The sequence below is a fragment of the Onychostoma macrolepis genome, chromosome 06, assembly GCF_012432095.1.
Source record: "Onychostoma macrolepis isolate SWU-2019 chromosome 06, ASM1243209v1, whole genome shotgun sequence".
In the NCBI taxonomy this organism is placed as follows: Eukaryota; Metazoa; Chordata; class Actinopteri; order Cypriniformes; family Cyprinidae; genus Onychostoma; species Onychostoma macrolepis.
Genome location: NC_081160.1, coordinates 5,518,054 through 5,590,142, shown reverse-complemented (window position 1 = coordinate 5,590,142; position 72,089 = coordinate 5,518,054). Strand labels below are relative to the sequence as shown.

Sequence of the window (72,089 nt, the reverse complement as noted above, 5' to 3'; positions counted from 1 at the left end):
GTTTATTTTTAAATCTTTTTTATCTTTAATCATGATTTTGTGTTACTCCACAGTAGATTGTCTTGATGTTCCAAATTATAATGAGATTTATGTTTCTAGGACACCATCAGAAATGAGGTTGTATTCTCTGTGGGATACTCCAAAGTATTTCCTCCCAGCTTTTCTTTTTTTCTTCTTCTTCTTCTTCTTCTCCTCTCTTTCTCTACTTGTTTTAAATTCAATAACAAGGCAGTGAATGACAGACAGAAGGCAAAGAAACAAAAGGAGCAGAGAGAGGCCCCATCAGTGTAGTTACACATCCTAACGAGTGAGTCAGATGGCTCGTACTCCAACTGCGAGCGGCGCGCACAACACCAAACAAGCCCTGGTGGGCTCCACACACAACATGCCCTCCGTTGTTTAGAGAACGTGATCAGAGGAACATTAACTCTGCGTTGGGTGTTCTCCTATCTGGCATGAAAAAATATAAAAAAACAAAGACAATGGATTAGAATATGAAATGATTTAGGTACCCTTTTTATACATACAGCGTCAGTTCATCGTGAACTCATATCAACTCTAAAACAAGTTGTGTGTGGTATTCTATGTCTTCTAAATCCATATGATAGACTTGTGTGAGAAACAGATTAAAATCTGAAGTCGATATTCATTGATTATCTTCCTCTCATACGGCTCCAGACTGACATGGTAGCACCACATCTGGGGTCTATGAAAAAAATAAAGTAAGGAGAGAAACTATAAATAATAATATTATTAAAAATAATATGAAAAATTAGCATAATTTTAAAAAGAGTACTTGGATTGGAAATAATGATATTTGACTGAATGGGTAAAAATGACAGTTATTTTTGTCAGTTACGTCACGTTAGCTCTAGCATTCTGCCCGCTTCGAATCAGACAGAAATGTAATAGTGCGGTAAGATTACATTTATTTGAATGAATAATAGCATTTATTTAAATTAATTATTGATTGATCGAGAGAGAGAGAGAGAGAGAGAGAGAGAGTGACAGTTGTGTGTGCCTTAAGTTACCTGTGTGCTGTGAGTCTCTCTCTACTAACAATTAATTACTTCAAAAACAGCGATTTTACCACCTCGTTGCTGAGGAATATAATGTAGAGATCTAGTAGCAAGGCTATTTCATTAATAAAAATCGCGGGGAAGCGCTAACAACAAGTTTTTGTGTGTGCACAGTGCAACCTGCGATCTCAGACTCTTCTGTCTTTGAAATATGGTTAAAATATTCTGCCGAATATACTAACAAGCATTTATGGTAAACTAAGATGTCATTTCTACTGTATGATATAATTAAATATATTTCAAATTCATTCAAATTTTCAAATGCAATTGACATTTGTATCGATGAAGTTGCAATTTAGTGCATTATATTAACTTTATTTAATACTGAATTACACACTACAGTTAAAGATATAACCAAGTACTTGGTATGTGCTTCAACAAATCAAAATAAGTGTGCTTGACAAAAGATGATTAAAACCTCATGCTGTAAAATATACTTTAATTTGACATGACAAAAATGAAGTTAACCCAATCATAAATTAATGTGTTTTTTTTTTTTTTTTGAGTGTAGATATGAATGGGCAACACTTCAGTTTAGGGACCAATTCTCACTATTAACTAGTTGCTTATTAGCCTGCATATTGCTAGCATATTGATTGTTTATTAGTACTTATAAGACAAGTCGTGGCCTAATGGATAGAGAGTCGGACTTATAACCCAAAGGTCACGGGTTTGAGTCTCAAGTCTGTCAGGGATTGTAGGTGGGGGGAGTGAATGTACAGCGCTCTCTCCACCCTCTATACCATGACTGAGGTGAGACCCTTGAGCAAGGCACCAAACCCCCAACTGCTCCCCGGGTGCCGCAGCATAAATGGCTGCCCACAAACTCCAAGTATGGGTCACATCCTTTCCTTTACTACTTTTTTTTTCTTTTAAAATACATAGATCTTGCCATGAAAAAAGCCATATATGCTGTTTTTGCACTAAAATAAACAAACAAATAAATAAATTAGACATTACAAAGTGCACTTATTCTAAAAATGTACTGAAGCGTGTTAGGAAACAGTCATGAATGTGTACTCTCTAAGTTGCCTTTTGTTTCATTAATGTTATATTATTTGCAAGTACAGCTTTAAAGATGTAAAGTACACTACAAGTGCACATTAATTACAATTAAGTGCACTTATTTTTCACAAAAGGGTTGATCTTGTATTTCACAAATAAGTGCAGTTGCTAATAAACATTACATATTTTTTCTCATGAAAATGTACATTTGACCATAAAGCACTAGGATGCAGATGTACAGTAAATTGAATGATATTAACAACAGTAACATCTGTAAAGGTGTTAAAACAAAATTTTTTATAGTTATTTTATATTATGAGAATTAAAATGCACCTAGCATCTGAGCTAACAGGTAGTGCTGTTTTGTTATTATTCCTTTAAATTTCACCACTGCAACAACTGCACATCATCTGTCAAGCAATCATGACCAAGACCTTATTTAAACAACCCCATCTATCCAAACTAGATCTTCTCCATGGGGCATCCAGCTTTACCAAGGCAAAGCTTCAGGGAGACTTTCATCCTTGGCCTGAAGGTGTAACATATAGCAGGTTAATAAAGAATGCATCTTACACTAAATTATGCAGTGGTAAAGGCTCGAAATGAATTCAGCAGGAAGAAGAGAGTTGAAATGGGAATTTATGCTTCGCAATATCAGAGTTTGTGAACCTCTGCATGAAGGCTTTGATTAAAGCTTGATGTACACTGGATTACAATATGTCAAACAAGGGCATATGTGGACACAATGGACACATGCTGTTTCTGTGAAGCCTTTCAGCAGTGTTGGGCATGTTACTTTAAAAAAGTAATTTGTTATAGTTACTAGTTACTTCTCACAAATAGTAACTGAGTTAGTAACTGAGTTACATCATTATAAAAGTAATCATTACCAGGGAAAGTAACAATTGTGTTACTTAAAAAATAAATTACAAAAATAATCAAATATGTCAAGTAACTTGGATGCCCCCAATATTACATATGTTCAATGAATGAAATGGACACTAAATAGAATAAATTATTATTATAAAACATTGTACATTAATCTACACTATTTATCTACTGACACTTAGCATCAGTCAGCCAAGCATTATAATATGATATTATGATAATTTTGCATTATATGATGATAGAACTTTAGTAATTAGAATATCCAAGTATGAATGCATATTTGTAATGTTGACTGAACTTAGGACTGGTGGTGGTGCTTAAAATATTGTTTGTCATTTAGTGTTTCTATAGAAAAAGGGGAAAAAAATTGATAAGATAACAAAACTACTAAGAATTCTACTAATAATAACAATATAAAACGCACTAAGGATTAATAAGATGCTGGTTAATGAATATTAATCACATTGCCTGCGTTCGCTCGAATTGATTTGCTGAAATCAAAACAGGGACGATAATAGGTGAGCGCCAGCCAATGAGATTGTCATTTGCGCATTAGTTCCGCCCACTACCAGGGAATCCAGCAGTTCTTAAAAGCTGAAAAATTCCGAAGGAATGTATTTTGACAGGAAAATACAACAAAGAATATAGTTTACATGTAGCGCGTCAACTCTGCATGTTATGAAAGACTCTCTTGCTCTGTACCTTCACACTAGAGTTTACGGTAATTTGCATCAACTACAGCTACACTGCGCATCCATTCAGATGAACTGATAAATAAAGTTCTAACAATATTATAATTAATTATAGCAACGCCGCATTTTATGGTCAGTAACGGTAACGGCGTTGTAATGGGAGAAACAGTAATTTGTTTGATTACTCGTTACTGAAAAAATAACGCCGCTAGTAACGCAATTTATTTATAACACCGTTATTCCCATCACTGCCTTTCAGTAATCTGATTAGTTTCTGCTTTCTTAATCTGATGCTAGTATTGTAGCTGCATGGTATACTGGTACAAAACATTTACTTAAAATGTGATAGCATTTTGCTAATTTTGCTATCTGACCCAAAGAAAAAATGTGTTGATATTCAGCATAGTTCAACATTTCAAGTAGTGTAATGTAAATCACAAAATGTATAGGATCTGATACATGAAATGCATTTAATATGACTCTTTTAAATACATTTTTAACACATTCGTAGACTCTGATTTCATTCTGTAATTTATCTATAAGACAAATCAATATGGCTCGATTAACTAGTCATTTGCACTTTTTGTATGGCAGGATTTAATGATCAAAGAACAATATGGTTAAAAGTTATATGATTTTTTTTTTTATGAGTTCAGTGTTTGCGTTTCCCATGTTTTTAAGCAGTTTGAAAATATACAATACACATTCTTCACAAATGCACATATTCCACTAAATCTGTCATTCAAGTGATATTTACCTTAATCTTGTTTTCTTCACACATCACATCATATTTTATCTCAAGCATGCCCTTCATTGACACTGTTGTCTCCGTGCTGACCAAGTAGCCTATATTAACTTTAAGTATATTAGGTATATAAGTACATTTGGTAGATGCATTTATCCAAAGCAAAGCTTACATTACATTCGAGTTATATATTTTTTTAGTTATAGTTAATGCATTTTGTGGCCTTGGCGCATATTTGAGCTACAGGAATTAATACATTTTTTATTTTTTCATAGATTGTAAAATGAAAATAATATTTTTTAAGATTTCATATATTAATATAAGTTTGAAAGGCCAGGTCTGGGAGAAAACAAAATCTATACATAAATAGCATGTGAAAAGTAGTAAAAACTAACAAATGTATGTTACTATACTTAACCTTATTAATAAAAATCAAACTGCCAGTAGCTAAAGAAACACAGTATTTTCATAATTAAAAATAAATCTTTATTAATCATACATTATTGACAACTTTAGCCTTACTTTCTTCAACCGGCCAAAGCTGTTTAATTGTTGCCTACACTGTAAAATGTAACAAGTTGACTTTACTTAGAAAAAGTGAGGAAACTGATTGCCTTAAAATTTCCAAGTAAAGTAGAGTATTAATGTTTAGTTGGCGTAACTTAACACAATTTGTGGAGACAACTTGTTAATCAAGTATACTTAAGTACTGTTGACTTAAAATCATTATTTGACTTAACTTTCTATTAGTGTTCACATTACTAGGAAAATGTTAGGAAACCGATTGCCTTAAAAATTTCAAGTAAACTAAACTAAAAACAATAAGTTAAGACAAAAAGCAACAACTGAACTTGAGTTTAACATTGTTTATTATATATTAAATCTCTTCAGGTACTACAGCGTACCAAACAAAGTCAGATGACCCAACTCTATAAGTAGTTTTTTTAATGTAGCATTAACAATTTTTGACAAACAAAAAACACTGTTACTCATGTTAATCTCCTAAAGCAACTTAAAAGTGCAGTGCAAGTGCAGCTAAAAAAAAGGATCCTGACTGCTTGACAATCTTTGACCTGAAACTGAACAGGTGACCTTTTAAAATAATCAACACTAGCTTAAGTCTTAACAGTGCTTACAATTAAAAAATAATAACACTGCTTTAAAACTTTTAAGAACATTTTTTAAACATTCTTTAACGTTTAAAAATGTTTTCAACAAAGTTTGACAGGTAACAGTCGAAAAGTGTAATTAAACAAACTTTTGTGCAACCAGAAGATTAAAGGGATTCAACTATCCCTTTAAAACAATCTCAAACAGCCTCAATTTACATCAGCAGCAGGTCTTTAAGTGACTGTAGTTTTGGTTTCAGAAATTTGTGTCCAAGTAAAAGAAACACTAAACACAAAAAGTAGTCACATGGCATCTGGAAGATTTTCAAGATCATCCATCACGATGACTCCTTCCAAGATGATTGCGGTGTTTGAAGCCTCCAAATGCAGTGCTTGTGGGGAATCCTGGCTATCTTCTGGTGTCACAGTCAGTATCCCAATGGAAATCTGGGGTATGTCACATTCACAGTCCTAATTTTTAAAAAAAGAACAGCAATATTACAATTCTTGTTACATTATAAATGGGAAATCTCACAAAAGTATGTCACCTAAAGAATCAGGACCATCTCTTGGGCCATGTTCTAAGTATAACTAATCAAAACTGTTGTTAAAGTACATTGTAGAAATTTGACAAAATGAACAGTACAAGGGCTTGATTAAGAAAAGTGAAACAAAAGCAGAATTTACTTATCTGGTCCAAATTAAGGACTTGACTAAAGCATAATTGAATGCCTATATGTGATGTTTGTGTGGGGGTTATAGTAAAGGTACTTACCAGTGCTGTTGTAAAAAAGTCAGAGGCTTCTTCTCCAAGAATGAGTGGAAGGCCACGTAGAACTTCCGTGCGCTTTGCAGTGATATCAGTGCTCTGGATTAAAAAAGATACAATTACATTTTACAGTGTATGTACAACAAAATTAAATATGAAATTAGTTAATAAGGCAGTAACATAATTTAGTTTAAGAAAGAAGCATTGATAAGCTTACCACAGGTTTGATTCGCTGAAGAAATTCAGTCTTTTTCCAACAGCCCCTTTCTTGCTCTCAAAAATGTCCAGAAATCGTGAAGCATGTTGATCGAGTGCAGAGAAAAATTCTTGCTTGAGGTTTTTGCTGTAATTTGATTAAACTCTTAATTGATCTGTAAAAAGAAACAGAAAAGTATATTAGGCTTTTTGTTACTCTTTTAAAGGGATACTTGCAAATTGTTTAATTTACTCACACTCATGCAGTCCTAGATTCACATGACTACCTTCAGATGAATCCAAATGAGTAAATTTATAATACAAAAATAACCCATCCCTGAGTTCATATAGAGTTGTATGGATTAAATGTAGCAATATCTGTTTGCGCTTTTGAGCTTTCACATTGTAGCACCTCTTCACTTGCAATAAATTGACTAGTTTTCTAAAAACTTTTTAAAAAAATGTTGGTGGGAAAAAAGGCATCTGGCATGGCATGAGGGAAAGTAAATTAAGTGTTCTTTATATTTTGTGTTATCGTGTTGTGATTTAATTATAAGTTACCTCTCTTTCTGTGAAAATTAATGGCCATCTTTGGAGAGTCTCTTTTACTGGAGGCTCCTTCTCTACAATCTCTTTTCAATGTGCTTGGAAGCAGGTGTAAAACCTACTAACATTTAGAAAACAATTTCATGAACCAAAAATTTTCATCAGAACGGAATGAACAACACACATTCAAAGGCCATTCAAAACAAAAACGTGATTAAAAAAAATGCAGTCAAAGATGCAGTGATTAGCAAATGTTAGACTGCTCATTTCGATGAACACAATCCAGCACAATCCAACAATTTGATCAAAAAAATATAACATCCAATGTTGCTATGCAACTCTACCTTACTTAATCTGATTATTACTTGGTCGATTACTGTATATTAAGCAACTAAAAAATATGACAAACACGAGATGACTCACCTCTCCATGTGCTCCTCCCATCGTCAGATGCACTGCTGCAAATAGATTCCACCTATTGGTGGAACTGTGCATAACCACTCATTTCAAAATACTCATTATTGTAAGTAAAGTTTAATTGAACCTATTTAGTTTAATAACTTTCAGTGATAACAGGTTGTCGTTACTTTGTTAAACTTAGTAAAGTCAACAAACTTATTCAAAATAAGTTATAACCACTTACTTTTATTAGTAAGATCATCAGTTACATTTTACAGTGTAAAGTTTTGATTTAGTATCACAGGTACCAGAGGCTGGTATCATACAGAGTCTGTAATACTGTACAAACAAATAAATTCAACATCAAGTTCAGTGTCTTTGGTGAGCATTTTTAAAAAGTTCTGCTCTATTGATGCTGCTTACGGTATATTTACGTTAATAAACAAACTCCCTTGAATGTCTGGGATTCGTGGGGCCAAACATGATTTTTTATACCTAAAATCAATAAAAGTTACTTATTACAACTTCAGATCGACCCCCACACACACAAATACTGTGTTGTTTTTCTCTTGAGAGAAAACTCCTATAATGAATGGCAGGAATAAAATGCAGCAAACCTGGCTTTTACCAACAGAGTAATCTTAGGGGAAAAGCAACAGTCTCCCCCGAGAGAACAGGACCCTGGACTGGAGGGAATCCAAGGGGAAACGCTGAAATGCAGATACTATAGGTGGCGACTGTGCTGCGTATGTACAACTGTGATGACGTACAGTTTTGTTCACCTTCTGTACACCTGTTCATTAACAAGCGTTGTTTGATCATCGTCAATCAACAAAGGATAGTTAGTGGTGCTAAAGCTTGCTATTGCTCATATATTGTATAAGTTGTATATTCTAATTGTACATGTTGTATCATATATTGATGCCTGAAGCTGTGCTGTTTGTTACCATATTGTTACATTAAAATCAAATAATTAAATATCCTTATGTATATTTAGCTACATTCGGTGTGGACGACATGCCTTGATTATTTTAAACTAGATTTGATTAAGTGTTTACATTAAGCATTATAAATCTACTTGGCACTAATGCTGGTTTGGTTGAAGTTTGCTTTCTCCAATTCTCTGAAAAACCCTGAGCCAGTGCGAATACATAAATATTGAGTTTGTGAATATCTCCAAAAGGCTGAAAAGTATTGAAATACATTTTTTAGCTGTATCGCCCATCTCTACTTGAAAATATGCTGTTTTTTTTTTTTTTGTGAGGGTAACCTTTAAACATCGAGGATATATTTTTCCTACAGCTGAGGGCAGACTATGAGCATGAAAGTTCAGGTCAGAGAAGAAATCATGAAGCTGAAGAGCAAGAGGGTAGTTCCCATCACCGCATGCACTTAAGCAATCAAACGGAAGAATCCAGAGTGGCTACTTTATTCTGCCATTAATGACCTCTTGGCTCAGCACTAAAATGGAGAAACTTATGGTGCTTCAGGCTTATATTCGACGTGAGGGACCAGGCCTGCATTTATCTTGCTTAATTTATATTTTTAATTTGCCACAATATGTTCGTCCCATTGTGGTCATTTAGAAGTTATTTATTCATAACTATTGGCTCTCATACAACGAATTGCACTATATTATTGTGCAATTAAGTGTTAAGTTAAATTAAATTAAATAAATACTACAATGACACTGGTCTGCTTTTAGGAGATGAATGGGTAACACTTTTTAAGTACCTACTGGAAAGAAAAATTACACTCGGAATCTCTTCAATATCTCAATTTCTCAGTTTCTCCTAGACAGCAATGGGATGAGTGAAAAACAAATGAAGATGTTTCTACCCTTTAGATTTTTCTCTTGAGAAAACAGTACAATTATCTAGGTTTTAGAGCTTTAGATCTCAACAATGTTTGCTCAGATTTGCAAAGATATCAAAGAAATAAAAATAAGAGATTTTTGAAAAATAAGTAGTGCAAATGTAGTTCACTTGTAATATAGTACATAAGTGGTATGGACAGTTTATAGTGTGCTTTTTATCCTTCTTAGCACTTGGGAATGTAAATGATCAATCATTTTGTTGTATTGTTGTTGTTTTGCGTTAATTTCAGGGGTTTGAAAAAGTTTGACAAAGCGAACTTTTCGGGAAAAGTCTGGTCTGTAGTGATGATGGCGTTGGTAGGTGTGGCTTTGGGGCTCCGCCCTCTTAGACTTGGAAATCTTCTCTGGTTAATTTCTTCTGTTCGGTCCATCAAGATCAGATGTCTGCGAGTGAAAACATGAACACCCTCGAGAGCTGCTTTATAGTAGAAACTGAGGTTGTAATGAAATTGACACATTTTTCATGTTCAGTACTATTAAGCTGCCTACTTTCGAGCAATTTATTGTATAAATGCAAATGTATTTTGAACTTCTTTTTACCCTTAAGCAAGGAATGAAAAAGAACTTCACTGTGCGTATATCGTGGCCTTAAGTCATCCTTTTGTGTTTCAGAAGAAAACAAAAACAATGGCTTTGGAACAATACTGTGAACTATTCCCTTAAATTTAATTCGCAGCACACTTTAACCATTAAATATAAGAATATAATAGATATGCAACATTAGAGAGCGTCCATCGACCTGACGGAGGCACAATCCGGTCACGTGGTTGCAAAATGTGAAGCTCAAGCAAAGAAAGAATGCTTTCAATCTCACATGTTCTCCCTGGAGCAAATGTTACCTCAACCTGAATGGAATTGCTGATCGAAGTTGCTCAAATATTTCATCTCACGGAGTCCGCCGCTTGCCGCATTTTCATTTCCCATTGCAGACACGGTCTGCCATTTGCAGATGGTGCGAGCAAATGTTAATTCACCTCTGCGCACATCAGCGCCGACAGGCCGCCCGAGAGGCCGTGAGTTAACAGAGGAGGGCGGGGCGTTTGACTGGGGGTGTTTACTTAAGGTAATGTAATTGAGTTGTGCCACAGGATCAGGCCTGTATGCACTGACAGCCCTGAGGGGGAACGGACGGGCGTTGAAAAAGGGGGTCAGGGAAAGGGCTTCGCGCTGCAGAAAAGCTCTTGGCCCACTTTTTAGCAGGACTTGTGCTTTAAGGAACCTGAGTTCCTGAAGTAGTTTAATCTCCCTCCCCCCTGGATGAGTTGACAGTTCACCTGCTTGGGTCTCTTCCAGGTTACTGGAGCTCTCGATTCACTTACCCGGGGAATCATGGGAACTTTTCCATTTTCTCGAATTAGAACAGTCCATCCAGATAGCAGAACAAAACCTCTCAATGCAGCCACAAGGAGAAAAAACATACCAGTAAAACTAGGCTTGACAAATTGAAACTATATAGTAAGTAATTGTTGTTAACAGTAGTTAATAAAAATACATTGAACTACTGAGTAATATTAATGAGTACTACTAAGCAACATACATTATAGGAATGTACTTACTGTATATGATTAGGATGAGGGTTTGGTTTAGGTTTAGTTGCATACAATTATGCATAATGTATTGTTATTACTATGGTAAGTACATGTAACATGTGTAACTAAATAAATGCAAACTTATTGTAAAATGTCGCTGCTATATATTATATATAGCTATATGTATAGATTAAGAAATATGCAAAATCAACAACAAAAATGTAAATAGCAATGGCAAAAGGCCGAACAATGAAATCATATTAATATTTTGGTTGACTCTTCCCAGCATGAAATGGGAAACCTAGGCCTATTTATAAACATCTGCTTTGCTTGTTGGTTCGACTTTAGAAAAATCTGCACAGAGATGCATTACTTGTGTTTCTAAAAGTTCTGAAAAGCTGTTGGTACTTCATAATGATAAGTTAACTACAGTAACTGCAATAATCAACTAAATCTTTGATAATGATTTACTTGATGAAGAACCTTTTTACAGTATAGACTGTAAGACAGAATTGAAGCAATATGGATTTTTTTTAATTAATTAATTTTTATTTATTTATTTTTTGTTGGAGAGAGCTCAGCTATGAACACTTTGTCCTCGTATCTTTCTGATGAATGTAACGGGTTATGTAATCCATAGCTGAATGTGTGCAAACCATGTTATAAAAGATCTCCCATGTCCGGTATTGAAGATTAGCACTCTGAGAACATAAAAGATCCGGCAGCTCAATGGGTGCAGTCCACTATCTGCACTTAATCAGAGACTACAGCAGTGAAAGTGTCAGAGTTTTCAGTTTTTTCCGAGAACAAACTAAGATGAACGGTCCCTCTAAGCACACACATAGAGACCCCTACATTCTTAAAGTCTTATCATCTAAATAACCCACCGAGTCGAGTGATTTGCTTCACAGCCGGAAGTAAAATGAAAGGGAATCTGAATCTCTCTTTTTGCACATTTTGGCAATCAAGTAACAATAGGAGGTGTGAGATAAAAGGTCACGTCAGCGGGGAAAGGGCAACATGAAGTTCAGTTACATTCGAGCAAAGCAAATTTCTGATCAGGATCAGAGTGAATGTGGAAACAGGTTTGAAATCAAAAACCAGGCAAAGAGAGAGGACGCAAACTCCAGCGCTCTGACAAAAACACTTAACCAGTGGGTAAACTTTCATTTTTGCATGCATTTATAATGCATTTCGCTGTAAAAAGACTAAATAATACAGTAAAAGCTACATTATTTGGTTAAAAAAAAATACGACTGAATCAACCTGAATACAGACAGTATTTTTTAAAAGTATTTTTACATCTAAGTATTTTTGAAGGTCAAATCAGGTATAAAAAGTGTAAAGTTTGGACACATACACATTTTAACAAGTTTTACAGAGAAAATACTATTTCAGTCTTTAAACTTTTGAATTTTTAGAATTTGAATTCAGTGTGTTACTTGCTGTTTCTTAGTGAAATTTACAAGCAATTTCTGATTAAAAATAATTTCTACACCTTTTTTTTTTTCAGTGTAATACCCAAAATATGTTAAACACATCAAAACTCTTGCTTCTTCAGATTGTATCCATTTCATTATCCAATGTACATTATAATGTAAAGATTTGGCAAAATAATTAATATCTAGGCACAATTTACATTTGTCTCCAAAATACAAATTTCACAGTTTAGTATTATTTGTTTACCTGATACATCAAAATTTTACAGTAGTGGGTGTTTAATGTTCAGTATGCTTTATAATTGACTGTTTTTCCGTTTTAAATACCGTAAGACCTAAAAGATGTATTATAGCTCTTTTAAACCAGGATACAGGATTGTTTTGTTTTTGTTCTCATCCGATTATATTTCTGGAGCCACTTGGTGGTGCTGGTGCATTGTGGGCCATCATCTGCTCTCGTTATCTCTTGCTCACCCTCACTCACCCTTGTAATATAATGTGAGATGAGGGGAACTGTTATGGCAAATTAAATGAAATTAAGAGGGAAAAACAGCTTCATTCACCTCTGTCGTGTGTGATTTCAGAGCTGTCTCTCTGATGGAGCTGCCCCGATGGCCTCCGAGTCTGGTGGTCGTGACAACCAGCTGCCCCAGGGCCTGATGGGAACCCAATATCTGGGCCTCCTCTCTTCCATGGCAGTCTATCTCCCTGCGAATCCCTGTACTCGTCTTTTTTCCCCCATCTCTTTCTTTCTCAGTGCAGGGTCGATGGCCTTTCAATTATCAGCCTCACTCAGAGCAGACAAATCTTGGCCCACAGTTCCAAGGTGTGTGTGCATGGGAGTCTTTTTTCCCGTGCACATGCTGCACCGGGGTCCCTTCTTCTGTGCACATTGTGAGACTTTCAATAGACAGTCTTATACACTGTGTCCCCACCAGTCGGGTATAATTTTTGAACTGGAACTAGGAACGGAAAAAAAAATGTCACAGAAGGATGCGGATAAGGATATAGGAAGTGAGAACACAGGGCTTCGCACCCCGAGTGCCTGCAGCACACACTGGAGTTATATCAAAGGGCTTCTTTCTTTGTGCACAGGGCTTGGTTTTTTTCTGCCGTGGGTCCATCTGCCATTGGGAAGCAGTTGAAAGAGAAGAAAAGCTGGACCCAGCTGGAAGGACTGGCCACTTAGAGGCCCTCCACCTTAGGACAGTGCTGTGACAACTCTCCCACTGCCGTATCTCATTCAGAGCCACAATCCGGAAAGCCCTGAGAGCCACAATTTACAGTACAAACATATTGACCCACGTACACATCAGTAGTCCATTCACTCATAAAACTATCTTGTAAATCTCTCCTTGCAAACCTAGCAAACCAATCACAGAGAGATTAGCTAATCAACAGTCTCTTCACTGGCATGTTTATGAGAATAATGCATGGATTTTGTGCTAAATGGGAAAATAATCTTGGGAAAACCTGTGATATTGTCTTGAAATAAACCTCCTTTCTGCGTTCTTCCTATCACAGAACCAATCATTATTTTCCCACCCAAGCTGGCAACACTTTCTGTGAGGCTGGTACGGTATATAATGCATTACTGTGGTGTCCTTGATGCATTCATAATGCCTTATAGCGCAGCTTTTTAAATAGACAGATAATGTAATAAAATAAAATTTGCTTAATACAATAAGGCTCTTGATGGATAGATAATATTCATAGTCTAGACTCTCATACCTCAATAAAGGTTTTGTTTAAACATAATAACTGATTGTTCTGATGTTCTTCAAGTGTAGGACTATAAGTTACTGTTACTGGTCTTTTTGCAGTTCACTTAAACAATTCTATGGTGTGACATGGATTTTCAAAAGTACAAATATTCTATGTAGTCTCTTAAGATGAGATCATAAAAACTGCATGCTAGAGCTGGAAATGCAGTATAATGCTTCAAGTAGTTTTAGAATATAGCATTTTACACAGCAGGACAGTGTTAACTAGACTATTTCAGTATTCATGGTTATACCACGAAAAGTCATTTTATTGAAAAAACATTCACACTGTAAGAAAAAGAATAGTTGAAACACAAAAAAGTTGCCTGTCTAATTGTCTGTAAGGACGTTATGCATTAAGTTTATTGACATTTCCTTTAACCGCAAAACACAACACAATGCAATGGGTAATTCAGAATACGAATAAAACACCTATGTGACTTCAGCACAGAATATATTGTGCCCTATTTTTACAGACTTTTCTTAAAGTGCATATCCATTTATCAGTATGATATATTCATACAATTTTATTTTAAGTTTCAAGAAGATAGATAAACTTTCATTTGTGTTGCATGTTACAACTCACGACTGCAGTAGAACTTTTCTATTAATTATGCACATTCAGATGTCTGGTTATTAGATGTGATAAATTACTGTGATACTGATTCAGTGCTGTCAGAGTCTGACTGAGATGTAGGTCTGTAATTTCCAATGAGCTCTACAGTTTCTTTTTTTAGGCCTAGCTTTGTGCTAATGTTTGCATCAAGATGATTTATTAATGTGATCCAGGCAAGGTATTGTTGTTTGATTAATATTCCCTAGTAACCCCTAGCAAGACGCAAGACTTAAAAAAAAAAAAATCAGGATGCATTAATTTGATCAAAATTGACTGAGAGGCAAGTTGTACTTTCTATTGATCAAAATATCCTGAACAATAATAATAATAATTTTGGTTTCTACAAAAATTATTAGGCATCTCAGCTGTTTTCAACAATAAGAAATGTTTCTTGAGCAGCAAATCAGCATATTAGAATGATTTCTGAAGGATCATGTGACACTGAAGACTGAAGTATTGATGCTGAAAATTCAGCTTTGCTATCACAGCAATAAATTATAATTTAAAATATGTTAAAATAGAAAATAGCTATTCTAAACTGTAATAAAATTTCCCATTTTACTGTTTTACTCTATTTTTTGATCAAATATATGCAGCCTTTGTGAGCAGAAGAGACTTCTTTCAAAAATGTCTTATCAACCCAAAATCCCTGAATGATAAAATCAGTCAATACAACATATTCTATAATCCAAGTCTTCTCAAGACTTTGTGAGAGAGAAATGTTTCAAATGTCATTCAGACATTCAACAGATTCATTACAAAGAATTTGAATTTGTTCCTTAATCACATCGCCATTTCTCTCATGAACTCTTAAGAAGAGATTTTGAAAAATAACAGTTTGTCATACATATGTCATATGGCTTCAGACGACCTGGAATATAGCGCACAAGTCATAGGGTCTACTTTTGTGGTAGTTTTGGGAATTTTTAAACATTTCTTCTTTTGTGTTCTGGAGAAGAAAGAACTCATAAGAGTTTGGAATGACATGAGGGTGAGTCCATGATGAGAGATTTGTCATTTTGGTTGATCTACTGTATCCGTTTCAGAATTCCTTTTAGAACACATCACATACACAGGCAGAACCCCAAACATCTTTGTGTTTTCAGCCCAAAACACTGCAGCTATAACGCAGAGTTATCCTGAGCATCTGCACTCTCAGACTCTCTGATGCAGCTTGAGTGACTGTCCAGTGCGGCACAGCAAAATGTCTCCCTCCTCCTCTCCCTCCCTCTCTCTCTCGCTCACTCTCTCATCTCTGTCCACAAGGAGCAAAATAACCTTGAGGAGAAGTGATCAGAGCAGCCTCCATCTTCCAAAGCTGACTAATGGGCTGTTTCTGTCCTCTACCTCAGACAAACCAGCAGCTTTCCTCCACTCTCTCTCTCTCCTTCTCGCAGGATCCTGTGGTTAATGGGCTACTGATAACTCTCTGCCTCTGACTAACCAGAGGCTCATATAATGTACTCTCTTATATTGTATGGCTAACACACACACACACACACACACACACACACAGGCCTGGCTATGAATGCCCCAGTTTGGCTCTTTTAAAAACTCAAATAGCCTTTCTGCGGCTCGTTTTGAAAATTTCCCCCTGCAAACATTCTGTATCCTTCACTTTAAGTGGTGCCCTCATTAGTTGAGAGGAGAGAACTTCCTTATAGCGGTGTTTTCATAGACAGGGCATCTATTAGGATTACATATGCATGGCGTAGAGGCCTTTAATGAAATGGGTTAATGTACCACGCGTTAAAATTTCAGCATGTTCAGGTTTGTGCATGTTATGTTGGAACTGCAGAAAGACACTATACAAGATGGAAGGCTGTCGACCTGTGTACATTTAAACACTCAGGCGAGAATGAATTGGAAAGTCTAATAAAGTTGTTTATTAGCACATTTTAGCACTCCATTTGCTGATTGCAAGGTAAAGGTCCTAATATTAATATCTATACTAACATCTAATATCTAATACTAGTATCATTATTATTATTATTATTATTATGATCTTATGAGCCCGTTCCGAGTGGCAATGCAGTCATTGTTAATTTATATATAGGATACAACGGGGCTAAAAAATTTGCTATTCACTGTGCCTAAAATATATAATTGCAGAAAAACATATTGAACATTAATGGAGCAACAGATTTTGTGTGAAAATAAATCATTCAAGTTGTTTATTTTGTTTAAAAATCTTATAAATGTATGCGGTGGCTAGGGGGGCCTTTTACCCCACACACGGTAAAGGCACACGGTATTGATACAAATACTTCAGCTAAAATAATGTTTTTTTTTTGTTTTTTTTAAATGTCTAAGTTAATACTTGTTCAATACAATCACTTTAGCAAAGTTTGTACTATTTTCTGCTTATTTTGAAAAATAAAATAATTAATTTTTGTTCAATAAATATACTGTCATTAAAATATGTTCATATAAAAATATATTTTAAAATACAGAAACAAAATAGATTTAAGTAAAGATTCTGAAAGCATTGAAGGAGATCGAATAATAATTGAATATATACAGTAGTAACAACAAATTATATTTTATTATATGACATGATTAATATCATGTTTTTAAATATGATGGTTTCATTCTAAACATGGTGATTATCTCTAATATGGACACACAACATAATATATGATATTTACCATCTGAATCTAACCATGTCATGTCAACAAATGGAAAAGCCAGCCATCTATTAATTATCATGTTAATTACTGTGCCTTTTAGCCCCAACAGCAGGGGCGCCTTTTACCCCAAATACCATACTTTTACATATTCTTTTGTTATTTAAAAACTGTTGCTTTAATGATCTTTTTTAGATAATCAAATCATCTAAATTAAGAAGACCTTTGTCTCAAAATATATGCATTAATTTTAGCGAATCTAATTTGCTACTTAAATCTACAACATTTTAAAAAACATAACATCAAGTAAGCACAGAATCAACTTTGCGCAGACAACTATACACCAGCATCTTGAAAATCCAATGTGTTGGAAAGTGCTATGCCATGTTTTTGTGCCATCTAGTGATTTAGATTAAAATAATATCAAAAGTGCCTTTTCCCTGTTGCACCCTATATACAGGTGCTGGTCATATAATTAGAATATCATCAAAAAGTTGATTTATTTCACTAATTCCATTCAAAAAGTGAAACTTGTATATTATATTCATTCATTACACACAGACTGATATATTTCAAATGTTTATTTCTTTTAATTTTGATGATTATAACTGACAACTAAGGAAAATCCCAAATTCAGTATCTCAGAAAATTAGAATATTTACATTTGAGTTTCAATTAATGACCATCCCTACAGTATAAATTCCGGGTATCTCTTGTTCTTTGAAACCACATTAATGGAGAAGACTGCTGACTTGGCAATGATCCAGAAGACGAACATTGACGCCCTCCACAAAGAGGGTCACAGAAGGTCATTACTGAAAGGTGTGGCTGTTTACAGAGTGCTGTATCAAAGCATATTAAATGCAAAGTGGATATAAGACAGTGTATGTCAAGTTCAGGCGTCAGGTGAAGTTAAGCCTAGTGGCACACATATGAATAAATGTGAATAATGAATAAAGAATAAATATTTGTACTTAACATTAGACTGAATTTATCAAAACGTATATTTAAAAGGTGTAAATGTTTTCTTTAAAACGTATATTTATACACAAACGTAAAACATATAAAAAACATTGAATAAGCATTGTATGATATGTCTGAGGGAAATTTAAGTGAAGGGAATGTGGTCTTTCACCTAGTTTAATCCATAAAACACTTAATATCAAAAGATGTGTTACTATAATGAATTTGAGCTAATTTTGACGTGTTGTATGATATTTTTGTGTTTCCGTGCCGTGAAAAGATATGAAGAGATCGCGTAGTCTTTCTCTCTTTTATAAGCCATTATGCCTAATACGACTAACGTTAACCGAAATCTATGAAACGTGTAACTTAATGTAAACCACAGTAATGTGTTCATTTGAAGTTAACATGGGTGTGCTGAATGGGTTTTTATGTGTGTAAAGTTTTGCAATTGTCCCGTGAAGTAAAAAGACGACATTAAATGACTAACAACAAGCCACGGTGCCATAAAGCAAGCAAGGCACCGAACCCCCAACTGCTCCCCGGGCGCCGCAGCATAAATGGCTGCCCACTGCTCCGGGTGTGTGTTCACAGTGTGTGTGTGTTCACTGCTGTGTGTGTGCACGTTGGATGGGTTAAATGCAGAGCACAAATTCCGAGTATGGGTCACCATACTTGGCCGTATGTCACTTCACTTTAACCCTGCCGAGGCAACATTTCTCCACTGAGTCTCAAGTAAATCTGGTGAGCCTGAAAATAACTCCTTAGGCAACTCACAAAACGGTGACTTGTTTGACACAAGAAGCGGGACATAGGAGTTCCAGCTTCCACAGCAGCTCCATAGATGCAGGCAAACGCATTTGATACTGGGTCAGGAGTTCTTTTAAGAGGTCTATACAGCGTGTCAAGACCACCTGCTTTTTCTCCGGTGACAGGGTGCTTGCCTCCAACTTCTGACTGAATGTGGTCCCCAGGTCAGCATCTTTAGGTGAGAGGGATATACTAGAGGATTTTAGATCTAAGTCTCTGAGTTGTTGTTCATTATTCAGAAAACGTTCGGCTTAATTATATGTCTCAGTCTCAGCCGGTTGAGGTCCTGGGAAACTGCAAGGCTATCACCGATCTCTAACTGAAAACATTTGTTGACAGCCTTTATTTCCAGCTGTAAAGGACGGAGAAAATGCAGGTAAAGGCTGTTGGTCTTGTCCTTGTACATTCCACTCAGAAGCCGCGCTGCGTAGCAGTGTTCAGAGCTTGCTGCCACACTGAAATGTAAAGCAAGTGCATCTTCTTGATCGAGAATTCTGTCAATGCAATCTGCTGTCACTAACCAGCGGGTGGAACTTGGAGAAAGCATTTTCAAAGGACAACCTGACGCTTGCTCCATCCATTGCTATGCCAACCATATTTGTTATGTCCAGTGCATTGGCTTGCAGAAAGCCAATGATGGCATCCACAATCCCATTAGCATCATCATCCAAAAGTTCGAGCAATCCCAAGTAAGTGCTCACAAACCGATTGTGTTTCTTTGAACGATATTTTATGCATATGCAAAGTAACTTGTTTACAGAAATGTCGGTTGTTTCATCCAAGTAAAGGGAGTAAGGTGAGTTACCAATGTCCTGTCGAAGTTCATCTCTAAAATATGGTGCCAGAACTGACTTAATGACAGCCGAACATTTGGTTCTGTGCATCTGGAACGCTCCGGTCTCATCCTTCAGTATGTCAGATAATTCATCCACAGCATTAACTGATGTGTGGCAAGCAACGTATGTTGCTATGAGGAGTTCACGTCGCTTCTGGTCGTCACAAATAGTACTTAAGTTAGCTTTACTCACTGTAAACGGCTTAACTGTGGGCAGACACCGCATCTTGTGCTTCTTAGTTTCGGCGTGGTCCTTCAAATCCTTTAAGTAGGCCCTTATTTCTGTGTCACAGAATTTGCAGTGAGCTTTGCTATCATCCAATTTTGATGGCGTTATCCATGACTTCAGGTCCGAATCATTTTTCCACTCCTTTCTGTAACTTTTTTAATATTTTGCCCACTTCGGCATCTTTCTTGATTCCTTATATTTCCCGCTGAGTGCTGGCTGCAGCTGCTATCACTTGTGATTGGCTAAGCGCGGGCTCATGAGTCGTCAGCGACGGCGTCGGCGTCAACACAAGCAGGAGTGGGCATGTTTAGTAACATCACGATGATTAATTGAATGGAGTACGTGCACACTTGGGTTTTGTTAAATAATTAGCCTATAAAATGCACATTTTTCAAAACCGCCAAACTGGTCTCAAACCCGCCCAAATTTTGTCCACCCGCCCAAGCCAATTTTTAGCCGCACAGTCAAATTCAAAACCGCCCAATCTGGCAATACTGACTAATCTTGTCTCGTGAACACGCTTCAAAAGAGAAGTTCGTCGGTCTGAACAAAAATGAACAACTGAATCGTTTCACAAGGCCGTTCAAAGCGTCTCAGTCAGTTCCCCAGGTAGTGAATCAGTAGATTGTGCACAAGTTCGTGCACAGGGAAAGACTGTGGCTCAGTAAACACTGGGACAACTGATCAATCAATTTGTAAAACGTCACCATTGGTATTTATCAACAACAGTCAGGACCGTTATATTTTGATATTATTTTTATGCTATTTGAGGTAACTTAGCTCTATAATATGAAATATACATGTTATATTACAAATCCAGTCAGCATCAATGCTTCCTGTTGTGCAATAGATTGTGGAATGGATTTGTGCCAAAAAAAAAAAGGTTGCAACTTCTGTTTCATCACAAGTTTAATTAACTGATATTGATACATTGTAAATGATTTAAAAGGCATCGTTTCATGTTTTGAACTCAAAATGTACTTTTCTTTCTCCATCAGGGTGTGGCCAAAGGTTTCATTGGTGCTTTTTCATCATTGCAAGATTTCAGATGCAACCCAGTCAGTTCTCCCAAGGCACCAAACACTGGCTCGTGACCAGACCGCTCCACTGCAACTACATACTGTGTGTACCTTCAAGACTAGGAGTTTATTATTTTCATTCCAGGTAATATATGTAAATGTTTAGAGTTTTTACTACAATTATAATGTGCTTTAATCTTCTCAGTGGCATCTACGCTAATATTAGTTTCATTCTTATTCCGAGGTCACCAGAGCCACCCAGATCCAGTCCGTATCCAGATCAGATGGTGAATCAGCACCTAGAGATGACCTCGACAGCCCTGACTGTCAGCGGAGACCATGTCAGCTAGATTAGCTCCAGAGACAGATCCCCTCCGAAGACCCCTTCAGCCATCGAGACAAGACCACGAGAACCAGACAAGTCCTCTGCTCAATCTGATCTGTGTTGCAGCTTAGAATTAAACCACGCCATGCTGGTTTCGTCTGGCCAGAGCAATACTGCTCCCCGACTGTGCTTGGTTGCTCCCAAGGTTTTCTACTCAATTTCTGTCACCGATGGAGTTTTGTGTCCTTGCCGCTGTGCCCTTTGGCTTGCTTATTTGGGGACGCTTGGCTGATTGCACAGACATTATTGGAAAAGAGCTGAACTGGATGATGCCATCACTGAATCACCAATGAACTGACTTTAACTGGAAAAATGACTTGTTATTGTCCTCTTGCATTATTGACAAACTATTTTCCTGTTTGACTCTGTAAAGCTGCTTTGACACAATCAGTACTGTATAAAGCACTATGTAAATAAAGGTGACTTGATTTGATTTTATATATTGTAACACCTGGTTCATATTTTTGGTTCACTTCTGCCTCATTTTAAAGATGTAATTGTGAACAGTAGTAATATGTGTAAAAAAAAATTTTGCTAACATTTTGTTTAGCTTGTTTAGCTTTTTTCTTAGTTCATTAAACAATGTTTAAACTGAATTTTGCAGTTGCATTACAGATGTAATGTTTGTCAACTGGAGCTTTAAAGGGATAGTTTACCCACAAATTAAAATTTGATGTTAATTTACTGACCCTTAGGCCATACAAGATGTAGGTGACTTTTTTTTCTTCATTCCTGTATGTTTAGTTTGTATGAAACATGTTATAAATGGAGATTGTTATTAAATAAAGGCTATTATGTGTTGTAAAGTGTGTGTTTTTAGTGATTGATAAACACCAAATCGCTTTTAATAATTTAGTTAAACTATAAAATATATGTTTATGTAGCTCCCCAGCTATTTTTTATGATGCCCAAGTAATAAATCTTAGTTGAAGTAACACATGGAATAAAACACATGGAGTAAATGATTAAATTTGAATTGACACAACTTGCTGTAGTCTTCTAAATGTTTGACCAATTAAAACATTTTAGTTGAATGGACTATAAAACTAGTTCAGTAAAGGTTGAGCCAATTCAGATAACACTTTGAAGTCAGAAATTGACTGAACGTAAAATTTCTGTGGAACTAGTAACTAAATAATAATTAGTTGAAACTGCTTGAAATTTTTTACAGTGATATATATATATATATATATATATATATATTACATTTTCTTTCAGATAAGAAATTATTTCAATTTACTCTGATACTAACCAAACAGTAATCGGAAAACTAAAAATTGAGCTACGGCGGTTATTTTAAACACACTGTAGTAAATGTCCTCTTCATTTTTTCCATTTTCGCTTAACATTTGAGGTTAAACCGATCGGGAAACCTCGGCGACTAGTAGATAATTACTGCACTTGAATTAGTAACAGAGTTTTATGATTATACTTAATTTTTTGTTATTCCAATAAGTTAATAACAATTTTACAGAATTTATTTAATGTATATATTTTTAACTTTAGTGAGTTGAATAATTGCATACAGAAGGTTTAAGATCTCTGAGGTGGAACAGGCCAAAACTATGGGATTAGATTTCGGTCACATTTCTGCGCGCACAAGATCACATTTTGAGCGTGCAAAAAGGCATTTCGCACACGCGTGAACTAAGTTTTGAGGAGAAATGTGCGTCTCGCAGATAAGAAAATATTTTGAGCGAACAAAAATTTATTTTGCATTTAAAATAAGTATTTGGATGTGCGCAGACGTTCCCGGTCCGTGTACCTTCGGATAATTCGTTTTTTTATTTAATATTGAAATCTGAAAAATGAAAAAAACGCCACATTTTTCGTTTTTCATTTGTTCAAACAAAACGAAAAATCAAGAATTCGGCTTCAGTTTTCGTTTTTACGTTCAGGGACAGAAAAGGGATAAACTACTTGAATATTCGATCTCTACAAGTGGGCGGAGTGAAACGCCCCTCTCCGCTGATTGGTCAACCAAACATTACAACATAATAATAGTCCTTAAAAATAATAATAATAGTCCTCTGCTTCTACAGATTCTTAACATGTTTATTTCTGCTACATTTGGTCTCTTTCTCTTCATCAAACAGCCAGATTAACCAATGGCTTGACACAAACCGTGCGAGGCAGAACCTTTCAGTCCTCTGGCACACCGCCTGTTTTATTATATAGCCACCTATCAAAATTTGTGTGGCAAAGCCGCTGACGCACTGCAGCGCGGGAAAATGTATTGTAGTGAAGCGCAGACCAGTATCAATGTATGTGAACGTACACAGAGTCATAACTTTTGTTTTAGACAATACGCTACGTTTTGGACAATGGAGGAACCTAAATAATATGACAGATATGACAAGATATGACTTTGTGTAATTTACCTTCACATCACATCTATTAGCTATTTTTCTATTTTGAGTTTTATTCACAGAGCACTTTATAGCAAATCATATTGTTATCCCACTGGCATGGGACTATTTGTTCCTCCATGGTGCTGTTTTAGTGAAATGTGAATTTGACGTCATGATTTGAAGGTGAACTCGGTGCTCACACCTCATGTTTGCGGCTAAATGCAAATTATCATAATTGACGGACAGCTATGCCCTGAAAAGACATCAGCACTCCGGCTGTTGATGTTAATAACGTGTTTTAATGTCGGTAATAATTTCACCACCATCAACGCATCTAATATTCTCTCTGAGTTTCCATGTTCCCTTACGAAAATTAGCCATGGTTTTAACACGAATAAATACATTTATAGTGCTCTGCGCTAATACAATCTCCAGCTGCAGTGCGTTGTATGGGAAGCCAAACAACCAAAAAATTTGAATTTGAAAATCTGGAATCTGATGGTGCAAAAAAAAAAAAAAAAAAATCTAAATATTGAGAAAATCGCTTTTGTCCAAATGAAGTTCTTAGCATATATTACTAATCAAAAATTAAGTTTTGATTTATTTGGGGATTTACAAAATATCTTCATGGATGATCTTTACTTACAGTAATATCCTAATGATTTTTGGAATAAAAGAAAAATTGACAATTTTGACCCATACAATGTTGGCTATTGCTGCAAACATACCCTTGCTTTTTGTGGTCCAAGGAATTTTTTTATTTATTTATTTATTTTTTTTGGTCTCTAAAGACCAGGGAACATCCAAGGTAATGTTCTTTAACTTTAACAGTGCAATTTTATATAATGGCTACGTTTGTCAGGCTTTTCTCTACGCTACATATTAAATAAATAAATAAATAAAATTTAATTAATTGATTTAAAAACAAACTCTTTTCAAAATTGTAAATTGTATGTAAATTCAATATGATGTATTTTGAATTTTGCACTGCATTTATTTTAGGGTTATTAACTTAATACTGATCTTCATTATGTTAACGTGCAGGGAAAATACGAACTTCTTATGTTCGCGCTGCGCTGTCAGTTCGGTGGCGCTAGCAAACACGTCCTCCCTGCGCTGTAGAGTCGGTCGTGCCGCTCGGTCCATTGAGCCTATGACAGGACAGCGGCGCAAACTCTTTAATATCGCACTGTTTCTCCCACTTTTGGGTTGTTTGGCTTCCCATACGTTGCGCAGTTTTGCCACACAGATTTTAATAGGTGCCCTACTAAAAAACAAAAACAATAGAAGCCCATTAGAAACCATCACAGAAATTCCAGTGGTTTACATTAAAATACCATTATGAACCATTAGCTTTTTCCAGTAAAACCATTACAAAATTCCTTTTTGTAGTGTGTTTTGGGCATTTTCAATAGGATTTAACATCCCACCAATAGAATCTATCACATACCAGTAGACACCACTATAGTTTCCATTAACACCAATACAATTCCCATCATAACCATTAAATCCATTACATTTTCTATTGTGTTTTGGGCAGGGTTCTATTGTTTTTTTCAGCAGGGTGGTTAGCTATAATAAATCAGGCGGCCGTGCCAAAGATGTAGGCTAGTAGGTAGTTGTGTGTGCAGGTACGAATTAAATTAATATTTATGAGATTTCAGGGGTAGGTTGCAGAATTTAAGCCTACACAAAAGAAATCTCTGTCTAGGCTCTGCCTCGGTATTGTTTGTGTCAAGCCATTCCTTAATCTGGCTGTTTGTTGAAGAGAAAGAGATCAAATGTAGTAGAAATAAACACTTTAAGAATACATAGTAGCGGAGGACTTTTATTATGTTTTTATGACTATTATTATGTTGTAATGTTTGGTAGACCAATCAGCGGAGAGGGGCGTTTCACTCCGCCCACTTGTAGAGATCGAATATTCAAGTAGTTTATCCCTTTTCTGTCCCTGAAAGTAAAACGAAAAATGAAGCCGAATTCTTGATTTTTCGCTTTGTTTGAACAAATGAAAACGAAAAAGGTGGCGTTTTTTTTCATTTTTCAGATTTCAATATTAAATCAAAAAACGAATTATCCGAAGGTACACGGACCGTTCCCTTTCGCATGCGCAATGTTTCACTTTCTTGCTCCTCTCATACCAGCCCTGTGCGCTCTCAGGTGCAGACGGTTCGCGTGCTCAACACAAACCAGCGTTTCTACGTTTGTTTGATGGCTCTTTTTATTCTGATTCGAGTGATGTGCCGTTTTTACACACTTATCTAATTAAAAGGGGAAAAGTCTGTCCATCTTCATTTCTGAAAACGTATAACATTTGAGACCCCAGCTCGGTCACATTCATATTCGACTAATGTTAATTAAGTTACATAACTTGCAGTTCAGAAAGAAGTTAGAAGTAACGTTAGAACTACCACTTGAGGTTTAGGAAACACTGGGACATACTATTATGTACAGTAATAGTACGATTTTATTTTTATTAAAAATAAGCTACTTACGTGTGGTCGTCGAGTGGTTGACATTTAAACTTAAATTGAAGTTTTCAAGCCATTAAACAAATATCTCTTCCACCATGTATTTTTCCTCTTCCGCCGTCGGTGATGCAGGGAGTCTTGTGATTGGTTGTCCAGCCAGCCAATCAGAATTTAGCAGCCTCATCTCTGATTGGCTGGAATTATGGCATATTGTAACGCTGGTTTGTGTTGAGCACGCGAACCGTCTGCACCTGAGAGCGCACAGGGCTGGTATGAGAGGAGCAAGAAAGTGAAACATTGCGCATGCGAAAGGGAACGTCTGCGCACATCCAAATACTTATTTTAAATGCAAAATAAATTTTTGTTCGCTCAAAATATTTTCTTATCTGCGAGACGCACATTTCTCCTCAAAACTTAGTTCACGCGTGTGCGAAATGCCTTTTTGCACGCTCAAAATGTGATCTTGTGCGCGCAGAAATGTGACCGAAATCTAATCCCATACAAAACCACCATTTAATGTGTTTAAAACAACTTTTCACACCCTGTAAGTTGTAAGTTTATTGCAATCTTGCCTCCTTTCTCAGCATAGTGAACAAACACTTGCACATTTATTAAAACCTTTTCTGCTCAAGTAGACCTGGGTTAGTGTAGATTTGTTCAGTGCTGAAAAATCAAATCTTGCTCTAAATACTGATTTGATAAGAATTGTTTAGCTTAAAGGGATAGTTCACCCAAAAATGAAAATTTGATGTTTATCTGCTCACCCCCAGGGCATCCAAGATGTAGGTGACTTTGTTTGTTCAGTAGAACACAAACAAAGATTTTTAACTCAAACTGTTGCAGTCTGTCAGTCATATAATGGCAGTCAAAGGGACCCATGGCTTTGAGAGTAAAAAAAAAAAAAAACATACACAGACAAAACCAAATTAAACCCTGAGCGCATTCACAACATCCCTCGCGTGACGCGTCAACGTGCTCTGGCATAGTAGACGTATGCGCGGAAGCGATCTGTTTGCGAGTATATGCACATGCGTCTACTATGCCAGAGCACGTTGATGCGTCATGTACTGGATGTTGTGAACACGCTCAGGACAGTTGGACATTGTGGTGGATCAGAGGTAAAAAATGATAAAAATACTGTTCAGTTTCATGCCCAGACCAATTGTTTTGTGTCTTAAGACCTCAGTGTATCATCACGAGCTACATGGTTTAATTTGGTTTTGTCTGTGTATGTCTCTCAAAGTCGTGGGTCCCACTGACTGCCGTTATATGACTGACAGACTGCAACAGTTTGAGTTAAAAATTTTCGTTTGTGTTCTACTGAAGAAACAAAGTCACCTACATCTTGGATGCCCTGGGGGTAAGCAGATAAACATCAAATTTTCATTTTTGGGTGAACTATCCCTTTAAGTCTAACCTGCATTGCCTCATTTTGGAAATTTCCATGTTGATCTGCTTTGAGCTGGAGCAGCATGCGATGCAAAATGCAAATCGCAGTGATTGCGAAAGAGCAAACAAACAAACTGGCACACAAAAAGAGCAACAGTGAAAACTTGAGAAGGAAAACAGCAATGAAACTTCAATTACACCCCCACCCCTCTCTCCTACTGTTTTCCAGCAGTATAGCGACATAAGACATCGCTGTTCGTGCAACATGACTGTCGCACACCCAAGAGACCTATTAAGATGCATGGAAGAAAAACACCAGATTTCAAGAGAATCCCACAGGGGTGAATCTACAATGTTAAGATCATTTATTGGATGGCTTCCATGGACAAACAGAAGTTTTTTGAGTTTTGTTTGTGATGTCATAGCCCACACATGCTGCTTTCCTTTCAGTTGTGTTGGACGTTTGCTTATTGAGGCCAGGCGATTATGTCAGATTACTGTGATTGATATTTCTCATATTTTTGATACAAACTGTGTTGAGTTTCTCATTAGTATTAAGCATTTATCTATTTTTAATTCCAGAAGCAGCTGGAAAGCTGCATATTACTTCAAGATGAAGTCGCACACCAGGAGGGATGTGTTAATGTGAGCGATATAGAACATATGTGATGAACTGGTGGAAAAAAAAAAAAAAAAACCTTTTGGAATCCTAGATAAAGTTCTGATGTTTTTTTTTTTTTTTTTTGCTGGTGTAAAAATGTAAATCTGAAGCACTGCATCCAAAAGCATCAGAAAATGAGAAATGTGTAAGTGCACAAACTTTAGCGAAGTGCTTGAATGTATTTGCTTTGATTTGTTCATATCGCTTACACTTAGTCCCAGCTACACCACGCTATCCACAAAATTATAAATAATAAAAAAGCAATAATTTAGCTTGTTATATTCACATGCTTAAACAACAAAACACTTTGGCCGAAGGCACCCCTTAAACTCCGCTTTAGGGTTTGGGCTCGTTAATAAACCTGAGATGCGCAGATAAGTTTGTCTTCTCTGAATTCAATAATGAAATGCCTTTAACTGAAAATTGAGTGTTTAATCTTATCATTATACATTACTGACACTCTATCCTCCAATTTGATACTGTTAAGTGCTTTGACACAATCTGTATTGTAAAAGCGCTATATAAATAAAGGTGACTTGACTTGACTTGACTTGTCTTAAACTTACTTTTGATGTTTTCTCAACAAAATGACTCACTTCAGTTGTTTGAATCCTCATCACCACTGATCTTTAACACAGCGTCATGGCTTGTGTAAGCTTAAAGGAGCTGTTTACCGAACCAAATTCTTTAAAACTCTCAATAGATCACACACTTACTTAGGAGTTCTTGAGGTAGAAGTTTACCTTGGCTTGAAGTGGATTACCTAAAATACCCTCAACTATGGTAAAATCACTGTAACCATGGCCCTTCATGGTATATTTGGTTTTAGAAAATGGTGGCAACAGCAATATGATAAAATCACCAATGTTTCATAAACTGTTTCAAGTTACTGTTTTCTGTCACAATATGTCAACATCCAACAGATAATTATTTTGGATTTACAGATTTTAAGGTCATCTAGTTGGTAACACACACACACACACACACACACAAACAAACAAATGGCTCATGCATTTGATATTTTTGTGATTTACAAAATGTATGGTTATTTGTCAAGACAAAATAATATACACTGTTTGTTGTTTCAGCTTAAAAAAAAACTTTCTAATTTACACTCTTACACTAAGTATTTATAGCATTTCATATGTAATACGTGATTTCCTCAGTTTTTGTAAAGCATCATTTTAGGGAAAAAATTAATTGTCATTTATTTAATTTCACCAAGTATTAAAAAGCCAACAGACTTTGATGATAAGATCTGTTTCAGGGGTCCAGAATGAAATATTCATAGAGTAGTGGACATGATAGTGTAGATAAAAATGGCTGTAAATTAAACAGCCCCAAACCAAACCACACAATGAATTCCCTTTGAAGCTCTTGTGCTGTTAAATGTAATCTCAGAACTTTTATTGTACTTAGTATATGAAAAATGAGCTAACGTTGAACTCGACTGCTCAGCTGAAATCACAGAGCCCAAAGGTTATGACTTGGAGTCAAATAAAGAAGAGGAAATTATGAATTTTTGGGTTGAAATGTACAGAGCAGAAGTCCTGAAGCTTGACCTTTGATGACACCTAATTAAAACTGTGGAACAACTAGAACTTTATAAAACTCATTAGACGGTGAGCAGAGCACAAAAATCAATGCAGTGATCCTAGTCTGCACCATAATTGAGCTGTATATTCTTCCTGAGGGCTAAAAGGACATATGGCACTTTCTATAGAGTACAAAACAGGACCTAAAATTCTGAAATCATTTAAAAAATAATATTTTTCAACAATTGGAGAGTGAAAGGACAGGTTTAACCTGTGTCTAATATTGATTGTAGTGGACTCAAGTTTGCGATTGTCTTTTCAACACTATTTGTTTTTGAAACAGTACTGAAACGTAATTGGTTTAGAAACAATTTTCGCTCAGAAAATACTAATAAATTTCACAGATTACAAAGAAATAGCAAGCAACATTGAATTAAATGTGAAATGTTGAAGTAAAAACACTGAAATAGTATTTTCTTGTAAAACATACTCTAGTAATCTTAGTAAACTTAAAAATAAATAAATATATATATATATATATATATATATATATATATATATATATTTATATATATATTTACAATGAAGTAACCCTGAGATCTACATCTGGAAATTGGAAAAAAATGTCTGCATATATCTTATTATTATTATTATTATTATTTTTAATTATTATTTTGTACACCTCTTGCTCCATACTAACTGTTGCAAGATGTCAACATAAAAAAAAAGATTAAAAAAAGTCTGTTTTTTTTTTTTTTTGTAAGACAATTTAAATAGTTTTAAACTTACAAACAAGTAACCATTTTGAAGGCTGTTTTCCAGAATAAATCTGCCTCTGTCAGTAGAATGTTGTGAACAGTTGCACAAAATTAACTAGTTTGTCTGAACATTGGTTGATGGCAGGCAGGACAGAATGGGTGATTGGTGTGCTTTGTACATGCTTTGGAATCAATCATTTTTGCAATTTCACTTCACCTTTAATCATTATTCTTACTGAGATCAGTGTCATTCACTCTTCAAAGCTGATACATGCCTACGTACTGTATGTGCATTTGTGCGCAACCAATTTGTTTGCTGGCTTCAGATCTTTTCGATCTTTTGCTGGATGTTAATGGGCGAGAATAAAAGCACATGAATTTTTAATTTATGTAGCCACTGTGAGCTGTGATGTTAATTTCAAGGTGCTCTGCTGAGAACTTGGAACATTGTTTGAATATTCATTAATTCAGAGGTAATTCAACGTACTTGAATATCCTGCGAGGAGGCATAATTGTGCGGTTTTAAGTGTAAAATGATATGCTGCTCTTAAATATTGATGTTTTCAACCCACACAGAGTGAAAACAATTTTAGTCCATTTGTTTAGTTCAGCAAAAAACACAAGCACATTAACGGTTCACTCAAACCCACAACTACAGACCTGCTCTAGACATTATACCACATTATATCCCCGAAGGCTCATTTTTCTTACTTTGAAAACACTCATGAGAGAACTAAGGAAAATGATAAGATTCTACAAATATTTTTGCATTTTAACAGAAAAGAAGAACAAATATAGCTTCCTTATTTTGCTTTAACTTTTGTGTAATCTGCAAGTATTTAGCATTTTTTGGATGAATCTCAAAGAAACTTGTGCAGATCATTTTCCCTCTTATAATCTACCTAAAATAACAGGAAATTTGCAGAAAAATAAGCATATAATAGGACTTTAGACACTGTATTTCGCTATGTCTATTCAGAAAGACAATTTGCCCCTCCAAAATGTATTTCACTATGTATTGTGTGAAAATTATTTACATCAATACATCAGTCTATCTATGGAATACTAGTTAGACATTTTATTCCCTAAAAAAAAATATTTAATTTTTTTGAAAATTGCATAGTGGTGAAATATTCATGACATTTTGGAAAAATGACAGAATTTTCCTGTTATATTCTGTTGGACATAAATTTAAACTAGTGAGAGTCTGAACAGTTCGTTTTAATGGGGTTTTAGTTATTTTCTGAAAGTCTGAAGGGTCAAAAGTGCCACTGGCAACATCCATGTACAGTGAATGTGATATGTATTTATGAGAGATTTACTGCTGTCAGTGAGTAATGCAACGCATTATTGAGCTCTATAAGTGCCATTCAATGTTCTCCTCTCAAATTAGTCAGTACTTTAAATGATATAAGAACCCGAGATCATGTTTGGTAAAAGCAGAATCGTTTAATATGCAGCACAAACCAATCAAGCTGCCCAGCGGGTCGTTTAATGATGCTCCGTAAACCAAGAGTCAAATAAAATAAGCTAAAATAAAAGAGCCACATATAAAAGTATATAGCTGGGAAGAACTCTGATTTTATGAGAGGCAAGCCCCGAACCGGTCATATTCGCCAACGGGAATGCCCACTGCTCCGGTGCGCTAGTGTCCTCTGGCGAGATGAACTCAGGCGTCGTTTAAAACGTCATAAAAACCTTCTGGTGGATGTTTGGAGACGTCAAAACAGCAATGAGAGGTGAAACAGCCAGGGAGGGCCGTAACATTGACAAACAGTTTAAGAAGTTTCTTTCATTAACCTTAGGGAGCGTATCGATGGATTTAGCTGTATTTTTAATGGAAGCTGTGATAACCTGACACGAGGAATTTTATAGCCTTTCTGCAGCAGTCCGATGACAGGGAAACTAACATTAAGAGAAAGAAAACACACATTTATTGCAGTGAAGGAACATGACTTGAATACAGAAAATATTCAAATCAATTCTTAAGACAAACTGCTGTAACAATAAATTGTAATCACATTAAAATATCTCAGTTTTATAGAGTATCATGGGGAGAGAACAGTTTTCATCGAAACGTAACTTAAAATGAACAAAATTAAGACTGAATCAAGCTGAGAGCTGAATGTGTTACATAAAAATGTAATAATTGATGACCCTAAATGAAAACAACACAGTGGTTGGTCACTTTATATTTCAGTCAGATGGTCTCTTCTTGTTTAAAGTGACCCTATTATGGGTTTTTGAAAATTACCTTTCATGCAGTGTGTGACACAGTTCTCTATGTGAATGAAAACATCCTGCAAAGTTTTAAATCTGAAAGTGCACTGTGTATAAAGTTATTGTCGATTTTTAAAACGAATCTTAAGCAGTTTCACGTTGACGTCAACATGAAATATTAGCATATTGTCCGCCCACATGTTGGTCTTTTCGCGTTGGTCTGAATGAAAATGCAAATCCATTCTTTGCCACTAGGTGCCGCTTTTAGAGCGGTAAAATAGCGGTTTCCCTGGTAACTCTGGTAAATGCTGCTTTATCAGGCATTACAGGCATGATGAAATGAAAATGAGACCAATTGGACCAATCACTGCAGATTAATGTCATGCAAAGGAGGGGTTTGGGAAAATGAATCGTTAAACAAACCTGTTTGGGAGTCGTTGAGGAAGTAAGATAAAAATAAATGCATGTTATAAGACAATGAAAGTGTTTTTTGACCTTGCATGCATGTCAACCTGTTGTTGGAGACTCCCTCCAAATCTACAAATTTTAAATGTGCTAAGTGTAAGTGTATACTCACTTTTATAAATCAGGGCTTTTATAATTAGATCATTTATAATTTATATTCATTTAGTATCTGCACCATCACTAAAAGAACTCTGCATTGATTAGTGTTTTTAATGAATCTCCTATGGCAATTACTTTTTATTGGGTAGCCACAATATAAATCACAGCTACCGGTTTTTCCAAACACCAGAGGAGAATTGCATGCATGAGATGCTCATGTATATAGGTTTTTAGCCTTAAGACATGCTGATGCAATTGTAGGTAACCATTGTTAAACTGTTGTAAGAGTGAAAAAAAGCCCTGCAATTTACTGAGCCCATCAGCGTATGGCTTCAAGCTGAATCCAGGGTGCTTGAGGGGTGTAGTCACCGAGGCCGGATCCCCTCACTACAGTGCCTGTTCTCCTGCTCTTTCGCATGAGCTTCTCTCAGTCTGGACCTGGAATCCGTCAGTGGTCCCAGAGCTTGACAGCTGCAGATGTCAATCAAATATTCTTGTCTTTCCCTCACGAATGAATACGGCCATCCAGCTGTGAGTCAGAGATGCATAAAGAAAGAGACAGATGGTAATAGCAATACAGCCCTCATAAAGTCAATGTGTAGCGCAGGAAATATATGACGTGGATTTCCTCTGACTGCATGGATTGTCTGTTGCATTTATTTACCAGCATTATTGCTTTGCTTTATATTATTGCATTAATTATTTTGTGTGTTATAAACAGAAATTGACTGACACCCTAAATCAGGGGTAGGCAACGTCGGTCACCGGACACCTGAACAAGCTAATCAATGGCTGCTTCCGAAAACTTAGGCAGCTGCCTTGCTGCCTCGCTGCCTCATGAGGCAATGACTTTGCAGGTAGCGTTTTTGCACGAAGGCACCTCACGAAACTGATTTCGGACAGGCTTCTGAGGCAGCGTAACGGTTTAACGATCTACAACAAAACAGAACGAGTTTTGGTGATAACTAAACGAATATTTAATTACTATAATACTAATTTCTTGCTAGAAATAACATCAGAAGTGCATGTTAATGAAGGACAATGAAGGATACATCTATGCTGCCTTCAAAAATCGATTAGATGAAGGCATCTCAGGAGACAGGAAGTGAAGCTAACTTTGGAATCGGATGTGCCTTGATGCCTTAGGCAGCATTTTTCAGTTTTCGGATGCAGCCAATGTCTTCCGAATTATTAGGGCTACAGGCAGGTGAGGTTTTTTCAGGTTTGGAGCTAAACTCTGCAGGACATCAGCACTCCAGGACCGACGTTGCCTATTCCTGCCTTAAATAATCTTTGATGATTGCTGTAAATACCAGGATTGGACAAAATTTGGAGAAAATTGCAAGAAATGGCAAAATGGCAAAATTTTGACTAATTATGCCTACCTATTCCTTTATAGGATTACATTTTATATTGTCAAAACAATTATCAAATCAAAATAGATTTTAGCCACTCAGTGCCACAAAATGTCCACTGCACTGTTCCAGACATTATTCAAAAACAGAAATATTTATAATAGAGCATTATGGGAATCTATGTGTTCTTCCATTATAGTACATAAAATAATTATTTATATATTAAAATATAATTAATTATAAGCATTTTCATATATCATTTTATTTGAAATGGACATATTGTTTAACATTATAAATGTCTTTACTGTCATTTTTTATTCATGTAATGCTTCCTTGCTTAATAAAAGTATTTAGTTTCTTTTTTAATTAAAATGTTTGAACTTTTAAATGGTAAAAAGATAATAATAAATGTTTCTTGAGCAGCAACTCAGCAAATAAGAATGATTTGTAAAGGATCATGTGACACTGAAGACTGGAATAATGATGCTGAAAATTCAGCTTTGACATCACAGGGATTAATTACATTTTGAAATATTTTCAAATAGAAAACAGTTAGATTAATATTTCACAAATTTATTTTGCTGTTTTTACTGTATTTTTGATCAAATAAATGCAGCCTTGGTGAGCAGAAGAGACTTCTTTCAATAAAAGTAATGATTTTAAACGTTCATGTACGTGTTCATATGTATCTGCAGTAAAATTGGTCTTTGATGTGTATTAAATGTTTACATCCTGATACAATTATTAATGTGACATTCAGAACAGAGGCAATAAAGGCAATAAAGCCTCTGTTCTTCAAGCAGCCAAACTAAAGAAGGTCATTTTGGGTTGCGGTACAAGAAAATGACCTGAATTAAACATGCTTATCAAATCCCGCACACCACCTTTCCTGATCTAAACTTAAATGGATCTGCAGACGATGTCCCGTATCTTGACAAAAAAGGTCAATAAAACGGATTCTTCCCTGACTATGGTGTTAATTGGTTGTGTAGGCCTCACCTTGTGATGAACTTCAATCGGATCAATCGGCACAAAACATTGAATGCGGTGAACCACAGCCAAGAACAAGTCAATGGATTTCATGTCTAATCATAACGGGACACAAAGCTTTGCTCTCATTATTGACCAGAAGTACTACTGTGCCTCAGTCATCCTGTTGCAGATTATTATTCAAAGTTCTTTGACACCGTTTGAGTATTTCACTCATTTTGTGAATATCTTTATTCTCAAGTAGATCTTTCAGACATTTTGCACTTTTTTTCTTAAAAGCACTTATCAGTCTATTTCAGATTACAAATTGTAGATCACACAACTAAAAAGTGCTCTGAAAATGTCTTTTGCATTTTGAAAAATACCCAGTTCAATATAATCAGAAATGTCTTTCATGCATCTTCCAATAATTTGCTACTAAATGGCTCAAAGAAAACTCTGAATAACTTTCAAAGATTTGATGCCACTATCCTGGCAAACTTTGGTCAATGCATGGATCAGTTTTTCCTTGGAAGAGTTTTTTAAAATATTTTTTTATCAATGTTGTAACATGATTTTGTCTGGCAGCTGACTAATACAAATCTTGCTGCAGTTGCGATCGGTTCTTGTGGATCTTTCAGTTTTGTGTACAATATGCATCAGGCGGTCAATGAACTGCCGTCTGAGGTTGACGCTACCTCTGTTATACCACAGATGATACAAAACAATCTCAGAATTCAACATAAATGACTGAGTGCTCCATAATTTGCTTGTCTCGTCATAGGAGTACAAATTGAAAATTGCTGTTTAGGAGGAGGGGCAGGCAATTTCCGCTCAATGCATGAATTACAGATGTTTGTTTGTTTCCCTTGAGAATTGGGCGAAGGAAAAATCACAAACAAACTCAAACGAAAATGGAGACCAATTGTGGAAAGAGAGATAAGTGAACAATAGAAGTTGCCAGTCTCTCTCAAAGCAAAGCCTGCTGCTCCATTCCTGTCACAGAGTGCTGCCAAGTGGACAATGGCAGAATATTAGCTTGAAATCTTGTGTTCAGTTCTCATTTGTATTGGTATTAAGCGCTGTGTGTGTGTGTGAGGTGGGATTTAGAGGATGTTTAAGAGGCGCCCTACCTCTCTCTCTGGTGATGGCGCCTCACCTCAGCGGGGGAGCGGTGAGAGGCGTCTTGGATGATTGGACATTTTTCAGTCGTGCCCAAATTCCTGTTCAATCGCTGCCCAACATGCAAAGCCTCTTCTGAGGAGCTCAAGGCAGCGCAACAGACACCACAGAGCCTCTTGGGAGGAGAATGCCTGCCTTGTGTGTGGACAATAGGTTCTAAACATAGCCACGCATGGAACCAACCAGCAGAACTGCAGTTGGAATCTGAACAAACACATCAGGGTCAACATGCACATATGACTTGTGTTTAACAACTGTAAAACATGAAAAGTTAAACTTGGTCATATTTATTTTACAAATAAATGTCCATCGAGGAAAGAAAGAGTGTGAATTTGCGATCATCTTTAATATATGTCTGACATAAATATTATACTGTATATTTTTAAACCAAATTATCTATTGAGCATTTTATACAAAATTTGTAAAAATAATAAAAAGTATGTTTTTTTATGTCTCATATGAAAAATATTTAAAAGATGATGCTTTTGAAGCATTTCTATTGATTTAATTCTGTTGTTGCTCAGAAAGTATAAGTTTCATTTTGCTTTCGTGGTAAAAGTATTATTATTATTTATATAGGCTATCAGTATAATTTATGTAAATATATATATCACTACTTATATCATTTACATCATAACTACAAATAATTTAAATAACAGTTTCCAGTTCATGTATATTGTAGTAAAGTTTTCAATTTAAAGTTTTAATTCATTTAATTTAAGAGCACGTTTGTTTATTTATTTATTTTATTGTGGTGGACATTATACATCATGCAATGGATTATAATGAAATATATCTAAAATACCTGATGTATGCATTACATTAAGAAAAAAAAGTTAAAATAAACAAAAAAAAATTTTTTTTTCTGTTATGTCAAAATATATATTTAAAATAGTTGTAAATAGAAAGCTGAAGATTAAAAACACTTCTGCTAAACCTTTTTATTTGCTAGAATATACAAAATTACAAAATGTACTTATTATATATATTATATATAATATACTGTACAAGTAAAAATACTGTACATTTGATATAGATTAAATACATATACCTTATTGTATTATATGTATTTAATATAAAACATATAATAAATCAAATACATATAGATTTAAATGATTTAAATATTTTAAATACTTATTTACTTGCCATATGGGAAAGCCCACGTAAGCGAGTCACAATGAAATAAACCACCCACCCAACTTTACTTCCCACTGAATATTCAGTTGCACTCTGAATTACAGGAGTGAATGTGTTGCAGATGCTGTGTCGTGTCCTTAATATGCATGTCCCGTTCCAATGATTTATGTGACATCATGTAAATATAAGTCAGACCATGACATTTACATGGTGCTTACAGGAAATCATTGCCACCTAGATGTTTCTCCTACAACATCCTACGAGGCACTTCCTGTGACACTCCAAAAACCGAAGAAGGCAGCACACAAGGGGAGCCGTTCCAGTGCTTCCTGGAGCATACTGCTTCCATCTGCTCCCACTAAAACTCACAATGACTAATAATTAGTTTGTCATGTCTGACACACAAAGGGAACACTTTGTTACATCCAGTTGCAAGTGAGCTCTGTTGGGGGAAGAAGGGAATTAATAATTTCCTCAAAGCAAGGTGAGAAATACTAAAGGCAAAGCTGAGACATTTAGTCCTTGGTTAGATCAAGCAACAATCAGACATCACTGGTGCGTTGTGCTTAACGCTCTGCATTTTCCAATATAATATTATGGTTAAAAAAAGAATAAGGTTAAGCTCATGTTTTTGTGATCTGCTTCCAGACTATTTCCCCAAAGCCTGGCTTCAAAATAGAATTCATGAGAAATCGTGCGACAAATGCATTTTAAATGTGGCATCCTACATCAGCCGGCCAGGCCATTTAATGTGTTCTTGTTCGCACCCTATTATTTCGGCACAGGATGGGAAATCTTTAATCCAATGCACAGGTTTACCGAGTGTATTTTTATGCGGCCAAGGAATATGGGGACGCATTGCGGAAGAGCGTAATCCTCTCAAGATAATTTGCTGGGAAGGCAGAAGGACGCTAGAGCCTCTCTTGAGGATTTAACAGAACCTCGCAGACAAAAGGACCGGCACTTTGGCCTGACCTATTAAAGAATTTCCCCCTCAGGACGAGGAGCTGTACATATGAGAAACATCAACACTAATAATCATTCCACCATGAATAGTCATAGAGCGATGTTGCCAATAATTGAATTTTAAAGTAGTTTCCTATTCTCACCATAAAAATGATCTTGAATATTCTGTCATTTTAACTCATGTTAATGTAGCATGGCTAATCCTAAAAATAAAAATATCTCAAGCAAATTACTGATATATGAAATACCTTCATTTTAGGAATGCACTCATATTAAAAACCATAAACTGATCAGTTTTATGTTAAAACTGATAACTACGGTGGCCCCGTAGTGTACAACACAGTGAAATCAAGCCACAGTACAATAAAATTAGCACAACACAAAGGAAGCAAGCCACAACACAACAAAATATGCACAACTCAGCTAGATTGGTTCTATGCATTGTCTTGTGGTGATTTTGTTGTGTTTGGAGATTTCGTACTGGGCAACAGTAGATAACCAATAAATGTCCAACATTACATTTTCTGTTGTATTTTCGCTGAATAAATTAAAAATAGTTTTCAAAGTTTCAAGTGAATTTAGACAGCACAATATTATAAAATACAGTTATAATATTAAATAATAATAAAACAGTGCTATTAAATTAGTGTTACCAAGATGACCTTGACGACAGCAAAGGTTAAAATGTAAAAAGAGTAGATGATGAACTGAAACAATACATAAAATAATAAACAAAATATGACAATACAGTATTTAGTTTAATTTGGCGTACTAAATTAACTTAAACTGAAATAAAAATGATAGAAAGTATATAGACATATAGACAACCAAAATGACAAAAATACAATATCACCAAGATTTTAACTAAAATCAAATGTTTTAAAATTCTAAATATTTACAAAAACTAACTATATCTCAGTGATACTGAAGTAAAACACAAACCAAAACTAATATGTGCATCCTGAGTTACTTTGATTAATTAATCAAATTTCATGTAATTAAACGTTACTCTGTTAGGGAATCATGTGTGACTTTTGCATCCACGAAAAGAAGAAGAAGAAAAAATCACCTTTGAAACCAGCTACTTAAAAGTCATTTCAAAAATGGAAAAGGGTTAAGAATCATGCCACTTGATCTGATATTCTATGATCTAATGCAATGACACTCAGATGTGTGACTTTAGTGTTCAATCACTCTGTGATGCTTCTGTTTCTACTCTATAGTCTCCACATCACGTCTTTTACAGGAATCGGAACGCGAGCGAGGTGCTGTTCGTTTGACAGAGACGGACAGTGAGATGAATTACAAGTGCTTTAATGTCCCGCTACATGGGGTTTAGTGTGATCTCCTGTCCTGGCCGATTGGGTCAGTGCTCTGTAATGAAAGAAGCCATCCTACACTGTGTGCTTGTACAGGCCTCTGTCTCATTTACCAGCGTTTGATTGACCAGACCTGTCATTTCTAGTTCCTGTTATTTCCTCTCAGCTCCACAGGTGGTCTCCTCATCCCTCTGTCTTGTTTCATCATACTTGTCAAACAGGCGTTGTGATGTCTGCCCAAGGTCATTTAGGTTATTCCAGTAACTATGCAGACTTCAAACTTCTAAATCAGAAGCTCTTTTACTTTATCTTTAAGAAACTGCTGAAACATGCCACGAGCTGAGCAAGACGATGAACAAGGTTAAATGGATGTTAAGCCAATATTTGCAGAAAACAGCACCTGCCACTCACAATGGGATGGCATCCCAGAAAAAAAAATGGCTCAGTGTCAGGATGATTGATAAACGAATGCTCATTTAAAGATAATACTTCATTTGCACAAAATGTAGAATTTACTAATTATATATATATATATATATATATATATATATATATATATATATACACTCTAAAAAATGCTGGGTTAAATACAACCCAGCGCTGGGTAAAATATGGACGAACCCAGCGATTGGGTTGTTTAGACCCAGCGGTCGGGTTACTGCCCAGAATGTTGGTTTAAAAATTTAACCCAACTGTTGGTTGAAAACAACCCAGCATGTGTTCTGTCCAATATTTACCCATATATATATGTAGGGATTGAAATTAACTTTTTCACTCACCAGCCAATTTGGCTGCTAAATTTTTAAGTCACCGGTCATTCATAACTTCTACTAGCCAAAACAACAACAGCAAAAAAATAATAAAAATAAACCAACAGCTTGAGGCATACACTGTACTTGACAAAGCGACCGTTGCAAATAATTTTGTGTCAGTACTAAGGCTGTGCGATATTGACAAAAAAAAATTATATCTCAATACTTTCTGGGATTTTATTGATAAAGATAATAAGACAATATTTTGCTGAGTGTGTTATTGTGCTGATATCTTAAGAACTACCGTGGACAGCTGACTCCTATAGTTTTTGATATTCTTCATATTCTGTGGGGTGGTCAGTTCACAGAAGTGATAGAAATTAATCTTTTCCACTAAGTTTAAATTGATTTGAACCTTTTATGGGCATTTTTACCTTCATAAAGACATTTTTTCTAAAAGTGTGCATCATCTTTTGAGTCAAATTCTTACATTTAATCAGTCAATTAAAATAATAACACATTTAGGCTGTTACTAAACAAATAAAATCAGTATCAAGGAAATTCATCTTTGCAGAAGTTTATGGCATTTAGATGTATTTTCACGTTAATGCAGCTTAGAGGGACATAGAGTGCTTTAACCTGCAGTTACAAATGCATAAATAACGTTTTGATATTTTAAACATGAAATGTTGATACTGAAATTATTTAAAAAATGAAAAGATACTTTAAATGTAAAATTAAAACCGCCAGTAGGTGGCAGCAAGTCACTGTTAATAAGTGAGTCATTGCGATTGAACCGAATCTTTAATCGGTTGATTCATGACGAAACACTGTCAAGTTTCTCAGAGACACAAAACAGCGCTGTGGCTGTGTTTAGAATGTTTTTTTGTTGGCGAAATAGTGTAAAAACTGTCAATATGGTGTCTAAAACGTAAGTCTCTTGATATCAACTTTTTGTTTATTGAACTGTTGTATAAAATCAATATCACATTTGTAACCATGCTGATTCTTCAAGAAAAACCGGCACTCTTCGTGTGATATTGAATAATTATATGAATGGATATAAATACATACATTTTCTGCACCCTTATCTTAAATTATGTGATCACTCTTAATGCATATTAATAGACTGAATCATGCAGTGAAAGAACACTCTAAATGCGCACGCGCACTAATGAGTCTAACCAGACTTCATCACGTAAACATCGCGTATGAGTGCACTCTGTGTGTTTTGTTTGGTTTTTGCAATATACTCGATAATGTCATGATATCTCATGAGTTCAGTTTTTGCGCTAAACCTGTGCAGATTTGGCTTGCATGAACTTCCCCAAGAAATTAATGAGTGAACATAACTTACCAAAAGTAACCCACCAAATTGGCTAGTGATTTGATGACTTTACCCGCCACAGCTGATTTTTACCCGCATTTGGCGGGTGTTAATTTCAAACCCTGTATATATATATAGCAATATATATTGCTGTCTCCACAAGTAATCCAAATCAGTGTTTTATTTCAGTCTATTTCTTTTTTGTTAAGTAGCCAAAAATAATGTACGGTCATTACTGCAAAATAAAGCCCTTTAGCTTATACAAGATCATGACTTTGCAGTTAATTTTGAGATAATGATAATTTGACTGTCCATATTTTTAGGCAATTTACCCCTCTCTTTAACAAAATTGTGTTTTTGTGCTGAAATATTTTCAGTTTATCTTTGTAGAATGTGCAATTCAGCAAGTCTATAGCAGGTAAGTGCTGAGGATTTACATTCTGATCTGCAAACATTTTGTCCGTGGTTTGAACGGAGAAATTGATTCCACAGCAAAAAGTTCTATAATCTCATTTCCATTCTTCTCATCTTTCTTTTGGATCAAAGAAAATCAGTTGACCTCTCAAAATCTGCTCATTATAACCAGCATGTGTATTATTTTCTGTTTGCTGTGCAAGCAAATCAACTCTCACATGTAAATACGTGTACAATTGAAGTAAGTTTGTGTATCTTTGTCGCTTAGATGCAAATTCTATTCAGAGTAAACACAGCTCTAGAATGAAATCATGAAATATTAGCCATATATATGTTGCTTAAAAATAGTTTTTAACCTACTGTATGCACATTTCTAAGGTTTCTAAATTATCAAAACTTTGCTTAAAACCTGTTGTACACAACTTGACTGATATTTATATGCATTTTATTCAAGTAGCATGCTATACTGTTATAAAGATCTCATTGATTTGCATGACATGCTATCAGAATTTTATCTTACTTTTTGGCTGTATAAATAAATGCAACTGCATCAAATTGCACATTTTTGTTTAATTTGGGCCTAAAATGTGTGTAAAAGTGTTTTGTCTTCCTCCTTGAGATCCATATTCCCACTATTTCATACTATATGGGTCATAATGGTTAATTTTTTGGACTAATATTTTATATGGATTTACAAAATGTATGCTAATTTAGATTTTTGCTTTCAATGAGGTCCATAGTGTCAAGCAGTGGCATCTACCATTCACCATCTAAGAAGGAACGTCTACTAGCCACTAACAGTATAGATGAAATCACAGTCCGTGCGAAGGGTCCTTTATAATCCACTTAACCTCTGTGCGTCCAGCAATGATAAACACAAAGCCAAGGCAAAAAGAAGAGCAAGTTTTGCACCCCATCTGTTGATAATCCAGCTTGTTTTCGCTCGATACTCTCCCCTCTATCTCTGACTAAAGATAGTGTCTCCCTGATGTCCCCTCCCCATAAGTTTGCCTTTGCAACCAATTATCTTTTTGCCCTCTATCTGCAGTGATTAATATTAGAGGGCTGTCCCCCTTATATGTGCAATGAATCATTTTAACCGCACCGTCAGGGGTGTTTCTCGGCCTAAAAAAAGCAAGACCCCGTACACAGATTTGATATCTGGGAATGCTATAATCTTGGGAAAAAAGTGTTAGGGTATTGATCAGCTCTGGGAGTCTCTTGGCAGGATGAAAAGGGGTCTGGAGATGCCGCAGTCCAGGCAGCGCTGCTGACTGCTGTAGTATCCGGTCAAGATTCAGCATGCAGCTGATAAGACCCATACTGAATTTCGTTTGCAGCCAGATACATGCAGAGATGGGATTCTTCACCTGCTAATGCATTCGCTCAAAGACAGTAGCCGAATCTACAGGGGGGCTTGGCGATCCAACTAACTCCGCCAAATATAAACCCACAGGACATAAAGGTGCGCTGAGTAGCTCCATATTTATGTGTGTGCTAGTTTATAGTAATGAACACAAATCACACGCTAACAAGCTCACTTGTGCAGTATAGTTATCAGGCAAGGATTAAATGACATTACAGGATGTGGAGAGGGCAGAAGGAAACAAGAGTACCTCAATGAAATATTAGCAACTGCAGGTACTGGTTGATGAATATAAAACATCAGCCGCTGACTTATTTATATTTACTTATTATTTTAGTTTTGTCCAGGAGGTTTGAGGTGGACTGTAGACTTTGCAGAGGGTGTAATTCTCTGGCTGACAGAGTTTCAGGACTGCACTGATCTTAAAGGAGGTATTAAAGGAGCTGAAAATTAATGTTAATTAATTAGAATTAATCGAGTAAATGCTTTTATGATATACTGAGAGATGGATTAGATGTTCATGGATTATGCTTGAGTTTGCTTTGGGTTTGAAATTGTAAAATATAATTAGCATTATTTGTATTCTAAAATTATAGTGTAGAATTTCTATCACTATGCTTTTCTCCAATTAGTCATTTTCAGTAACTTTTTCTGCATGTTCAACCAGCAAGTGATTTGTGATTGAAACATTGTATTAATCACTCAACCAACTCATTCAAAAATGCTGGTTCATTCATAAACTGAGCAAGTGGTGGTCTTTATGAAAGAGTCATTGAATAATTCACCCAACTGATTTATTCAAAAATACTGAATAACCAGTATTGTGTATTGAAATGGTTCTACTGTGGTTTTATTGCACAGTAGTTGGCAGAGCAAAAAAAAAAAAACAGACTGGCAATATTGTATGAAAAATGTATATTACTCAAAATTAACTGCTGTATATAAAAGCAATATGCATGCTTGTAACTCTAATAACTTCTCCAAAACTGCCCAAGCCATTAATGCTATGTAACACCTGTTACGAAGTCGGGTAAGTAACACTTCCTTAGTTAATTTACCAAATTACAGGGCCATCAGAAGATGTAAGTATTTCAGGAGGCAGAAACACACACACTCTCGAGTTAGAGTATTTAAACCTTTTTTTATGTATGTTTTTGTTGGTGAAAACAAAATTGTTAAAATACCTGGTATGATTTTGCTATTGAAGCCAAAGCTTTGAATAGTTATGAGTTTTAAATTATTGGACAATAAATTGAAATAAAAGGGAAACAACTGCGAAATTCAGATATTAAATATCAAAGCAGACATTTTAAGGGAAATAATTTACCATCCAATGGAATGAGAGGAGAAAAAAAAAAAAAAAAAAAAAATTGGTCACAGTCAAATAACTGAAATCTCCCTTTTTGAGGTTTCTTTAACCCGTCTATTAATTGTAAATAAAATAAAACACTATTTCAAGTGCCACCTTAAAGGCTATACGTATTTGTTACTTTAAATGCTGTTTAAATTGTTATTTCTAATTTTTTGTCGTAGTTTAGGAAATTGTATAATTAAACACTTTATCGGGCGAAGAACCATATATGGTAACTTGATCGACCATTCATAATGGCGTTTACACATCTCTCCGTGAGCTCGTAAAAGCACATGGATTTCTCCCAGCCAATCAGCGGATGTCAGTCTACGTCACAGATAGTAACACCATGGCATTTGACCAATCAGGAGTTACCCGCGCCATTATAAACGTCAGTGTCATTCATGAATTTCAGCAAGACGGATCTACGCGCCAACCTACTCAGACACAAACATTATTACAAGCGAAACGAAACAATGGTAAGTTAATGAAACTCACACATTATGTGGTTGAATAGTTGTGTTAAATGCTGAGATCGATGTTGTTTGTGTAGGATGTCTAGAAATTAGTGAACGTTGGACATGAAAAATGGTGTGATCATATTTGATCATATGCCCCATTCAGGTAAAACTAGCGCAAGCTACAGTGTGTCCATTTATAGACATACGCCCGATGCGTCTAGTAAGCTATACTTTAGTTTTTTTTTTAAAAATTTAAATAATGCATTATAACGTAGGACAATAGTATTTAACAGTGCACTGAATGTTGCCACAGGTTTGTATAACATTATGCAGTGATCCAATCCATTTATTGAAATGATTAAGCCATAAATAGGGAAATGTGTGTAATTTTGTTGAGTTTTATGACCTTATAACAGATTTTATTATACTTAAATGGCACATATTGGTGTTTATTTTTACTGTGAGCCTCATTACTGCTAAAATAAGTGGTACCACCAGTATTTATAGTGCTATTTTTCACTTAAATGCATTATAATGTACGACAATTCTACTCAAGAGTGCATTGGATGTTGCCACAGGTTTGTAAAACATTATGCAGTGATCCAGTGCAAAACATAAACCATTTATTGAAATGATCACGCCATAACTAGGGAAATATGTCTAATTTTGTTCAGTTTTATGACCTTATAACAGTTTTTATTATACTTAAATGGCATATATTGGTGTTTATTTTATTTTTATTTTTACTGTGAGCCTTATTACTGCTAAAATAAGTGGTACCACCAGTACTTAGTGCTATTTTTCATTTCTTATTATATATTTACAATTTACATGTCAATATTCTTTGTTTTCAGTAGATCTGTACTTCACTGTTACTGTTTTCCTTCACAAATAACTCAAAGTGGGCTTGATATTGACTCAAAAACATACTTTTATTTTGCAGCTGTCTACTCGGCCTTTTTTATGGAAAGAGGGTGACTGCTGTTGTGCCAGCTGACCCCGCCATCAGTGACGATGATGGCTCTGATGAGGAAGACGACGACGTGGCAGACCCCGACTTCATCCCACTTACCCACGAGTGCCCGAGTGACATGGGCCCCTCTGCCAAGAGGAAGTGTGTGCAGACTGCAGTGGAGGAGCTTGAGGACGAAGACGACGACAATGAAGAGGAGGAGGATGAAGACCAGCCAGCACCACAAGCCAAGGGCCCCACAAAGAAGGGGAAGCCAGCATCCAGGCTAACCACCTGGAAGAAGGTTGACCTGGACAACCAAGCCCTGCCTGTGTACCAGCACGTTCCCCCTGACTTCATCGAGACTCCATATGCTTACTTCAGTAAGTACTTCAGCCCCCGTGTCATCAAGCATATAGCATACCAATCCAACTTGTATGCAACCCAGAAGGACGTCAACACCACCTTCACCACCACTGAAGATGAGGTGAGGAACTTTGTGGCCATCCTCCTCTACATGGGGATTTCTGAGCTGCCCTCCATTTAGGACTACTGGGCAATGGAGACCAGGGTCCCTCAAGTTGCAAACATCATGTCATCTAAGAGGTTCAGGCTGATGAGAAGGCTTGTCCACTTTAATGACAACACCCAGATCCCTGGCACCATCAACAGATTCTTTAAAGTCCGGCCACTGTTCAACCACCTGGTTACTGTCTTCAGGAGTGAGCCACAGACCCCCAAGCAGTCTGTGGACGAAGTTATGGTTGCCTACAAAGGCAAGACAGCTGGCAACCTGAGGCAGTACATCAAGAGCAAGCCGGACAAATGGGGATTTAAGTTGTTTGCCAGGGCTTCTGAGGATGGCTTCTTTGCGGTTTGACACGTCCCTGTTCCATGCCCCTGTCTACACCAACCGCCAGACCTGCAAGTACTGCAGCAGGAAGAGGAACATTTTGAGGTCAAATGTGGTCTGCAGGGTCTGTAAGGTCCACCTGTGCCTCAATGCTGAACGCAGCTGCTTCATCAAGTACCATGAAGCCGTTGCATAAGTGACTGGACTACAGTTATGACACATGAAAAAAAAAAGTTCCTAAATAAAAGAAAAAAATGTTCCTAAATAAAAGTTCTATGAAATTCATATAGGTTTCATGTATTTATTTATATTTTATATATGTTTCTTATATTTTAAATGTATATGCTTTTTGGGGAAAAAAAATGACCATAGACTGGCGAGGAACCATATATGGTAACTTCATTGACCTTGATTTTCAACATAAAAAGGATTTTATTTTTTTTAAAGTCACAAAAGTTTAAAAGTCTTTTAGCAACCTCCAATAACACTCCAGGTATTTCAATGAGTGCCCTATAAAGGGATAACTAACTATGTATTGTTTTTCCCCACAGGTTATGTCAACAATTTGGAGTCGTACCACTCAGTTATACACTGGAATACTCAGGTAGGTATCCACATCACAATTAGGAAACGAATCAACAAAATAACAACAAAACCTCAATTCAAAACACACTTAGATAAACAGAATACAATATTCACATAAAATATGGTTATGAATAAGTTCTCTGTCTTTATGGTGAAAATAATCAATATCAGTCTGTGTGAACACTTAGTCCATCAAATTTACGAGTGCTTAAGGGCTCCGTTTGCTCGATTGTGTATTATGATGCGTGAAAGAACTAAAAAACAAATGTACTCATCCAGTTGTCCAATGCAAAGAATCCAAGAAATCCAGTTCGCTACGGTTCGCCATCAATGTCCTTTTTCGAATAAACAGTCCAAGGTCTGCTAGTGGTTTCTCGAACAAAATACACCTTAACCAAAAAAATAAAAAATAAAATAAAAACCCGGCTTGCGCATAACCGGACAATTAATATGACACTTGCAATTATCATGACCTTCAGATGAATTTCCATCCAGCATTATTCATTAAACACATTTCTGTCACAAAATCAGTATCTTTCATCAGAAATTCAAATACCAGACAAAATAAAATAATTTATCTCGTGGTTCATATAATACATCGCCCCAACAAAACTGTTTTCAATATAAATGGAAAACATCTCTTTCTAAGTTTCAACCCATTCGCCTTCTCTCTTGCTAATTTTTTTCTCTCTGGGGCGGAGCTACCAATCGTCTCCCAATCAGCTAACTGGTGGATCGTCGACTTCAATCAATTATGTCATTGGGTAAGATTTATGGCAACATGTTTCTATTACATTTGTTTGAACATAATGTAACTTTCAATTTTATTTTATTGAAATAAAATTTTCTGGACAACTAAGAACTTGGCTATTTATTTCCCTGCACTGTGATTATCAATTATGCCTTACTTTGACCTGGGCTACAGCTAGCTCTAATGTGATGTTTTTGAATTAGTTATGGAGGTTTGGACACATCTTTTGAACTAGCAGTGGCAGATTGTACATCATTAGCGTCTTTGGACATTATCCATACTTGTTTACATACTTGCCTTGTGCCTACAGTCATGCCATAATGCTTTAATTCTTATATATCTGTGATACACAGTGCAGGTCATTGCAAAATTCATTTTTATTATATTATATATTTTACATTTGTATGTATATCATTTTCATTTCTATGACTTTTGTATGCATGTCTAACAAACAACAAGCATGAAGCAAACATTAAAAGGTGAGCTATCCACCTTTGTTTTCAAGCTTTTTTTTGCACATATGAGGGGCATGATGAATGTTCATTTTAGATTATCTGCACAAACACACACAATCATCTCAGAGCCAGAGCATACGAGAATCTGTATCTGGGTCTACTCACTTGGAGCTGACAAGAAAGTAATTGATTTCAGGTTCAGGTCGAGTTCATGCTTAACTTTACAGTGCCAGTTGAGTTATACGTCTAGTTTACAGGCTTACCTCAATTCAGAGTGAAAAGCAAAATCTTACTGTGTGTTTTTAGTGCAAGTGCAACACTCTTGTTGAAAAGAAGTCAAGCAAGCTGGGATATATGTTATAATAACAGCCCAGTGCAGTTCAGGTCAAGTTAATCAATGGAATAAAATACTAAATGCAATTGAATGCGGCATATTTAAACATTTAATCTAATTTAAACTGTACTGATTATTATAATTTAAAAAAAAATTATTATATTTTAAATAATTGTCAAATATTCCATTAATTGCATCCAACATATATATTTTTTTGTCCATCTCTTTCTCTCTCAGTCTGTCTGCACTGCAGCATTGCCCATTGCAGATGGCCAATATGATGTTTAACTCAACACAATGTTTTTGTGTGCCTTTTCTCAGTTCAGAACGGGACTCTGGGACATGGCGGGATGAATCAAGATAATTGCCTGATTGATTTTTTTCTCCTGTTCTCTAAGCACTTGGCTGGGCATGATTTGTTTAGGGAGTGAAATGGGTTAGGCGCTTTTAAAACACGTGCACGCACACATACGCACACGTCATGTCGGTCTCATAGGGGCAAACAATAGTTCACAAGATGTCATTTTGTTCACCTAAATTACATTTGCTGTGGCAGGCACACACGGTAAGTAGATTTGTGCATGGTGTGTGCTTTACAAACCCCTAACGTAGTTCATTTGTGGAAGCCACATCTTTTCCACCATGTACACACAAATAATTGTGTGTTTGCGCATCTCATCTTCTCTTCGAAGCCCACCGACATTAATAGGACCTGCCCAGGCATAACTCTTGTCCCACTGAGTGCATCTGAGATGGAGAGCAGATGAGTGGGGATGGAGAGGCCATTCTCTCACCACCTGATTACAGCAGCTCCTTCAGGAGCAGATGGAACTCACCCTTCATACAGACTCATGCCAGGGGAGTATGGACATGCTCTCTGCCTCTCTAGACAGAGAGTTGCAAACGCTCTATAAATATAACAAAACATTGGGATGCAAAGCCGAGCCATGTCCTGGTTCTGTGGGACATGCGAACCAGAAATGAACACAGAGCTGTTCTTCCTTCAAACTGTGGCCCAGAATTTAGCTTGAAAGACTAGATGAAAAGCAGAGGTTGCTGATGCTGAACAAGCTACATATTCGAGAAAAAAAAAAAATCTGAATGGATACAAATGGGAGTCATATACTATGTCCAGTTTTAGCATTTTATTATTTTTTTTATGTTTATTGCATCCCTAACTGACCCTTAGAATTAAAGTCAACACATTAAAAAAACTGGTTCTGTTTACTTTCTTTATGCACATTCCAAAGAAAGAAAATGTCTTTGTAATATTTAATCAAAATGTAATAAATTGCTTGGCCTCTGAAATGATTTGCATTCACTCTGGCTTGATTTTGTAATGTAATAGTGCGAAGTGCCACTTTTCATGATCCATTTAATTACTGATGGATAAAATGAAGTCCTGCTCTACATTTCTCATTATTGAATATCCTGTTTCACTCAAAATACGTCAAATTACAGAAGTAAAAAACAGCAATTAATGTTGACTTTTAACAGGTTGTTGTATGATGCTATTGTACCTTTAATCTACAACCCAAATGTTTGGAGCTGGTAAGCTGGTAAGGTTTTTTTTTTTTTTTTAAGTGTCTTATGCTCACTCATTAATCAAATATACAATACAAACAGTAAATTGTTAAATATTACAATTTAAAATGATCTAATTTAATATATTTTGAAATGTAATTTATTCCTGTGATGTAAAATTGAATATTCAGCATCATTATTCCAGTCTACAGTGTCATATGATCCTTTAGAAATCATTCAATAAAGCAGGGAAAATCCTTTAGATGTTGCCTTTAAAACAGTGCTTTTAATGTAATTTAAATGTGATGCTCTGACAGCAAGACCATGCTTTTGTTAAAAAAGAGTGGAATATCATGACACCCTATATATCATCAGGTCTTTTGGGACGCCCCCAGAATGGTAAAGTTATTTGATGTAAAACAACTCATGCCTTACGAGGTCATACTTTTCTTGACACGGACCAGCTATCCTCTCTGTCCTCTGGCCTTTAGTGTAAAAACAAGCTATGCTGGCCTTTCTGAGGATCCTCATGCCCTCAGCTGGCTTTGGAAGGGTTGGTAGGGATGATTCCCCCAGATTTCAGTGGCTTTCTTCAGCCTCAGGGTTTTAAAGTCTTCACTGCTCTTGTCACCTGGTTTATGGTCAACACTTCACCCCAGCTGCGGTTTGGGTGTCTAATAGTTCAACAACTCTGAACTGTCACTCAAAGCACTGTATGACAATGAATACTTTTTGTAATTGGAAATTGTGATGAATAGAAAGTGAGAAATAGAAATGTTTTGTAACAGTGTAATTGTCACTTTTGATCAATTTTATTTGTCCTTGTTGAATAAAAATATTGATGATTTTTCTTTGCCTAAATGAGAAAAGGTACTGGTGCTGCTTGTCTTAGCAAACACTTCTAATGAATTAGTGTCCAAAACTGTAAGTTGTGCAGACAAGTAAAACTACAGCGAATTATACTGAAATCACAGCATTTGAGCTGTCGTTAGCACTTAAATATAGCGATCCAGTACATATCCTCAGGACAAAGACTAGCCAAATTCATTTCCACTACAACAATACCTGATTCTGCCTCCAAATGGGTTTAGGAAGGAAGGAAGCAAGAGAGAGAAATCAGCAAACTTCAAATTTCCTCTTTCCCCATATCTGAGAGGTTTGAGGGTCCCTCAAGGGCCAGTTCTCTGATAGTCTAAATTAAAGAAATGTAACCCCACACACATTTCAGCCTGTTCCTGAGCAGTCTAGTTGTTAGACTGGTATAGTTAATTGGGAACTATCTATTAAACCTGTGGGATTGCTGAGCCAGGAGGGCCCTCAAGGCCCCAGCTGACCACAGGAGCCCTTACAGCTGGAGGAACCAAAATACTGGCCGTCCTGATGCTTAAGTGTAGTCTGTTTGCCCACCTCAGGTTATTTAATTCACTCTCAGTCATTACAGGCCCAGAACTTTCTCGTTTCTTTTCCCATTTTACAGGCACACTTTTGAGAATGCTTGCCCTTGTCATCCACTGCTAGAGGTTGTTTAGAAAAGAGGGGGAAATGGTGCAATATACGATTTTGTGACATTCTTTGTGTGTCACAAACAACTTTCAAAATAGTTCAGAAACTTATTTTCTCTAGTAATTTACTGTCTGTGGTTCAAATGATTTTTAAAACAGATTTGTCAGAAGTTTAAAATAAAACAGTACTTGGTTTTATCAAAACAAAATAAAGAAGAAAGTGTTCACTCCATCAAGAAGAAGGGACACAAATTTCTTTCCTCCGATAAATTCACCCAAAGGCTCTGTTCTAAAACCTATAGAGAGATCTGTCTTGCCGTCTACTGCCTACATGTGCAATTGCCTTTCAAGGCAGCATACTAACGGAAGTGAACCCTCATCGATTTGGACCAATTTAACAAGCAATTCTCAACATGCAAATAAACATGCAATTCTCATGTGGCATGAACATTATTGGCCCTTCACTAATCTCTGCCTTGTTAGTGACTTTGTTTGGATAGTTTTAAATGTAATTTTAGAGAATTTTCTCAGAAGAGAATAAAACATCTTGACCAGGCATTATGCAAGTGGATTCTTTCCCCACACTTTTCCAAATATTACATTTTCAACCTGGTCTCATGGCATAAATGTACCTGGGGGCACTTTTTAGTACCTTACAGCACGTTTCGCCGCAATTTCATAGAGAAATGTTCACTGAGTGGTGCTAAAACATGGGTTCAATACATAAACCCTGGCACATTTTTAAGACGTTGATATAGGTACGTATTGCTGTGTTTTTATTACGTTGCTTCAGATACATATTGCAGCTTTTCAGAAATCAAATATCCGCTAAAAATTAATGCTCTATCGTGTTGGAAATATGCCCTACACCAAACCCAACCCGATAATGTTGACAAATGCAAAACTGATATAAAAATGCATTTGTTGATGCAACCATGCTATTTGAACTTCCTTATATGCAAATTTGAACTGTTTTGTCTAACCGTAGTTACACGGTATTCAAACAAATTTCTTTTGGAAACTGCAGTGATATCTACTTATTGGTACGTTTTTCGCGTCTCGCTAAAAAGTGCCCCCAGGTACGTTTATGCCATGAGAAGAGGTAGACATGTATAGTTGAAATTTTTTATTCTTTTGAACAGTTACTGCCCAATATTTGTGTGCAATGTTTTTGTGAGTTTTATGGTGGTAACAAATGCTCACAGTTACACTAATTTAAAAGATATTGCGGATGATCACATTAGTGTAAGTGAACAAGTGTTCTTAGCATTTCTATAATACATTCACTACTGTGGTATTGTGAAAATCTAGCTACTAGTGACCTCAATCAATGCATAAATTAACTAACATTAACTTAACGTTAGCTTTAATTTATTCTGAAGCACATGCAGTGTTCTTACTGATGTTCTACATTTTCACTTGGGAATGAGAGATGAAGCTGACATTGTTTGATCAATATACACTTATTTAAAATGCACGGTCTGGCTAAAAAGTGCCCCAGGTACGTTTATGCCATGAGACCAGGTTGATACATTTTGATACTGAATATTTATCTTGCCTCATCCAACAACTTGAATGTATTTATTTATTTATTTTCACAGAGATCTGCAATCTGCAATAGCTTTCTGCATGAAATTCATACATAGTTCTGCTTTAGTATTTGGCCAAGTGGAGGAGTCTTTGAAGGCTTCCTCTTTATGCTGCCTCAGCAGAATTATGGTGCTTCAGCCTTTGCGTCAGGAGCACACCTGTGATGACTAGAGAGGCAGCTCACATGGTTTTGGAACACAGCCAAAACTTACTTTCTTCCTAAACAAAACTTCCAGGAATCAGTCTGTTTGAGCTCCCAGTCTGTATTTTCATTTCAGACAGAAATGATTTCAATTATCCTCTACCCATTTTAAAACACTTTTCTTTTTCTTTAAAGCTAGGTGTTAATTAAATGTGCATGATTAAAATTATTTAAAGTTCCCTCTGTTTTTCAGCTTCTGAACACTTTCACACTTCATAAACTAACTAGTTATGAAATGTACCCCTATGGTTCTTAGAAGTGGCATAATAAATCTCCTTTTTGGTTTTATATTTGTTACCATATTTGATGTTTACACAGGTTATAGTTTAGAGTATATAAAATACTACTTATTAAATTTATGAAGCATATTTTGTTTTCGTATTATAAAGCATAACTTTTATTTGTCGTCTAGATGTAAAAAATACATATATTTGTAGTGCTTGATCTTTTTTTCAATTTTTTTATGAGATAAAACACCCTTGGTCCTTTGAGAACAAATCTCATGGTCTATTAAACTAAATTACCTAGATAACATCTATAATATTATGTTTCTAGATTGATCAACAGCTTCTTACCCTTCATTATCCATGTCCTTAGGCAATTGTCTGTAATTCATAAGTCAAATATCTTATTATTAAGCGTGAAGACTGTTTAGAGATGATATGAACTTGTTTATTGTCTAGCTGCTGTTTGCACACATAATGAGTATGCCATGCCACAAGACACCTGGAAAAAATCATGTTTGTTTAAAGTTTACCGATCAGAACAATTATGAGTTGCCGCTTAAAAATAACCCTTGATCTAGCCATTCCACAGACAAAATAAAACGAATGCCCTTCTGAATGTTACCACCCATCAATAATTAGAAATAACTGGTTATGGTCCAATCGCCTGCTATTACGTACAGATGCTGCAATTAAGGGGTTTCGGGGGCAGCATCCTGATTTCTGCATTTTATTGGTAATTAACTGTGAAACACAACAAACATTCATTTCATTGTGGCACATTTGAAATGACGACAGCGAAATGTCAGATGGTAATAGCTGTATTTCTTGGGAGTGTGTTTATTAGAGTAAAGCGTTAATTAGGAGGCACCATACTGCACCTGGAGAGGTCATTTTAGTAAGGTACCATCTGACTGTTAATGGCACTTCACTCAGCTTGTATATGAAAAGACATACTGAACAAAAGAGCAATGAATGTAGAACAAAATGAATGCAGTAATGCAGCCTCTGAAGCTTTAAATAAGAGCCAAAAAGCATTTGGCAGCACTTTATTATACATTTTCATTTATCTATGTCATTAATGGTTTTATACTGTATATATGGTAACACTTTACAATAAGGTTCATTAGTTAACATTAGTTAACAACATTAGTAAACATGAACTAAGATTGAACAATACTTCTACAGCATTTATTAATCTTAGTTAATGTTAATTTCAGCATTTACTAATGCATTATTAAAATCATAAGTTGTGTTTGTTAACATTAGTTAATGCACTGTGAACTAACATGAATAATCAATGAACAACTGTATTTTCATTAACTAACATTAACAAAGATGAATAAATAGTGTAATACATGCATTGTTCATTGTTTGTTCATGTTAGTTAATACATTAACTAATGTTAACAAATGACACCTTATTGTAAAGTGTTACCGTATATATACTACTGGTCAAAAGCTTGGAATAAGTAAGATTTAAAAAAAAAAAATAATAATTCTCATGTTCACCAAGGCTACATTTATTTAATCAAAAATGCAGTAAAAACAGTAATATTATTAAATATTATTACAATTGTACTTGTCATATGAATATCTTACTGTATATTTAAAGGGATAGTTCACACAAAAATGAAAATTTCCTGAACATTTACTCAACCTCAGGCCATCCAAGATTTCATCTCTTGCTTATGAGTGGATGCTCTGCAGTGAATGGGTGCCGCCAGAGTGAGAATCCAAACAGCTGATAAAAACATCACAATAATCAACCCATTCTCACTCCCAAGGCGTCAAAAACTGAAGCATGGTCAAACGCCTTTCGCGTCACTATGAAGACGCCAAAAGTGCCCCTAGGCGTCAGTATATGACAAAATAGGAACTCCATTGCTTTCAATTGCTTGCTTTATGCGTCAGGTCAAGACGCTTATGGAAAATGACAACACGTTCTCCTCCGTTGTTTGTCTTAGTTTAATGGTTTGCATGCATTTGTAAAAAAAAAATATATAAATAATTTTATATACATTTATACTTTTATTGGAGCACCTAACCCACCCACCTAAACCTACCCACTTCTGAACAATATAAAACACGTAACAGGAAAATATAAATGCAGTCACCGGTATTTATTGGAAAAAATTGACCATAAACAAACAGTATAAAAGCATTACAAACAAGTCGTGTTGCATTCCAAGTCTTCTGAAGCCATACGAAGTCTTTATGAGAAGAAGAGGGCAAAACACAAGGTTGTAATCGCTGAAAATGATCCCGCTCTGTTAACGCGCTCACATCTCATTCAAAAGCGTACTCCCGTCCCGCAGCTTGACGCAATCTGTCAGGAGACACACAAGAGCCAATAGCATTTCACAACCAAGGCTGACGTAAGGCTTCTTCTGGCGGCATTTTTTGAATTCACTCACAGACTACAGCATGCAGGATGAGCTTGACGGCGGACGGAGACGGCGATCGCGTCTATTCCTCTCACAAATCAAATGTTTTGCCTTGGAAGACTTGGAATATTAATATTTTTTGAATAAATTATGACGGTAGTTGTATCTGCCTGTTATATCTTGCGTTTTATTGACAAATGGTAGGTTTAGGGGCAGGGGTTGGGTTATGTGCTCATAAATGTGTAAATAATGTAGTATAAATAAAACTGTTGTGGCTGTTTACATTGAAAAATCACACCCCAACATATATGCAATAATGGCAATGTTATTACCCAATATATAATTTAATTATGACGATAAAATTCCTAGTATGGCGTCGGGATATTGACGCTAAGGGTTTCCTATTTAAAGCAACGGAGGACCCTGCAAGTCGAAAAATGACGCTAAGGGGTACCTTGAGCGTCAAAAAGCGACGCCAAGTGGTCCTGACCAAGATATGTGACGAGTTGGGTGTGAGAATGGGAATAATCCACAAGTAATCCACACAACTCCAGTCCACTGATTAAAGTCTTGTGAAGTGACTAGATTCGGCTTTCTAAAGAAACAAGTCCATCAAGACGGTTTTTTCCCCAATTCAAACCAGGTTAAAATACCAGTCCTCTATCCATTATACCTTTCTCCAGTGAAAAAGTCGTCTTGTCTGATTCAAGAAACAACTATGCACAGATCAAGCATTTTTTTTTGGTGATGTTTTTATCAGTTTGGACTCATATTCTGATGGCACCCATTCACTGCAGAGGATCCATTGGTGAGCAAGAGATGTAATGCTAAATTCTCCAAATCTGTTTTGATGAAGAAACAAACTCATCTAGTTCAAGTTCAAGATCCGTTTATTTCTAAAGCACATTTAATCATGGCCACAGGCCGACCAAAGTGCTGTACAACAATTACAAAACAAGTACACAGAGAGGGGAACAATATAAAATAAAATAAATTAATTAAAAATTAACAACCAGTTAGAGACAATAAAAACTGGATAAAAATGACATGTTAAAAGCAGAGACAAACAAATTAGTTTTGAGACTGGATTTAAACAGATAATGTGGAAGCCATTTTAATTTGGGATGGGAGATTATTCTTATTCATCTCTACATCTTAGATGGCCTGAGGTAGAGTACATTTTCAGCAAATTTTAATTTTGGGATTATCAATTGCTTTAATAATAATAATATATACATGTAAAAAATACAAATAAATAAGGTCCCACTTTATATTAGGTGGCCTTAACTATGTACTTACATTTAAATTAATCATTTGATACAATGCACTTATTGTGTACATACATGTTTTTACATTGTACTTATATTTTTTAAAATACCTATATGTAGTTACATCTGTAATTAATTTCTGCAATTAAATTTATAATTACACTTTTGACCCATCCCTTACACCTTAACCCACCCTTAAACCTACCCATACCACCAAACCTGTCCCTAACCTTACCCGTATCCCACCTCAATAGCAGCAAAAGTATTTTGCAATACAATATGACCACAGTAAGTATATTGTACTTATTTTTGGATGTAAGTACATAGTAGTTAAGGCCACCTAATATAAAGTGTGACCATAAATAGTATTAAATACACACACACACATATATATTGTTTGTTATTTTAGAGCTTGACAGTCACTTTCATTGTATGAAAGAAACAGAGCACTCATTCTTCCTTTTAATTCCACAAAAGAAACAAAGTCATACAGGTTTGGAACAACATGAGGGTGAATAAATGATGACCAAAGTTTCATTTTTGGGTGAACTAAGTTCTGATTCTACAATGATGTCAGAAACGAAATAAACTGCGAAACACAATAACTTTAGTGAGTTTTATTCGACAAAACTGCCCAACATGTTCCTATCGCATTTGGAAGCTTTTCTCAGATTCTGAGGAGAAATGTTTACTAACACAATTTACACAGACAAGGAAATGGGGTATTAAAAGGCTACAAAAGACAGAAAGAAAGAGCGAGAGAGAAAATTGGCCTTCCTCAGAGTCAGGCAGAGCAGCTGTCATGACAAGCGAGCAGATTAACTACATGACCAGTAAGGAGAAATCCAGTAGTTTGCACAACTAAGGCAAGAAAAAAAGAAAACAGCAGTTCTTTTCTGACAGGAGTGTATTTTAAAATCAAGACCTGAGGCTATATCTCTGTAGCCACACATTATGCTCAGACTGGGTTTAACAGAGATTTGTCTTAGAGCCGTTCTTCCATGCTACGCCAGCCTCCTTCACTGGGCTTTGACCGTAAAGAGATACAGAGTGATATATTGGTAGAGAAAATGCATATTTGGATCCATTTGGGAAAACAAAAGTAAAAATCAAAGTCAACTGCAATGTTTCAGGGCCTGAACATGAAGTATGATCTGGAAGAAAACATCAGAGATACGAAGCGGAGACAGATTTTTACCAAATACAAACTCTGCAAAACACGGTTTAGCTGTACAGAAAGGCACACGGACAAACATGACTTTCATGAGAAGAAGAAATCTGTGGTCTATGCCAGGAGTGCTTTGTCCAATTAGGCAAACTGGGATGAGAGAATAAAAAAATATATATTGTAAAAAAAATTGTAATAAGCCCTATTTAAGGAAACATTTCTATAAAAGTTTTTCAGAAAAATGTTCTTGTCAAGATCAGGCACCTACAGTTCATTATAAATTTTGCTTGACATTGCTTAGTGACAGTTACTTAGATGAAGTCAAATTTAAGGTAATTTTTATGCATTTTTTATGTATTTTTTTAATCTATTTGTTTATTTAATTAACTCACTTACAGAATTATGTAATTTAATCAAACAAGACACTTTTTTTTTTCTTATTGTGAAACAAACCAACTAACTGGTAACACTTTATTTTAAGGTGTCTTTGTTACACGTTACATGTACTTACATGTACTATTATGATACCAATTAATTATACATAATTACATGCAAGTAACCCTAAAACAAAACCCTAATCCTAACCCTACCCACAAGTACATGTAGTTAATTAATATTACTCAGTACTTAAATGCATAATTACACTGTAACAAGGACACCTTAAAATAAAGTGTAATCAACTAACATTGCAGAATTCATCAGGTCAAAACTTTACAGCTTGTGCTGCTGATTTTCTAGATTTTGTTATATAAAGGGTTTTTTAGGAAATACTAGGATGGAAAGTGATACTGAAGATACAAGTATACAAATTATTATGAGTTAAACTGATTTAAGACAATATTATACATCTCCTAATTAGAGAGAAAAAAATAAGAAACATTTGGAATATTTCTTAACAGTTTTCATGACAAAAAAGTGGCATCCACTCAAACCAAAGCAGTGAAATAATTTTTATTTCACCACTCAATTAAGATTTTGTGACAAAGGAAAACCAACTAATTTACCAATTTAACATAATTGAAACATTTTAAATTAAATAAAAACAATATTTTAAAAAAGTGAATTTAATTTTAAGTTAAGTTTAAGTTCATTTAAAAATATCATTAGTATTGCTTATTTGTAACAATGCTTTGGCAGCATAAATAAATAAATAATAAATAAGACAGAAAAGAGAGAAAAACACCAATCCTGGCAACCAGAAAGCACTGCAAATATGTTATTATGAGCAGTACAAAGTACAAATATTTGCGTACAGGCACACTGCTCTACAAGTACCAAAGAACCAAAGTGTCCATTTAGTTTCATTCATAATGTTCCTTGAAGTGCTTAATTTATGAAGCAAAAATCTCAGAGTAGAGAGTGAGGTCAGAAATTCAAAGAGAAATAAAATATGCACGCTCTTATGCAAAGCAATGGAAGCTGTTGAGGAATTATGTGTTGGAAAAAAAAAAGACCACTGATCAAAAGGAAAAATAAAAATAAAATAAATTGCAAACTACAGTATACGTGCAAAGAAACATTGTTTGCTCTTCTGCATGGATGGCAGATTATACATTTTTTGGACATGTTTCAACACTGGGGATCAGGAAATAACGTGAACCAGATACAAATTTGCATTGCCCACAGGTGCACCATGTTGCAGTTACCACCAGCCCAGGTTAAAAAGTTTGCCAACAGGACAAAACACACATTTCGAATTAGTCCACTTTTGGCAACTCTTTACTATTAACAAACCTATCCCATGATCCAGCAGTGCTGTGTGTTCCGAAAGAGAGGATCTGAATCTGCACTCTCTGCGAGTGGAGGTCACTGTGTTTGTTTAGCTCTACATTATCACCCAGCTCTGCTAATGAGATGAATGATCGGTCTTGGAATGGCTGTCCTCTGATAACACGGCAGTGAGTTGTTGTTTTTTTTTTTTTTGTGGGGTGTGTGTGTGTGTGTGTGGAAGGAGTGTGCTTGCAGACATCTGCCTTGGTGATCTCACTCATTAGAAGGGGACATAAGATCAGTCTGTGACCAACCCTGCCGGCCCCTCCAGTGGGCCGTGAAAGGACGCGGACAAGGATAGCACAGACATCGGCCACTGTGCACACAAGCCAAAGCCTTTTAACATTCTGAAGCGAAGCAGTGAGTGCTGCTTCACTGCCTAAAATGACAGCATTTCTGTATTTGTAGTCTCATAACTTTGGGTAGGCAACAAATATACATGCATATTCATACACAACATGGTCATTTAAAGGAGTCTTAACACAAACTTTCCATTATGATCCACACTAAAATATGCAGAAATTTGGGGTAAAAACTGTTTTCATTCAGAAACTGATAGTAAATGTTACAATTTATTACAAAGAAATTGCAAGTGACACATTGAATTAAAAATAACATTTTAAAGTAGAAAGTTTGAAATAATATTTTAAAACTTCAATAATCACTGCTTTATTTACAAGTACAATACATTACTTTTTTTTCTGCACTAAAAACAGTCCTTTTTTGATTGTTCAAGCAGGTCAAGTTTCTGTTCAACAATTAGGCATCAGAAAGTTACTGAAGTTCAAAACAAGTCATTTTTGCAGCTTGGTTTCAATAAATGATCTTTTTGGACACAAGAGGAAGTTTTGAATTCTGAAACTTACAGTATGTACATCAAACTCTTTTATCTGGAAAGATCAAAGAAAATGAGATTCCTCATGATGTGACCCCTTTAAAAATGTATGAATGTCACAGCATTAGATGCAAAACATCAAAACAAGAAAAAAAAGCAAAGCATTTCACAAAAAGATGCTTTAGATATTCTGTTGAAAATAAAGAAAAAAAGTATTGTGACACTTTATGATTGTAAAACATTAGACCAAGAACATCCATAATTAAGGTGATGAACTATACCTGTGTGAACTTGCTTACAGCCTCAAAAAATGATGATGTTAGTAAAGAATTATTGCAAAATTAAGATACCACTTCAAGAATAAATAATAAAATGTATTGTGATTTCCACAAAGTGTTAAAAAGCACAACTGTTTTCAACATTGTCAATAATAAATGTAATAAATGTTAGCATTTTTTTTTCTTCTGTGGTTTTAAGCCCGAGACACACTACACAATTTTCAGCTGTCCTAGACGAAAGATTGGCATCGTGAAACATTCGTGGGAATTTCTGTGATCTCATGGCTCCTGTGTTGCTGCCAGTACCGCCGCTCCCTATACCCAGAGTACGCAGTTTGCGTAGGGCACCGTAGAGCCCTGCACGGCCCGAGATGCTCAGGCCCTAGCCCGGCCCGTGTCCGACAGCTTATCAGAATTACCGGCCCGAGTCCGACCCGAGCCCGTCTTTTTTTCCCCCTTCTCCCAAAATGGCTCATGTTTCAGTTATTAAAATAGTTCAGTTTTGTATATAATGGCAAAGTGATTATATTTCGTTTTTTCCCATTTTTTATTTTTTTATTTTTTTATTAAGTTAATTTTGAAAAACGTTTGGAGCATTTTTTGTTCGTTAATTCTTTCTTAAAGTAACTACCAAGCAGCCAGCGGCAGACCGGCAGGCTGATCAGCATGTTTGATCAATTTAGCCTTCTCAAATCATCATGACTTGCCTAAAATAAAATCTATAGATATACTAAAACAGTTCAAGCATATAACAATGTTTAAATGTTAAACCTAGATAAATGTGCGCTCCAATAGTTTGTGCGGAGAACGGAAGCTAAAGCGCAGGACATGGAGGCACCAGCGCAATCAATTGCATTTTTTTTTTCAATGGAAACAACTTAAAATAGGCCGTAATTTTTGCTCATAAAGGTAAGAGTAATACACCATTCGGAACTGTAAAGGGTCTACTTCTATTTGTGTGCACTCACAATATCAACAAAACGTCGTGCTTTTAAGAAAACGATACGCTTTCTGCCGTCTCGTCTTGAACAGAGCGCTTCACAAAAATGAACCGAAAGTCAGCGAATACATGCCTCACAGACATGATAAATATATCTATAGAAAGCTATAAATTACTACTTAACGAAATAAATCAAATCGAAAAGAAAAACTCATTCATTATAATCATAATCCGTGAAGATGCACTTCTCTCTAAAGGCGCGTCTAATGAGGAGATGAATCCACACTGATGCAACACTGACACAGAAAACACTAGTTTATTAGTAAGTAATTCAAATATCTCCTTAATATTCCCCTCGGACACATTCATGGTAATTACTTTTGCTGGGGCTTTACGGCAAGCTTCATTGCGTGTATTTGAACGCAGAACTCTTCATCTGCGCTGACGGCGCGATCGCTGCTGCGGGACACTAAACACCGAAGAGCCGCTCTTCACAGTCGCGGCACGGTCTCGTGTTGTTTCCACCAGCGCGGCAATTTTTTTTTCATCACTAATTGATAATAATAATTCCTTACATTTATATAGGGCTTTTCTAAGCACTTGGCTTAGACATTGATGGATGTCTAAAATATAAAAATAAGGAGAAAACTAAAACAGGCCCGAGGCCCGGCCCGAGTCTGAACTATGGCGTGAAAATTGGCCCGAAGCCCGGCCCTAGGGACGTAAAAAAGTCGGGGCCCGTCGGGCCCGGGCCGAAATGCAGGGCTCTAGGGCACCATCTCCCATGGGGTCACCATCCCAGTTGCTCAAAGAAAAAAAAAAAACTTTCGTTCTATATTAATATTAAAATGAACATATACATAAATAAAAATATAAATATAAACATGAACATATATGTATATAAATATATATCTATCATTATAAAAAAATGCATTTTACGGTGAACACAGTAGGCAGCAGGCTAAGCACACGTGACACGTCATTCCCGCATCCGCTCGCACCTCATGTTTGCGGCGGAATGCAAATGATCATAATTTATGGACAACTATACCCGTGAAAAGACATCAGCAATCTGGCGCTGGGAAAATAAAAAGAAGATGAAGCCCGTGCATCACTTTCAGGTAGGCTACATTCATAATCCTGTGGAACTTTTTTGGCTGACGTTAATAATGCGTTTTGATGTCCGTAATAATTCAACCACCAACAACGCATCTAGTATTCTCTCTGAGTTTCCCTTACGAAAATTAGCCATGGTTTTACTACGAATAAAACCAAAGATCATGGTTCTTGTAACCATGGTAACCACAAATTAACCATGGTTTTGTTACTTCAAATAATAGTTTACAAAGAAGTACTAGAATAATATATAGGCCTATATATTTTTTGTGGTTATAAAAACAGACCTAAGACAACATCAACCTTTAACATTACTTTAAATGCATTATATAAAAACAATGAAGCAATAATGATTGGCTAATTAATAATTATATGGTTTCATTGAATAACACTGTTAAAATACATAATGTAATACAAAATAAACAATTCATGTACATTACATGTTATTACAAATGCCTGTAAAGGGCGCTAAAGGCCTGGTAATTGCTGCTGTTACACTTACAGGACGATCAAGTCCTTGTTTAATATTGACATAGGCTAATTCAAATATCCACTTAATATTTAATTTTTGGCCACCTTTTTGCGATAGAAATGCTACAGCCTCTATAATTTCTTCAACAAAAACATCAGAATCAGAATCAGAATCAGAATTAGCTTTATTCGCCAGATGTGCGCAAACACACGAGGAATTTGTTGTGGTTTTAAGGTGCTCCTGGTACATACATACATACATACATACATAAATACACATGTGACATGAGAACAGAAAAAAACATTTAAATAGTAAGACTTAACAATGGATAATAATCCTAATAATAATAAGTATGAATCTGGAACAGTAGATTTATGTACAGATTTGTGCATTATTTACTCTATATACAGCTGTATAGATAAACATATGTATGTGTATTTACATAATACTTGAGAGGGAGGCAATAATTAAAGATGGAGAATGAATTACAGAATGAATTACAGAACACAGGTAATGATCCACGTGTTAGCTATTTAAGCTGGAGATGGCATGGGGGAAAAAACTGTTTTTATGCCTAGATGTTCTAGTGCACAGAGATCTGTAGCGTCTGGCTGAAGGGAGAAGTGCAAACAAGTTGTGTCCGGGGTGAGAGGGGTCTTTGATGATGTTACCTGCCCGTTTCTTCACTCTGGAGTTGTACAAGTCCTGAAGGCTGGGCAGGTGCACACCAATGATCTTTTCTGCTGTCCTAACAGTCCGTTGAAGTCTTCTTAAATCTGATTTGCTGGCTGACCCAAACCAGACAGTTATGGAGGAGCACAGAACCGACTCAATAACAGCTGAATAAAACTGTTTCAGCAGCTCCTGTGGCAGGTTGAACTTTTCAGCTGACGAAGGAAGTACAACCTCTGCTGGGCCTTTTTCACGATGGAGTCAATGTGATTGTCCCACTTCAGGTCCTGAGAGATGGTGGTGCCCAGGAACCTGAATGACTCCACTGCAGCCACAGTGCTGTTCATGATGGTGAGTGGGGGGAGAGGAGGGGGGTTTCTCCTGAAGTCCACTATCATCTCCACAGTTTTGAGCGTGTTCAGCTCCAGGTTGTTGTGACTGCACCAGACAGCCAGCTGCTCAACCTCTTGTCTGTAAGCAGACTAGTCACCATCCTGGATGATGCCGATGACTGTGGTGTCATCTGCAAACTTCAGGAGTTTGACAGAGGGGTCTTTAGAGGTGCAGTCATTTGTGTAGAGGGAGAAGAGTAGTGGGGAGAGAACGCAGCCCTGAGGAGCGCCAGTGCTGATGGTGCGGGTGTTGGATGTGTGTTTTCCCAGCCTCACTAGCTGGTAATCCACTGACAGATGGAGGTGGGCACAGAGAGCTGAGTCAGTTTGTTCTGAAGGGTGTCTGGGATGATGGTGTTGAAAGCGGAGCTGAAGTCCACAAACAAGATCCTTGCATAAGTCCCTGGTTTGTCCAGATGTTGCAGGATGTAGTGCAGTCCCATATTAACTGCATCATCCACAGATCTGTTTGCTCGGTAAGCAAACTGTAGGGGGTCCAGCAAGGGTCCAGTAATGTCCTTCAGGTGGGCCAACACCAGTCTTCTCAAATGACTTCATGACCACAGACGTTAAAGCAACAGGTCTGTAGTCATTAAGTACTGTGATTTTTGATTTCTTGGGTACAGGGATGATGGTGGAACATTTGAAGCAGGAGGGGACTTCACACAGCTCTAGTGATCTGTTGAAGATCAATGTGAAGATGGATGATAGCTGGACAGCACAGGCTTTGAGGCAGGCTGGAGAGACACCGTCTGGGCCTTTGGCTTTCCTTATCTTCTGCTTTCTGAAGACTTTGCATACATCATCTTCACAGATCTTGAGTACAGGCTGAGAAACAGTAGGGGGTAGGGAGGGGGAGGGTGTGAATGGCTGTGCTGTGAGACGGTCGGAGCGGGTGTGGGGTGTCAGACCAGTCTTTTCAAACCTGCAGTAAAACTCGTTCAGGTCTTCAGCCAGTTGTTGATTGGCCTCAGTGCTGGGGGATGGGGTCTTGTAGCTGGTGATGGCTTTCAGGCCTTTCCACACTGATGTAGAGTCATTGCTTGAAAGCTGTTTTTTTAGCTTTCCAGAGTAGTTTAATTTTGCCACTCTTATCTCCCTATTCAGTGTGTATTTTGCCTGTTTGTACAAGGCTTTGTCCCCACTCCTGTAGGCGTCCTCTTTGGCCTGGCGAAGCTGTTTGAGTTTTGCACTGAACCAAGGTTTGTGGACATCACAACCCTTAAAAACATTTACAATGGTTTTATCGTAGTAAAACTGTTTAATTTTCTTTTGCGTGATTTTTGAATGCTTGAGACTATAAACTCAATCAGACTACCGTAAATCGTAGCTGTAGGAAACTGTCTAGAGCTACAACTGTAATTTGTAAACTAGATCAAAAAGTTCGTCAAGACAAACTTTAAGTTGGCTTGAGAAAGCCGGACCAGAAAGTTAGAAAAGTTTAAAAAGTTTGAAAAGTTTAAAAAAAGTTTAAGAAGTTTAAAAAGTTTAAGTTTGAAAAATGTTAAACGTTTTAAGTTTGATGGATTACAGTCTGAAATAGTTTGAAGTTTAAAGTAGTTTTAAAAGCTTAAAGTCTGATACATAGATAGATAGAGTCAGATTATAGATAGATAGATAGACAGAAAGACAGATAGACTTTAGATAGATAGATTAGATAGATAGATAGATAGATAGATAGATAGATAGATAGATAGATAGATTAGATAGATTAGATAGATTAGATAGATCGATAGATAGATAGACAGATTCTAAGGAGCTCAGAGTGATTGCTAGGGTACTTAGAGTGATTGCTATCATGGTTGCGAGGCTAACTCTGGTGGTTTCTAGGGTGTTGCTATGTGGTTGCTAAGGCACCGAGTGTGGTTGCTAAGGTGTTACTATGCAGTTGCTAGGGTACTTGGGGTGGCTGCTAGGGTGTTGCTATGTGGTTGCTAGGGTACCCGGGGTGGTTGCTAGGGTGTTGCTATGCGGTTGCTAGGGCACCCAGAGTGGTTGCTAAGGTGTTGCTATGCGGTTGCTAGGGTACCGGAGTGGTCGCTAAGGTGTTGCTACGCGGTTGCTAAGGTACCCTGGGTATTTGCTAGGGTGTTGCTAGGGTACCTGGGGTGGTTGCTAGGGTGTTGCTATGCGGTTGCTAGGGTACCCTGGGTAGTTGCTAAGGTGTTGCTATGCGGTTGCTAAGGTACTCAGGGTGGTTGCTAGGGTGTTTCTAGGGCACCCGGAGTGGTTGCTAAGGTGTTGCTATGCGGTTGCTAGGGTGTTGCTACGTGGTTGCTAAGGTACCCGGGGTGGTTGCTAGGGTGTTGCTATGCGGTTGCTAGGGTACCCTGGGTGGTTACTAAGGTGTTGCTATGCGGTTGCTAAGGTACTCGGGTGGTTGCTAGGGTACCCTGGGTGGTTGCTAAGGTGTTGCTATGCAGTTGCTAAGGTACCGGGTGGTTGCTAAGGTGTTGCTGCGGTTGCTAGGGTACCGGGTGGTTGCTAAGGAGTTTCTATGCAGTTGCTAAGGTACCCTGGCTGGTTGCTAAGGTGTTGCTGCGCGGTTGCTAGGGTAGCTGTGGTGGCTGCTATGCGATAGCTGTTGTACCGGGGTGGATTGCTAGGGTGTTACTAGCATGTTTCTAGCATGATTAGCATGCCATTAGCATGTCGCTAGCATGATTAAGAAGTTACTAAAGATGTTGCTAGATGTTTCTAGCATGATTAACATGCTACTAGCATGATTAGTAAGTGATTAGCATGTCGCTAACATGTTTCTAGCATGATTAGCATGTCGCTAGCATGATCAGCAAGTGACTAGCATGTTGCTAGCATTATTAGCAAGTTACTAACATGTCGCCAGCATGATTAGCATGTTACTAGCATGTCGCTAGCATGATTAGCATGTGACTAGCATGGTTGCTAGCATGTGACTAGCATGTTGCTAGCATGATTAGCAAGTGACTAGCATGTCACTAGCATGTTTCTATCATGGTTAGCATGCTATTAACATGTTTCTATCATGATTAGCATGTTATTAGCATGTTGCTAGCATGATTATCATGTTACTAGCATGCCGCTAGCATGATTATCATGTGACTAGCATGTTGCTAGCATGATTAACAAGTGACTAGCATGTCACTAGCATGTTTCTATCATGGTTAGCATGCTATTAACATGTTTCTATCATGATTAGCATGTTATTAGCATGTTGCTAGCATGATTATCATGTTACTAGCATGCCGCTAGCATGATTATCATGTTACTAGCATGTTGCTAGCATGATTAGCAAGTGACTAGCATGTTTCTATCATGATTAGCATGCTATTAGCATGTTTCTATCATGATTAACATGTTACTAGCATGTCGCTAGCATGTTTCTAGCATGATTAACATTTTGCTAGCATGTTTTTAGCATGATTAACATGCCACTAGCTTGTTGCTAGCATGATTAGCAAGTGACTAGCATGTCGCTAGCATGATTAACATGTTACTAGCATATTTCTAGGATGGATTAGCATGTTTTTAGCATGATTAGCATGTCGCTAGGATAGATAGATAGATTAGAAATATTAGATAGATGAGTTTGAATGGGTTAGAAATAGTACATAGAAGGGAAGCTTGACTGAGTCTCAAAGGATTCTGGATGTTTAAGTTTGAATTTTGACAGTTGGAGTTTGAATAGTCTTGGCTCATTTGAACATTCCGTCAATGTAAGTCTATGGGATTTTTATGATTTTTAATCTTCAGTTTTATGAAAACCATAAGTCTGATCAGTTAGAAAAGATATAGCACACCCGGCAAGATCAGTCTGAAGATCTGGGCTGAGTTTGGAGTCTGTAGATTTAAAGCTCTAGGAGGAGTAGCAGTCAGAAATTTTAGTCTCAGAAGAATAATAATAAGAAGTTTAAATAGGATTTCAGTAAGTTGGCTTTCTCAAACCAACTTAATAATGTAATTTAGTTACAATTTATTTATTTATTTACTTTTGTATTTTATTAAAGTTCTATTTTGATCCCTATATGCTTTTTTTTTTTTACTTCCATAATATTTGACAGAGGGGGCACAACAATACAATTCTGCTTAGGGCACCCATTTGGCCAGCAGCGGCCCTGGCTGCTGCTACGACATTTACTGACCAGTCAGTAAAAATGCGACATGAAATCAACACAACATGGCGCTAAAACATAAAACTGCTTCCCTCATGCTCTTATCCCTTCCTCTTTCGCTGCTTCCACTTTTTTTCAACACATAAAAACTTTTTTTATTTATTTATTGCATTTCAAACCATTACAATATTTGAAACTTAACAAGGGGCATACGGACATCATCACAAGTAGATATAAGGGCTACACAAAGCAGCATAATAAAATAAAAAATAAAAAATAGAAAAACTTTTACAAATACCTTACAACATTTTCAAGAATGTTAAAAGTTTTAGAAGCTTTTGAATTCAAAGGATTGGACACATTCTTAAAAGAAGTGAAAAAAGAATTGACATCAGAAGAAAACATTCTAAAGTTAGGTTTACAATGAATAGTTCTGGCTTTATGAAGGTGAAATTTACCCAGAAGACAAAGCAGTAATACAGTATGTTCAAAATTGCTGTCTTTTGAATGAAAATCTGACAGGAAAATGATAGATTCTGTCATTTCTAGCATTTTGTTACAACAGAGAGAAATTAACACGGTAACTTCTGACCAAAAAGACTTGGAGAATGGGCAATGATAAAACAGATGTAGAATAGATTCTTCATCAGTATTACAAAAAGAACACAATGAAGATATATTCTCAAAAAATCTGTTTAAGAATAAATTAGAAGGGTAGTATCTGTGAACAATTTTGAAATGTAGTTCTTTAATTTTACATGGAATAAAAAATCTGCGAGGAAGGGTCCATAAGTTATTCAAATCAGAGTCCGGATAACAGATCCTCCATTTAGATTGTGCTTTAGAGGGGCATCCTGGAGTTGAAGAAAGGGCATTTCTGATAAAGACGTTATTGCATTTTTGATCTAATACATAAACTCCATTAAATGCAAGTGTAGGAAAATGGTTGATTACAGAGCCATGACATAAATGTGCTTTAAACAAGGAACACATAAAAACTACAACTGCCAAAGTATGATTCATCATGCTCTTTTTGTTTATCACTAGCGCATGCTGATGATGATTTATTTTTCTATTGTAACATGCGTTGTAGCGTACGAGGCAGTAGGCCATCATGGTACCGTCTACATGCATGTTGTACACAAGTTTATTAGACAAATGTTGCACAGTGTGATCTGCAATGATCTTATAGGATTGCTAAAATCTTGCAGTGTGTAGAAGGCTTTAGAGGATGCCGCAACATCTAATTTAGAAATGTTTACATTTTTACTTTTGATGAGTTGTGATAAAAAATGAGTAGTTTAAAAGTAAATCGTAGATTATAATAAAAATAGATGATATAACACGTTTCTGTGGTCTTATGAGAAGGACAGTTAAGCTAGTAAGCTTTTAATGGCTTTTATTCATTTGTTGTTGATTGTAAAAGTTCACAGAACTGTTGGAGGAAAAGGAAGCAACTTCCTTTATTCCTCAAGTAACGTAAACGAATGAACAACTCTTTTAAAACACTTCCTCCAGCTTATATCCAAATGAGACATTGATGGCACCAAAACTTGTTTTAACATACATTCTCTGGAGTACTTATGCATGAAACATTCATTTGAAAACCAACAGAAGGGTGAGATATAAGTTCCTGCGTTATTTCATACAGTTTGAGATTCAC

At 36.2% G+C, this 72,089-nt stretch overlaps 1 protein-coding gene and 1 long non-coding RNA gene across 2 annotated transcripts; one reads left to right on the top strand and one right to left on the bottom strand.

Annotated features, from left to right (window-relative positions):
* Positions 1-5,416: 5,416 nt before the first annotated feature.
* On the bottom strand, positions 5,417-7,233 carry LOC131542895 (uncharacterized). Its single transcript, XR_009271814.1, has 4 exons — positions 7,044-7,233; positions 6,505-6,658; positions 6,294-6,386; positions 5,417-5,989 (listed from the first exon to the last, which is right to left on the bottom strand). It is a non-coding gene; the product is annotated as an uncharacterized LOC131542895 (long non-coding RNA).
* Positions 7,234-45,992: 38,759 nt separating this feature from the next.
* On the top strand, positions 45,993-48,076 carry LOC131542848 (piggyBac transposable element-derived protein 3-like). Its single transcript, XM_058779892.1, has 2 exons — positions 45,993-46,084; positions 47,010-48,076. The coding sequence occupies exon 2, from the start codon at positions 47,158-47,160 to the stop codon at positions 47,563-47,565; it is 408 nt and encodes a 135-aa protein (XP_058635875.1). The 5' UTR covers positions 45,993-46,084; positions 47,010-47,157; the 3' UTR covers positions 47,566-48,076.
* Positions 48,077-72,089: the final 24,013 nt, after the last annotated feature.

What these genes read in the sequence shown, in the direction of transcription:
- LOC131542848 (XM_058779892.1), top strand. Translation starts at nt 47,158, where the DNA reads ATGGGCCCCTCTGCCAAGAGGAAGTGTGTGCAGACTGCAGTGGAGGAG.